Genomic DNA, 72,089 nt, shown 5'->3' on the forward strand with positions numbered 1-72,089 from the left:
TTAGACGCTTTATATGTTCTCGCTCGTGTCCTCGGTTCTGTAGAAACTATTAGTAAGTTGTTGTCTGAGGTTCTTTGCCTTTCTGTATATAATGCATGGTTTTGCTGGTAGTATTTTCTTTGCTTCTTCGTCCAACTGCAGTATGTTCCAGTGTTTTGTTAGGATGTTTTCAATCTGTTTGTGGTTACTGTTAAATTGGGTTATGAATGATATCGGTCTTTCTTCCTCTATTGTTGTTTCTTTGTATTGAATGAGTTTCTTCCTGTCTATTTTGCCAATTTTTTCTATTTCTTCTGATATCTTTTCTTTGTAGCCCTTCTTGATTAAATTTTACTTCATTTATTTTGCCTGTTCGCTGAAGGTGTAATCTTTCATGCAATTTCTTCTTAGACAACGAAATTGGCCGCCTGGGATGTTACTTATCCATTTTCTGTGGTGGTTACTTTGGGCAGGGAGAATATTATTGCCGCTTACATCTTTAATATGGTTCCTGGTCATGATTTTTTCATCTTCTATAAATATATCCAAATAGAGAAAGGTGATGGTCTCTTTACTGTAATTGGATGAAAATTCCAGATTCAAATTATTTTGATTAAGATACATAAGGAATTGTTCCAGGTCATTTTCTGTTCTGTCCCAAATAAATAGGAGATAGTCGATGTATCTGCGCCATAATTTGATGTTGTTGGAGTAAGGGTTATTTTGCCAGATGTAGTTGTCCTCCCACCATGCTACAAACAGGTTAGCATAGCAGGGGGCAAAAGATATGCCCATTGCGGTTCCTCTTGTTTGGAGGAAGAAGTTGCCGTTATGCCAAAAGTAATTTTTCCTTTCATTTGGCATTGCCGATAGTGTTGATGGGTAATGTCTCGTTGCATCACATCCATCCTGGTGGTTTATGACTGTATACAGAGATTCTTCCGTTCCTTCTTTCTTTTCTCACTGTTTTTATTAATCATTTATTGTTGAATTTTCATTTTATTTTCATTTTTTTTTTTTTAATTCCATTTTCATATTTTTATTTCATTTGGTTTACATCTACTGTCATTCAATCAATAATTTTGACTTCAGTAACACTTGCACCATTATCTACCAACATATTTTAGATTCATAGGCAGATATTGTACATTCTTACACCAGCACGCATATACCCACCCAATTTCAATTTTTACCAATTTTGAGCTGCGGAAATTCTAGTGTTCCCATGTCTTACGGTTGTAGATCCACTACCACCTCAACTTCAGCGTGAGACTCACAGCGAGAGGCCAACAGTGAGACCGTGCATTGTGCCTTCCAGCGAGTGCAGCGTGCTGGACACACCTCCCCACCCTCAGTGCTCAGCGGTGAGGAGGTTAGCCAGATGCACAGCAACCGGAGAGAGTGTCGGATACACCAAGCCGCGAGTATCGGAGACACCAAGCCGCTACACACGTGGTGTACATATCCACCCGTGGTGAGCTGAGATGAAAGTGAAAAGAGCACTGTGAGTACTGGACATTTAGCTGATACAGTGTACCACTCTGCCCGTATTGCCAACTTTACACAGATAGGTGAGCGGTACTGCAGGCCTCCCACTTAGCGGCATACAAGGAATTAAGCACACTTGCTAATATCTCAGGAAAACAGATTGCCTTTGGGAACTCCGTGATATTTGGTAAATCCAAGTTGGTGAGCATAATATTCCAATTATCAAAGTAATATTGAAAGATTATCTTGGAATGAGACATTGTATACTAATATTGCTATAACCAGCTGGTGATCAAACAAGTATCAATCTTGTATCTATTATACTTATTACAGTGGCCAAACGTTAAGCATTATGAATTGCATCATTATAGCATTTTAAACAAGCATTTTAATTGATATATGTATTAATTAGAAAATTGTGAATAAATTTATTATTTTTCAAGGAAGCCTTTATCAATCCAACACATTATTAATATTTATATTTGTGTATCTAATTGACGTTTGCGCAGTTCATTAGGTTTTTTTCTTACGGAGAACATTGCAGCCACAGCTACCAGTCCACCAAACATCCCCTGGCGCACTACGTCATCAAGCGACGCCAACCCGACGTGTCACATGGTCGCGGCTCAGACGGGAGCCCGCAGCTGAAGTCTACTATAACACAAAGGTAGTCAGGGTGAGTTGGGTGACACTAGGATTGCATCATAGCGGATCCAACTGGGCTACTTACAGAACTGGCACACCTCCAAATAGTCTATTAAGGCTATAAACATTATTTTAATAATTGTATGCCAATCTCTATTCTTGACTCCTTCTTCCTTTCCTCAGTTTTTATTAATCATTTATTGTTGAACTTTCATTTTATTTTAAAAAAAATTTTAATTCCATTTTCATATTTTTATTTAATTTGGTTAATCTATTATTCAATCAATAATTTCAACTTCAGTAACACTTGCACCATTATCTACCAACATATTTTAGATTCATAGGCAGTTATTGCCAGCAGCATTACACCAGCGTTCATAGATATATGCTGACAGTTAGGAAAAAGACAGGCAGCGCTAGCATAAGTCACACACAAAGCAGAAAGTATTATGCAAAGTGGCACTACAAGCAACTGCCCAGATTCAGTGTCTGGGTAGGCTATAATGCTGCATACCCCACCCCAAGGGAGAGGTTTGCAGGGGGACTGGACCACACGCTGTCCTGAGAGATCTGCGATGCACCATCCAAGAAAATGGCCGCCGGAGACCTCAGAGGGGGCGTGGCCACAGGAGGAAACAGCTCAGCCAGACCGCAGTGGAAAGGCGCGCTGAGCTGAGGAGCCACTAAACAGGGAAGGCTGTCTCCCCTGGCTGACGATTAACCCCTGGGACGCTGGCTCCCTCACCAAACAAAAGTCCCTGGTGGTCTAGTGGAGTGCAGAGATAGGACTGCTAATATGCGGGTCACCTCGCCTTACCTGTCCTACTACATTCGGCCGCAGTCTGGGTTGTCCCGCGGGGCCTGGCTAACAGACCCCGGGGTCTCACCAAGATCCCCAGATCGGTACTGGCTTTGCGGCGCCGGCAGGGTGACGGAGCAGCAGCGCAGACGTCCTATGGACAGTCTGCTGCTGCGCACTCTGATGGAGGAAAAAAAAAAAAAAAAAACTACCCAAATCATAAAATAAAATTAGGTTTGTGGCTGCTAAACGGCCCCCCTACGTAAACAGTGACCCGATTCCGGCCGGGCACCAACGTAAACAGAGGTGCCTCTGGCTCGGGGGTGGGGTATAGGGAGGATTGACCAGTACTTCCTGGAAGATACAGCTTTTAACTGCGTGGTGCCCGGGATCCAGATCCCACCTACACCCCAAGGTCTCCCTGTGGAGCCTGAAGAAGAAAGCAGGGTTACTGTCTAAGCTTAGAAGGAGGCTACCAAGACAGTGCACCTAGTGCTGCTCATATAATTAGACACTAGGCTAGACTTGTCCAAGAGCCACACCAGCGCTTCTGTAGAGTGGAGAGAATGAAAGCAGAAGCTGTTATCTCTCACAATAGTGCTACTAGCTGTAGCAGCCTATGGTGCCCCCACTATAATGAAACCGGTATCCATCCCCAAGACAGCGGGATGTGGCGGCCCCCCATCTACCAGCACTATGGTTTATGCCAGCAGAGCCGCTGCCCAGATGCTGCTTCAGGGTAGCTGACTGCTCCTGTGCTGGCAGAGACAGAACAGTTACATTTTGACTGTACTGCCCTCTTAGGAGCAGGACTTTATAATATGGCGGGGCCGCGCTGTAAACTCCTTCCTACGGGAGCAGTGGGATGCCGCTGTCTCCTCACTACTAGAGACCGGGGATGAGGACAGCACCTGTTTAACAGCCCATCCTAAAAGCCGGCACCAGTGTTGTACACTAAGAACACAGCGCGGCAGATGAGGGAGTTCGTTTGCAGAACGCCACTGCCTCCTCAGGTGGAAAATGCAGGAGCAGCTACGTACAGTGACAGCTCGCGTCTGTCACTACTAAGCCTAGCTCTATCATATACCGCTCCTGCTACTCACCAACCGGGAAAGCTGGGCTGAGGGGAGGACTGCGGACATGAGCCGGTGTAGGCTCTCGTGGAGCAGTTGCACTACCGAGGGCGCCGTTAATATGCATGACGCGCTGCTCATTTGTGCACAAGCACCAGCCGTAAGGTTCGCCTCTGCCCGCTTACTAGTAAATGGCGGGCTGGGCGGATATGTAGGTTGATCCCGGCATAAGCAACTCCAGCGCAACATTTTATTAGGCTGGGCCCTTGTTCTCAAAAAGGGAACCTACACTGCGCTGGGGCCGAAGTATGGACCGCGCTGCGCTGCCTCATGTAGAGGAACTCGTCTGGAGTTGAATGTATCAAGTATTATAGTCCCCCTTAATGGACGCCGGACACAGGCTGGTGGTGGTTCCCACGTAGCTGGCAGACTGTCACAGTAACCTATTGTGCTACCAGCTCTCTCAGCACATTCTAAAAACTGGAGCCGATAGGGCATAGAGGGGGAGGAGCCAGTCACACTTATTAAATTATTTGAAGTGCCAGGCTCTACTCTACCACAGTCTATACCCTACTGTCTTGAACTCCAGTGTCCCCTAGTGGATGAAGGAGAAAAATGCAACACATATGTATGCAAAAAATTGAGTGCAGAGATTTTCACACAATGATATCCTTTCTAATCAAGTGCATATGCATGTGTGTTCATTATTGTAACAATTGAATGGTGTAGGTACATAAAGAATCCATGCAGAATACAGTCAGGTCCATAAATATTGGGACATTGACAGAATTTTCAGATTTTGGCCTCTATTCACCAGCACAATGGTTTTGAAATGAAACAAACAAGATGTGCTTTAACTGCAGACTTTCAGATTTAATTTGAGGGTAATTACATCCAAATCGGGTGAACGGTGTAGGAATTACAACAGTTTCAATATGTGCCTCCCACTTTTTAAGGGACCAAAAGTAATGGGACTATCAACTCCAAAGCTATTTCATGGACAGGTGTGAGCTATTCCCTCATTATTTCATTATCAGTTAAGCAGGTAAAAGGTCTGGAGTTGATTCTAGGTGTGACATTTGCATTTGGAATCAGTTGCTATCAACTCTCAATATGAGATCCAAAAGAGCTGTCACTATCAGTGAAGCAAGCCATCATTAGGCTGAAATATCAAAACAAAGCCATCAGAGAGATAGCAAAAACATTAGGTGTGGCCAAGTCAACTGTTTGGAACATTCTTAAAAAGAAAGAACGCACCGGAGAGCTCAGCAACACCAAAAGACCCGGAAGACCACGGAAAACAACTGTGGTGGAAGACAAAAGAATTATTTCCCGGATGAAGAAAAACCACTTCACAACAGTTGGACAAATCAAGAACACTCTCCAGGAGGAACTTGTATATGTGTCAAAGTCAACAATCAAGAGAAGACTTCACAAGAGTGAATATAGAGGGTTCACCACAAGATGTAAACCATTGGTGAGCCACAAAAACAGGAAGACCAGATTAGAGTTTGCCAAACAACATCTAAAAAAGCCATTACAGTTCTGGAACATCCTATGGACAGAGGAGACAAAGATCAACTTGTACCAGAGTGATGGGAAGAGAAGAGAAGTAAAGGAACTGCTCATGATACAAAACATACCACCTCATCAGTGAAGCATGGTGGTGGTAGTGTCATGGCGTGGGCATGTATGGCTGCCAATGGAACTGGTTCCCTTGTATTTATTGATGATGTGACTGCTGACAAAAGCAGCAGAATGAATTCTGAAGTGTTTCGGGCAATATTATATGCTCATATTCCGTCAAATACTTCAGAACTCATTGGACGGCGCTTCACAGTGCAGATGGACAATGACCCGAAGCATACTGCAAAAGCAAACAAAGTTTTTTAAAGCTAAAAAGTGGAATGTTATGCAATGGCCAAGTCAATGCCTTGACCTGAATCCGATTGAGCATGCATTTCACTTGATGAAGACAAAACTGAAGGGAAAATGCCCCAAGAACAAGCAGGAACTGAAGACATTTGCAGTAGATGCCTGGCAGAGCATCACCAGGGATGAAACACAGCACCTGGTGATGTCTATGCGTTCCAGACTTCAGGCTGTAATTGCCTGCAAAGGATTTGCAACAAAGTATTAAAAAGTGAAAGTTAGATTTAGGATTGTTAGTTTGTCCCATTACTTTTGGCCCCTTAAAAAGTGGGAGGCACATATAGAACTGTTGTAATTTCTGCACAGTTCACCTGATTTGGATGTAATTACCCTCAAATTAAATCTGAAAGTCTGCAGTTAAAGCACATCTTGTTTGTTTCATTTCAAAGCCATTGTGGTGGTGAATAGAGGCCAAAATCTGAAAACTCTGTAAATGTCCCAATATTTATGGACCTGACTGTATCTGCACTCATCTTTACATACATATGTGTTGCATATATTTTTTCTAATTCTGGGTGGATTCTTTATGTACCCACTGGCAATGCCTTTAATTGTTACAAGAATTAATACGCATACATATGCAGTTAATTAGAAAGATGTTGTGTTAAAATCAGTGTGCAAGTTACACACATTCTTAAATAGCTGTGTACATTGGGGGAGAGAATTTAAATTATATATTTATATTATATACAGCTGCAGCCATATGTAATTGGGTGGTTAGATGGAAGCTTTGGGACCACAACCTCTCACCCTACACATTGTAAATGTGGGGGGGCTGCTCCAGGGCTGTGACAAGCTTTGGAGGGGGTGTGAGCTTCAGTGACCAATCACGGGCACCAGAGCTGCAAATAACTCCACCCAGTGTATTTTTTGCCTATATTAGTTTGTAACTTTGTGGATACTACTAGCGACACTTCTGCCAAATGGGATGTAGTCATTAGCAATGTTGAGACCACAAAGTTAGAATGTCAACATTGTCAAAATGACGACAACCAACATGTCAACATTCTCAGAACATTGACATGTGAAATGCTGACATTGCCAGACAGTCAACATGTTAAGTTGCAGGAGGGAGAGGGTAGGGTTAGGCTATGGAGGGTGGGTGGGGAGGTTAGGCTTGGGCACTAGAGGGAGGGTTAAGGATTAGAATAAGGAGACAATACTCACCAGAACCACCGCATGTCAGCGCTGAAAGTCACACTTGCATGACCTCTGGGACCTGAGAGACACCACTGGAGCCACTACCTTAAGAAGCAGGTGAGTCCCTGTTGGCCCATCAGGGACGATATGTTGACATTCTAATGTGTCACATTTCATCAGTGTCTACATGGTCAATGTCAACCTTATGGCCATGTCGACATTATGATTGATGACATCATATACCACACCCCTGCCAAACAGCAGTAAGGGGGAAGGGAAGCATTACTAAGTGTAGAATGTCAGCACGGACTACACCCTTTCTTTAAAACAGAGCTCAAATCATTAGGGAAAACATTTATTATTAATGAACTATTCACAAAGTTAAAAGTCACTACTACATACCCAGAAAGTTTATCCTAGCATGGCCGATCAACAAGGTCACACCAATAGCCTAATGACAACAACCTGAAAATGATGTTTATCACATACACTTGCTCAAGTGCAAGTTTGGAATAAAGCTATTCTGAAGATACAAGCCAAGACCATTACATATTGATGCAGATGTATAGGTTTCACAAAAGTCCACTTATCCTGTAGGGACATCCCAAAACAATAGCTCAGTTCTGAAGCACTCATGTCCAAGATGGAAGAGTTAAGTCATTCTTGCGAGAGCCATGTAAATGGAAACATTCAACCACTCATTGATCTAATAATAACAATAAAAGTAACTGGCACATTCCCTTCTGTTTTATGCATATTACAGGTAATTTCATCGAATTACTGCAAGCACAATGCCAATCTGTAGCTCAAAGCATCATTTGTTCTTGCATGCTCTAATCAGCAATTGCAGTCCTGTCCCTTATTCTTCAGTATTGTTTTGTTGAGGTAATATGAGTTGATCCATAGGTCATATGTTGTAATATTACAATTTCAGTGCCACGGTGCCATAAATAAACCCAGCCCATTCCCAAACTGCAAGAGGGATCTATAAAACAAGTCCTCAGGAGAAGGCTGGCTCTGCATGGTTTCCCAATAAGGCAGGTGGTGCACGAGGGCTCTGCTGGGGGGCAGGGCGGACAAGAGGAGGAGGACGAGGCTGGAGGAGACGTCCTGGCTGGAGCGGAGGGGGCTGGCGATGCAGCGTAGGAGCTGAAGGAAGAGACGGGCGCAGTAGTGGTGGAGGAAGAGAAAAGGTAGAAGCTGTGACTGCTGGTGCTGTTGTAGTGGATGATACAGTCTGCGATGAAGAGGAGATGGATGTGATCTGCACCTGGGGAAAGAAGAAGTTGAAATTCAGAGTCCTGACATTTCCATAATGTGTGTTAACCAAATTGGTGCAAACTTACACATCTTTGTACAACAAGTATTGGCAGTATTGCCAGCTCACATGCTCATACAAAATATATTAAATTAGTTATATGTCAGCAGCAGGGATCTTAAAGTAAAAATAGTAAATAATCAGTTTGCATAAGTATTCACGATTTATACACGTCCTGCCACCATAAGCCTCTACAGGCAGAATGTGCAGATGTTAGGGACTGGATACTGTTAGTAGCACTCATCACCTATGGCTGAGAGTTGACCAATGAGAGGCTAACTTACTTACCCAAAGATAAACGGCTTAATTACACTAATTATAGTCCCCTGTCTTAAAAGGACAATATAAAACCATTATGGGTGCAGATGACGGTACTTCTAGGAGCTTTATTTTACTTTGTTTGTCTCTGCTGGTAACACCTACAGGCTGCGCACACACCTATATCTGTCTACCCAGATTTCCTTCATTCTGACAAAATTCCCACACTTTTACAAGTGTCCTATTATGTTAGTTTGCAAAAAACCTATCTTGTCCCAGTGGCGTTACCATCCGCGTTGGTGACACTAGAATAGCACTGCTGCTCTGCTATTATGATGTCAACCCCTCGGATGGTGTCACCGAGCAGCGGGAGTCGGGAGAGGCTCAGGGATACCCAGCAGCTCCCTCTGCAAACTCCTGGCGTGATAAGATCAGGGGCATGACACGCAGTTGTGCCACCAAATCGTCATGTGTCAGGGGGCAGTGTCTGGAGTTCATATTGTTATCTGTCTCTGCCTAGGCAATGGTCACTAAATAAAGTTCGGTTTCATAGAAAAATGTAGCAGAGGATTTTACCCACACCGCATTCATGGTGGAACATGATACAAGCAAGCAGATCTGCAGATACTGAGAGCACTGGTACAAACTATCCCAGCACCTGCACTGCTCCATTGCTCTGTACACTGGAAGATATTCCAGCATTTTGTAGTGGCTCAGTTTCTACTCCCAGAGCACAATGAGGTCTATATTCATTGCTGGAGCAATATCTTTACCTCTATCAACAGAGCTAAAAGAACACAAGTGAATACTTATGCAAGCATCATATTTGTCTTAATTTATTTGTTAAACTATAAATCAAGACAAAGTAAATTGTAGGAGCATGTCTGCTTGCACTATAGAAAATGTCTGCCATCTCCAGCACAATTTAGCACCATATTTACATCTATATAGCTATATGTGGCAAACCACTTTATGTACATAGAGTTGTTTAATATTACTGCGATTAAAAATCTAACACTGTAGTTGGCAGGGAGATGTAGGACATGCTACACTTATTAAATACCATGGTAGCGAAGTTTAATGACTCAATGGCCAAACATATGGCTTTCCTTGCTCTGACACTATCAAAGCTTAAAGGAGCACTAAGGGGCCTATTCATCAACACAAAATTAACGGTTTTAAGCACATTTTTCCTTAATTACCTTTTTTAGTATTCATTAACACACTTAACCAGGAGATATCAGTGATCAGTGATATCTCCTGCGTTAAGTGCTTCTGTGTTAATTTCCACACTCCCCATACATCAGAATTAGGATGTAGAAATTAGGCTATTCATCAAATTCCAAAAATTTGGTATTTTCGGAATTTGATGGTGTTACTGTATGCCATTCTCAGATGGCATACAGAGGCTACACAAGCTGCCGTTTACACGCCAGCTTGTGGTAGCAGTGGGACATACTTACCTACTTTCACCGTGAGGTGTTCCTCCGGCTCCCTTATCGCTCCCTGCTCTGGCTGGACTGTGTGTTCTCCCCGCTGCTGTATTCTGCCGGGAAGTGTCTCCCCGCTGTTCCCTGGTCTCACTTGTAAGTGCTTCTTCAATTAAACTGTTTATTTACTATAAAACAGTTAATTGAAGAAGACCTCACAAGTGCCACTGGGGGACAGACAGAGGGGAGGGGCTTCCGGCAGCAGTATGCAGCGAGAACAGAAGAAAGTATTACAAAAAAAAAAAAAAAAAGGTTGGATGCAAGTGACAGCACAGAAAATGACAGCCGGGAAGGAAAGGGGGGTTGCGGGTGAAATGCACGAGCTGGCACAGTGGATAGAGCGGGCAGCGGAGGTGGAGCCGGACATGCCGCCGGGGCTGATGGAGCGGGGAGACCCGGAGGACGGTAGTGGTATGTGGATGCAGGTAGGGAAAAATAACTATTTTTCGAAAAGCTGTCATCACAAAAATGACAGCTTTTCGGAATAGATACTGATGGAGAGGAGGAATGATGAATTCCTCTGGTAATTAGGTAGAACTCCATGCGAGTTCTAAACATAATTATCTCCAGAGAATAATAAGTAATAATGAATAGGCCCCTAAATCAGAAGATTAAAATTTCAAACATGATTGGGGAAGGTAAAATCTATTGTGCAGTGTTACCCTGACCTTCCATTGCAGCTCAGTGTTACCACCCTGCTCTATTACAGACAGATGGAGCTCAGACAGGTTCTAAAAGCTGAGGATGCGCATTCTGAGCTACTCAGACGTCACTGGCCCTATCCCTGTGTACAGGAAACTTTGGAAATAATTAAACTAAATTTGAATGTAGAACGTAAGTGAGATAAAATGAGCCAGTTCGTTTCCATCTGCCATACAGTTTTAGGTATGGACTCTTACAGTAGGAAAAACTGGGTTAAAATATGTTTTCAGAAATGTTCATCATGCTTAGCTACAGTGTATCCCGGTGCATCTCATTTTCCATTTACAGTTCATGTATAATGTGTGGGAATAATGAAACTCAATAGAAAAATAAAACAAATTATATAGAACACGTAGCCTTGGTTTTAACCAAGTAATATTTAATCAAGTCTAAAACGGTTGCCATCTGCATTACATTATTAATGTATATTATTACAGTTAGAGGTTACATAATGCTGCAATAAACAGCAACAGTGAAAGATGTGAAAGGAGAGATGAATAAGAATAGAGAAAGTAGACTTGGAAGAAAACGCTGCCCGGTACAATATTTTATAATCACATCTCTCACCTCATCATCATCTTCACTGGTAGTCTGGGAAGAGCCAGAGTTCTTACTGGAGGAGTCCGTGGATACAGTGGATGGAGGAACATCCTGTTCTGCCTCCCACTCCTGAAGTACTTCCTCCAAGTTGAAGCGTCTACGATAACTAATGAAAAACGTCTTCACCTGGGCTGGGGTCTTATTACCCAGGACCTCTGAGATGGCCTGAAAATCTTTTCCATATCGCCTAACAGCTGGAACACACATGAAACTTTTCTCTCCTTGTACAGAACAGAATACCACCCATCCCGCCCCAGTGGCATCATCATCATCTTCACTACATCTTTACATTAGCCTGACCCACAAAATACAGCTGCAATCTTTCTTCTTGTACAATTGTAGCACTGCAATTCCTGGCACCAAATATCAACCCACCTTGTACAGCCAGCAGTTGTTCCTCTGTGGTCCAGCGAGAATTCAGCTTGATGTTTAACTAAAGAGAAGCAATGAAAGGAGAGAGAGTAAGTGTTCCCCGAGTGTTAGCAGCTTGCAGGCAGAGCAGCATGTAGAAAGGCTGGAACACAATAGGGAGAATGGGTAAAGGGGCAGGAATCTCACCTCTGGTGGTCTAATCTCATCGATTCCACCGTTAAGTGTTTCTTTTAAGCTGCTGTTCATCTGCTTAACATTCTGTACCTGTAAGGTGAATTGGATACAATGACTATTTTAGCCTTCTGTGAGAGCAGCAGCTTTATCTTAGCCATGACTGCGGTGTTTGTTTCATACACATCAGGAAGCAATGGTGCTCAGTGGTCCCGTGTACCCCCTTCCTCTTTGCTGTGAAAGTAAAGTCATTTTGCCTGCAGTTGGGAAGAGGATTGGAACAAAGACAGATGGGAAATGTAAGCACACACACCTTGGAGGAAACCTTACCTGGAAGGAACAATTGTAGTGCTGCAATCTTGCTGTGTAACCAACACTGATATCTGGTACAATTATTTTATAACTATATTTAATCATACCTGAAGATCTGTGTATAGTCTTATGAAAGTAATGACATTATACCCTCCTTCACCACCAGAGTGAGCTACAAACAGAGGGGGTCATTCAGACCCGCTCGCGAGCAAAGGACGCTCGCAAACGGGTCGATGTTGCCCCACTGCGCATGCGCACGACGGAGGGAGCTCCGTCGTGTGCATGCGCGAGACCCAGATAGCGACGGGCTCTCCGTCGCTCCGGGTCTCGCACCAAAGGGGGCGTGCTGTCGATGTTGATTGACAGCACGCCCCCTTTGGTGGGCGTGCCGGGGGCGTGGTTGCCAGACGGAGGCGTTCCCATGGGAACGCCTACCGTCTGAAGCCGGCCCCATTGACATCACTAGTGATGTCAGTGGGACTGATTTTGGCTCTGATAGAGCCAAAATCACTACTGGGCTTGCGACAGCGAGACCCTACTGCAGGGTCTCGTCGCAAACCCGATGGTAGCGATGGTCAAAGACCATCGCGACCATCTTTTTGGCTGCTCGCATATGCTGTGGGTGGTCACCCACAGCTATGCGAGCGGCCAGGAGGTCGCTCCATTTTCAGGTAGGAGGGCACTGATTCAGAGCGAGCGCTCTGGTCAGAGCGTTCAGCTCTGAATCAGGCCCAGAATTCTTACAAGTGTATTGAATGATCGTAAAATTTAATACATTGTAGCCAGGGCTCTAGAATAGATTCATTTCATTAGTGGTCTTAAATCACATTCAGAATTATTAAAATATATACCTTTTTTTTTTTCCCCCGTCATACCCCTCTCCCATCCAGGGCCGGATTTCCCGCTAGGCATCCTAGGCGTTCGCCGAGGGCCCGGTGGGACCAGTGGACGGGCCCCTTTGCCCTTACAAATCAGTCGATTACAGCGCTCCCAGAGGAGCACTGCGCGAGTACCGCGTGACGTCACCTTGCATAAAGGTGCGCACATCAGGGATTGTAGCAATCCTACGATGGAACCAGACAGACAGGGAAGAAACCTGCACCTTCAAAGAAGCAAGGCGAAGCCCATGGTCTAGTCCCGCCTGTAGGAAGGCTAGCACTCTAGACAGACGGAACTTCCGAGGTGCATAACCTCTGGGTCGACACCACTGGAAGAACGTATGCCACACACGATGGTATATTCTTGCAGAAGACTGTTTCCGAGCTCTTAGCATAGTTCGTACTACAGAGCTGGAAAACCCCCTGGACCTTAACATGGCCGTCTCAACAGCCACGCCGTCAAAGACAGCCGAGTCAGGTCCGGGTGAAGACAAGGACCCTGTGACAGTAGGTCCGGTCGTAGCGGCAACCGCAGAGGAATGTCCACGGACAGACCCTGAAGGTCTGAGAACCAGTGCCGTCTGGGCCACGCGGGAGCTATTAACAGGAGCGTCCCTCCTTCCTGTTTGAATTTCCGGATTACCCGTGGAAGAAGGGAAAACGGAGGAAAGAGATAAGCAAACCGGGACATCCACTGGACGGACAGAGCATCCACCAGAGACGCCTTTTCGTCTCTTGTGCGAGACCTGTACACCGGCAACTTGTTGTTGTGCCGTGACGCCATGAGGTCGATCTCTGGAAGACCCCACCTGTCCACCAGAAGTTGAAAGATGTCCTGGTGCAGAGACCATTCCCCCGGATGAACGTCCTGGCGACTGAGAAAGTCGGCCTCCCAGTTGAGGACTCCCGGGATGAATACCGCTGATATGGCCGGGAGATTGCGCTCCGCCCAGACCAGGATGCGGGACACCTCTACGAGTGCCGCCCGACTTCGGGTTCCTCCTTGCCGATTTATGTAGGCCACGGTGGTGGCGTTGTCCGACTGGACCTGCACGGCATGACCTTGGAGGACCCGATGGCCCTGCTGGAGAGCATTGAAAACGGTGCGGAGTTCCAAGATGTTTATCGGAAGCTCCTTTTCCGCCTGAGTCCATCTGCCCTGGAACAGGTGTGGACCCGTGACCGCTCCCCAGCCCTGAAGACTGGCGTCCGTTGTCAACAAGACCCAGTTCGTCACTCAAAACGGACGACCCCTGTTGAGATGGGTCGTCTGCAACCACCAGGCAAGGGACAGGCGAACCTCCGGAGTGAGCACCATCGTCTGGGATTTGAGACTCTGAGGCAGTCCATTCCATTTGGACAGGATCAATTGCTGCAAAGGTCTGGAGTGAAACTGGGCATATTCCACCATGTCGAATACGGACACCATGGAGCCCAGTAACCTCATTGCCGAGTGAAGAGACACACGGCAACTCCGCAGACAACTGCGCACCCTCAACTGCAAGGCAGAGATCTTTTCCCCCATCACAAAGATCCTCTGCTGTCTGGAGTCCAACAAGGCTCCGAGGTGCAGAATCCTCTGAGACGGGATCAGGGTGGACTTTTGCCAGTTTATCAACCAGCCGTGCCGTTGCAGTACTGCAATCGTCAGATCCAAATGGTGTAGAAGGAGATTCGGAGAGCCTGCTACCAACAGAAGGTCGTCTAGGTACGGCAACATGCGGACTCCCTGCAGCCGCAGGGAAGCCGCCATGACGGCCATAACCTTGGTGAACACACGTGGTGCTGTCGCCAGGCCAAAAGGTAACGCCCGTAACTGGAAGTGATCGTTGCGGATTGCAAACCTGAGGAACTGTTGATGGCGCGAAAGAATAGGGACATGCAGGTAAGCCTCCTGTATGTCCAACGACACCATGTAATCCCTAGGTTCCAGCGCCAGAATGATGGACCGTAGGGTCTCCATCCGAAACCTCGGCACCCGCAAGGACTTGTTGAGTGCTTTGAGGTTGAGGATCGGACGGTACATTGGGTTTCTGCACCAAAAACAGGTTGGAATAGAAACCCAGGCCCCTCTGGGAGAAAGGAACAGGCACTATAACTCCAGCCTGGAGCATAGTGTGCAAAACCTTCCCCAGTTCCGTGGCTTTGTTCCGGTCTGATGGAAGACCCGTGATGAAGAATCGGGATGGGGGTCTGTGCCGAAAGGAGAGGGCATACCCGTGAGAAACCACCTCCTGAACCCAACTGTCTGTCATGGTTACCGACCAACACTGGGCGAACCGTAGCAGACGGCCTCCCACTTTGGGATCCCCCAAAGGGAGGCCTGGACCGTCAAACCGCAGGTTTGTCATCGAACTTAGGGGCCGGACGTCTGGTACTCCAGGCCTGCTTCCGGAGCTTGGCCGATTTCTTGGGGCCAGCCTGTCGGGGAAAAGAATTTGCTTTAGGCCTACCCTGGGCCCTGTAAGGCCAAAAGGATGGCATATCTGAACTGGAAGGAACTGCAGCAGACGGGAGACATGCCGATTTGGCTGCCGCCAGCGTGTCTACAATTTTGTCCAGATCCGAACCAAATAGGTCTTCTCCATTAAAAGGCAAAGCTTCCAAGCCCTTTTTGGAATCAGCGTCCGCCTTCCAAGATCGCAACCATAAGGTGCGACGAGCCGCCACCGCTGCCGAAGAAATCCGAGAAGTCAGGGTACTGATATCTAAATTAATGTAAGTGGCCGAATCCCGCAGATTGCCTATCAACTCGGACTGTTCAGCCGGAATCGAAAGACGCTTCTAAACTATCTGCCCAGCGCTCCATAGCTCTGGCTACCCAACAAAATGGCCATAGCCGGCCTGGCTGCCCCCCCGCGAGGGAATAAGCGGACTTTAGGCAGATTTTCACCTTACGGTCCGGGGCATCCTTTAACGAGGGCATGGGCAACGTGGCACTTCGGACCAGGCGTGTCACATGGGAATCCACCTGTGGCGGGGATTCCCACTTAACAAAATAATTGTCCGCAAACGGATAAGCCACTGCTAAACGTCTTTGAGGCGGATACCGTTTGCCAGGATGTTTCCACGCCTCCTCTAAGTGGTCCACCAATTGACCCGAAAGAGGAAACACTGTGGCGTCACCCTTAACATCTTTGAAAAAGGCATATTTGGATTTTGATACCGGAGGTTCATCATCCTCAATAACTAAAGCTGTGCGGACTGCACGAATAAGGCCAGGTATATAAACCTTAGACTTAGCGTCCGACTCTTTAGTACGGGGAGGTTCTTTGTCCGAATGATCCAGAATCTCCCCATCATCGGTCGTCCCCTCGTCATCCTCATAAGGAGCAGACAGACGCCACCGGCCCCTTGTAACACATCTGACAAATGCTGCACAGAACTTGTCAGAGAATTAACCCACGCAGGCTCCTGAGAGACCTGAGGAGGGGAAATGGGGAGACTGTGGGGTACCATCAGTTGTCTTGGGAACACCTGCATGGGTGACGACACCACTGACTGCTGGGACAATCCCATCTGAGGGAACGCAGGTTGCGGAGCTAACTGGCCCACAAGGGTTGTAAGCGCTTTAGCGAAACAAGCCCAGGGCGGCTCCTGAACCAGAGCCGTGACAGTAATTGGCCGTGTCAATAAAAAACACTGCCGACATAGCCCCTCCGCGCTACCCTCCCCCTCCGCTATAGGTACCTTACACGTAGTACACAGAAGCTGGAGAGGAAAATCACTCTCAGACATGATGGCAAGTATGTGAACCCTCTCACTGATATGCGTTAGTATAGTGGGAGAACCGCCCTGCAATCACCGCACCGCAAGGGCTTTAGCAGAAGAGCAGGGATAGTGAAAACGCTGACAGTAGAAAATGAAAGTACAGGCAGCAGATGCTAGCAGCAGTCACATACAATGCAAAGAAATCAATCCCTGCACTATCAGCGCTGATCCTCAACTATGCAGACACAGAGTCTGGTAGGACACAGCGCTGCATACACAGACCTGTTCCAACGTAGGAGAGGTATGTCGGGAGACCTAGACCACGATGCCACCGATCATCAGCGTCCAGCAGCGCTCACCATGCTTCAGCAAAGATGGCCACCGAGGAGCAGAGAGGAGGCCGGCCTGGGGGAGGAGCACTGCCACAGGGCCAGTCAGCAGATGCAGAGAGGGCTGTCTGCAGCGGGGAGGCGCCAGCTGTGTACAGGGAAGGCGCCCTCCCGTCATGAAATTAACCCCTGGGACGCCGCAGCGCTAACGCTCAGCCGGACCATGTTCCAGCGGGGACCCATGGCGGGACCCTGCTGCTTACCTGCAGTCCCCCTTAAATCCGGCCATGGTCCCAAACATCTGGGGTCACCGCTAGCTGTGACCCCAGATGCCTACCAGCATCCCCGGATCAGTAGCGGCGTTCTGGTACCGGCGGGGGTGTAGGGAAGACAGCATGGACGTCAAGAATGACTGTCCATGCTGTACTTCCAGATGTGCAGCCACAGCTGCCTTGTAGAAAACTTCAGGGGCTATTCTTAGCCCCCCCTCTAAACAGGTGCATCCGACTCTGAGCCGGGCACCAACGAAACTGGGATGCCTTGGCTCGGGGGCGGCGTATAGGAGGGGGACCCTAGTGCATCCTGGGAGGCTGAAAACTTAACTCTATGGTGCCCGATGCCTGACGTCATCACCTATACCCCAAGGTATCCTGTGGAACCCTACGGACCCTGAAGTAGAAAAATTAATTAACAAATCACCTGTTTAATGTCCATGGCTAGCCCAGAACTCAGTTTTACAGAAATGACCATCAAACCAAAAGACATCTAAAATAATCTGGACAAAACTTTCTCCAGATGAAGGAAGAGACAAGGGACGAGACTGCTGTACTATTATTGACCCTATGAAAAAAGGGCAGTCAATCCTGCATAATAAGAGGGCTGATTGAAAAGCAATGAGACTGCCTCTGTTTTTCTGTCCCACAGGTAGACGTGGCAAAGCTATGCTGGTTATTGTGAAGCTCATACAGCCATGTGTCTGAACCTGCGGTTGGACTGCCGTAGTCTTCTTTGTTTGGTCACAGCGAGTGGAAGATCTTCGTACGTTTCGTCATGGCGTATGAGGAAGACGTGTCTGCGATTACGTCAGATGAGGGATTGAATTTTGTGTTTAAACTTTGAAAAAGTGACCAAACAAAGACGACTACGGCAGTACAACCACAGGTTCAGACACATGGATGTATAAGCTTCACAATAACCAGCATAGCGTTGCCACGTCTACCTATGGGACAGAAAAACAGAGGCAGTCTCCTTACTTGTCAATCAGCGCTCGTACATATAGACTCCTGTGTGCATGTCAGTACCTTTTCTCCCAGGGATGACCACCCCTATTGCACACTGAATATAAACCTGGCACTATTTTGGTCCCAGGAGGCAAGGGGTAGTTATACACTCTTCTATAACACTGGCATTGCACCATACCTGGCGTTTAAGTGAAATGAGCTGCGTGTCCAGCTGGTACAGAGTGGGTGCTGGCGTTTCCGCGTTGGTACATACTGCGCCAATATCACTCTTGCTGAGGAACATGCCCTTAGGTGGCCTCCGGCGTGATCGCAAGGGATGATGTCGGTACTGAGAAACCATGGGATCCTTTCTGACCGGCCCAGGTTTTCCACTGGGCACCTCGGATGTGGGTTCCTAACACATTTCAAAGAAAAAGGCAGTATACAAAATTAGCATAGGAAGGATGAGACAGAAAAACAAGGAATTCTTAGGAAGTGGGAAGATGGGGAAATTGAAGAACATAATACTAAACAAATATGTGAAATCATCCAGGAGACAGACTAGCAGCCTGTATGTAGAACGCATAGTAACATGGAGGATATTACATGTGCTACGTATGGGAACTCACCTCTTTCTTGGTCTCAGCAGCATCTGGCTCAGTGTCGCTCATCTTCTGCACATCATTTCCAGCTTCGACGCTACAAGAGTTAAGAGAACTGGATTCATTACAATAAACATGTGCCTTGAAAACCTCAATCTCCTCACTTTCAAGCTATGTTCTGCAAGAAGGAACCCCCCCCATTATATTTGCTCACATTGTTCTCTCAACATGTTCCCTTTCCTCTTTACAAACCTCCTATATCTGACTACTTTTCATTCCCCCTCCTTTTCCCACAAGTTCCTCCTCTCACCCCTCCTACCTCTTGTTCTGCAGTCGGCGAGCCTGTCTGTCCATCACACTGGTTCTACAACGAGTCTTCTTCCAGGAGTAATAATACCTCACCAGGCTGGTGATCGGTTTATCAGGGAGCTAGGGGTAAACGGTTACTATGTTGTTATGTAGGCCTGTGCCACTAGCACATCATACATGTATCACACTGACTACAAGACTAATAGGGGTATTCAATATGGGTGCGATAACATCGTTTTTTGCGTTAATATCGCACTTTTTAACATTTTTGCGTTAATATCACTGGTTTTAGTTTTACACCGTATTCAATTTCTAAGACTTATCGCAGTTTTGAAAAGTCTTTGATTAAAAAAACGGTGATAACTTTTCACCATTGAATAGGTGTCGAAAAAAAGTGCAGAATTGGGGTTTAGGGGTGCAGGCTTAAAAAAAATAGCCTACACCCCTGAGATTGACATTTAAAAAAGAACTGTGTCAAAAAAAGTTTTACAAAAAAAATAGGGACACCCCAAAAAATGTAAAAATTGGGGTGCAAAAAAAAAAAAATGGGAAAAAATTGTTAAACAATAGGGAAATAGGTTCAGGGCTATTCTGCAAGTATGCGGCAGGTGCTTTCTAGAATAGAATTATAGCGACAGGTGCACAAATGCAGAAATTTTTAAAAACTGACTTTAGGGACTTAATATGCTAGTACCCATTTTCATGTACCCCAAATTTGATGGGACCGACTTTCAATTAAAGGCTAAAACGGGGGTATCCATAGTGTTCCCCCATGTTTTTACCACTTTAGGGGGGGGTCTTACAATTATTTTAAGGAAAAATTCGTAACTTTACGCAAATCCAACTTCGGAGTTTCCCGTTTCCGTTAATTTTATTTTGAATACGGGGATAAGCGGGAGCGCGCACCATACCTTTAGGCAGAAAAAAACTCCGATATGAAACGTTAACGTCGCCAGGGAAGTTAACCTTTCATATTGAATACCCCTCTAAGTCACTAGTCATTTACATGGCACACCTTTTTGTCATGTTCCCTAATTAATTTCAATTAGATTGAAATTTAATGTAGATTTTTAAGTTTATGCCAACACATTTATATGGTACAGTTCCACACTTATTTTACCATTTGCTGAATGCGCTGGAAGCATTTCCCATGGAAACTAAAGGCTTGTTCAAAAAGAACCTTGTCCTCAATGCTCCACTCATCAGGAACCGGTGTAAAATTCGCAAGATCAGCCAGAGCGCGTTCCACGTCATGTTTGTGCCACAGCAGCATTCCTAGGGCCTTTCAGTGACCAGAGGACACAATGCAGAGAGAGGAATAAGAGGATGATGAGAATAAAAGGCCACAAAACAGGGACATATCATGAGTGTGAGGAGCAGGAGTGTGGAATTAGGAGAAGTGCAATGGTGGGGTGTATGATACAAACACATCATCAATAATGTCACATTCTAATGAAGAATTACAAGCTCTGGATATCTCTCTTTCTCTCTCCACACACATAGATATCTATCTATCTATCAGTGGTTTAGGGAGACATATATATCCCTAAACCACTGCTATCAGAAGCTAACTCCGTTTTCAATATTCAGTCCTCCACCATAACAGGGCATGTGCATTTACTAGAGATAGACACATATTAACGATCCACTGGTGGTGGCTGGACCTGCCATTAAAATTCTGCTCCTAAAATCTTCTGCTTCTTTCGGTCCATTCCATATATAATCCTCCAAAACTCCTAAATCAATCCTATGCTACGGAGAGGAAATGGAAACTACCTAGGCTGGCTAGGGATCACATGTTTAGAGAGATACTTATTCAACTCATTTCCTTTGGAAGATCTGTTATTAATCGACGCTAAACACAGAGCAGTGAATGACTTTACATTAAGAATTACGCTGAACACCCTTGCTGCATGGGACAAAATGGTTAAATACTCTGGCGACTTTGTAGTCCAATATTCCTGCCTTTCCACCCATGCTTGATCCTAACTAGCGGTTGACCATCCCTGAACCGACTGATGAAACCAACGCGAGGTGGTCTAGTTGGATCCTGGCTAGGTTTTGGGGAGGTTAGGGTTCTGGTCGGACTTCCCGATGGTGTACGTTGGGCAGAACTTTGACACGTGGAGCCTCTTCTGGGCCTTTCACTGGATGGATTTTGATAAAAACTTCAGAGGGGTGACAATTGGTCTGGGATGCCTCATGGAGTGGTTGGGGTCACGGTCAGACCTCATGGCGGAATGCACCAGGCAGAACTTTCCTTATGGGTGTGTTGGAAGAGCTGCTGGTTATTTTTTAAATGTTGACAGTTACATCCAACTCATTGATAACTTGAAGATTTAAACCCAGGCAACGCCGGGTACTTCAGCCAGTTTAACCATAGGGAATCAACAGATTAGAATAATCAAAGATTTATAAGAGAATACCCATTTCATGTCCTTTGCCCAACTACAGTAACCAATTTCATATTCCCACTCTGCCCTTTTATAAGTATCTGGAGGTTCGCCACTGGAACCCATTACAAAGTACGCCCCTCTACCACACTAACCCATCCCCCTTACATACACCTGAAACCTTCCTCAACAAACCATTAGGGCGGTATATATCTTCAATAACAGAAGATAACTGTTTAATATTCAATACAAATGGGCATCAGATTGACAAATCTCCCTGATGGTTGAGGACTGGGACAAGACCTTCAGAGGCTGCTTTCTGCCTGTCCCTTCTTACCTGCTCCACATTGTAGCCATGTTTGTCCTTGGCCATGGAGATGTACTCATCCACTGCAACACAGAAAGGAAACATTATAGTAACTGATTGGTGTACACACAAAGCGCAGTTCAGTCTATTGGTCATTCATTACTGTATCTTGGCACAGCTAGGAAAATAAAGCTGAAATAGCCCTATTTATGGACAGGGTGCGAGTTCTCTTAAAAATCACAACTCACAACACTAATTATAGCTAGAGGTAACAGATTGCTGATAATTTAGGTCACTGCTACTTTCTGACCACTGTACACATGGAATGGGATTGAAATGCCGGCAGCTGTTAGCTGCCGATTCAAATCCCGACAGAGTATGCCCGACAGGAACAAGATCCCCACTGGGACAGGTAAGTACCCTAACCCCCCCTGACCCCCACCCCAACCCTCCCTTAGTGGTGCCTAACCCTAACCTCCCTCCTTAGTGCCTAACCTACCCCGGGGGTGCCTAAACCCCCCCCCATTACCGCTCCCTAAACCTAAACCTTTCGGGTGATTGCCTAACCCTATCCTCTCCCTGGGGGTGCCTAACCCTGTATAAACTACTTGTGTTACAAACGCCATAGACTTACATTAAGATCAAGAAACAGCGGAAACAGAAAAACTCAGACTTACATTTTGCATCGGACACTGAAGGATTTGGTGACCACACTAACATCCCTTTCATTTCAACATTATTAGACTGTGTCGCAGTATCTGTGAAAATAAGCAGCAGTGGTTTTAGCTTAACACAAATTGCCACTTTAATTATTGCTGCTACAGGTTGAGGCTCCCATATCCAAAATGCTTGGGACCAGGGGTATTTTGGATATTGGAATATTCCGTATTTTGGAATATTTGCATAAAATAATGAAATATCTTGGGAATGGCACCCAAATCTAAACACAGAATGTATTTATGTGTTATATACACCTATTACACACAGCCTGAAGGTTATTTTATACTATATTTTTAATAATTTGTGCTTTAAACAAACTTTGTGTACATTGAACCATCAGAAAGCACAGGTTTCACTTTCTCAGTCATGCTTAAATTATTCCGTATTGCGGAATATTCTGTATTTTGGAATATTTGGATATGGGAGACTCAACATGTACAACACTGAAATCTCGCAGTCTATTATTTTTGGATCTTTGTGTCTATTAAACAATGGGTTCTACAATAATGTGGATGCTATGGGAAGGTCTGGACAAAAGTTACTGATATTATGTAGTCCATAAATCTACAGGTGCCAGACTGTTGTCCTGTGTATTAAATAATTGCAGAACCATTAGGTCTAATATACACGCTTATCTACTAGGATGCTAATACACATATATCATTGCTGATGTTAATAGTTATCTTAACTTTCATTAAACGTTTTAATGTTTCATTAATACATACACTTCACAACATTGGCGTAGTATAAGTTATCCACTATAATCTCTATGTAATGTAGAGGTAGCCAGTAATGTTGTCAACCACTTTATACAACACTCATTCAAAGCATATTGAAATGTGCTATATAGGTTTCTCAATTTATAAAACTGTAACCATTGTTTTATTTATAAATGGGCATTACAGTCTAGGGGGTGGGGGATTCAGGCAGTGTGTTTGTTTTAGCACTGCAGCCAAAAAGAGTCAGACACTCTTATTCGGTGCTGCACCCAGTGCCGGAGGCAGGCAAGAGCTCACTCATGAGTTCTGCCTTACGGCTCCCGCACTGGGTGAAGGTAGAGAGTCATGACGTCTCTCCAATAGTGCCCACTGCATAGTGGAATGGGAGCAGCGCAGTGGACAGCGGCGGGCGCAGGGATTCAGGTAAGTGTATTTGTCTGTCTGTGTGTGTCTATGTTTTATGTGCAAAAGGCGCACTGCATATGGGGCATTACTGAGGGCACTATATAATGGACACTGTATAGGGGGTACTATATATTGGGCATTACTGGGGGGGACTGCTTAAGGGGCACAGGGCCACTACTGGGGGCACTGTATAATTGGCACTGCATAGGGGGCACTATATTAGGGGTACTACTTTGGGGACTGCATAAGGGACACTATATATTGGGCTCTACTGGGGGCACTGTATAATATGTACTACTACTGGGGGCACTACATAACGGGCATTACTACTGGGGGCACTAAGGTGCATACGGAATGGTAAGGAATGTTCCCAGAGTGACTAGACACGCCCCCATTTTTCAGTGGCCACATGCGGGGGCGGAGTCTCCATTTTTCATCTTGCCCTGGGCTCCAAATACCATAAGTTATGCCACTGCCCACAGGCTTATACTGTAACGGCCAAGCAGGATGATTTTCTAGTTTTGCTATGCAGATGAACAGCCATATAGGACAGACTTGAGGATTTGTTACTCCAGCTGTATCACACAGCCTGTTAGTGCAGAGAAGATGGCACACAATAATCATCCACTGTTTACACATTACGTCATGCCCAAAAATGGTTAATTCGATTTTATTCACACTCTTTATTTTTCACTCCTAAAGCAACAGTACATGTTATATCAAGTTCTAGTGCTGTGGTATTTAAATGAGAATAGAATAATCCATAACGCACAAGAACTGTATGAATCCATTCAATGGCAAAATACTTACAACATAGAATGCATCCAGAGTTTATAAATAATATAATGATGAGTGGGAGTGAGAGCAAGACAGGATGTGAGTGGTAAGGGAGAACAACAGAGTTGGATTATATGCATGTTTATAGAGCATTGCAACAAATATTAAGGCACTGACCTATGGAGAGATAAGATCTACGGTCAGGTCCATAAATATTGGGACATTGACAGAATTTTCAGATTTTGGCCTCTATTCACCAGCACAATGGTTTTGAAATGAAACAAACAAGATGTGCTTTAACTGCAGACTTTCAGATTTAATTTGAGGGTAATTACATACAAATCGGGTGAACGGTGTAGGAATTACAACAGTTTCAATATGTGCCTCCCACTTTTTAAGGGACCAAACGTAATGGGACTATTAACTCAAAAGCTATTTCATGGACAGGTGTGGGCTATTCCCTCGTTATTTCATCATCAATTAAGCAGGTAAAAGGTCTGGAGTTGATTCTAGGTGTGACATTTGCATTTGGAATCAGTTGCTGTCAACTCTCAATATGAGATCCAAAGAGCTGTCACTATCAGTGAAGCAAGCCATCATTAGGCTGAAAAATCAAAACAAAACCATCAGAGAGATTGCAAAAACATTAGGTGTGGCCAAGTCAACTGTTTGGAACATTCTTAAAAAGAAAAAACGCACCGTTGAGCTCAGCAACACCAAAAAGACCCAGAAGACCACGGAAAACAACTGTGGTGGATGACAAAAGAATTATTTCCCTGGTGAAGAAAAACCCCTTCACAACAGTTGGCCAAATCAAGAACACTCTCCAGGAGGTAGATGTATATGTGTCAAAGTCAACAATCAAGAGAAGACTTCACAAGAGTGAATATAGAGGGTTCACCACAAGATGCAAACCATTGGTGAACCACAAAAACAGGAAGACCAGATTAGAGTTTGCCAAACAACATCTAAAAAAGCCATTACAGTTCTGGAACAACATCCTATGGACAGAGGAGACAAAGATCAACTTGTACCAGAGTGATGGGAAGAGAAGAGAAGGAAAGGAACTGCTCATGATCCAAAACAAACCACCTCATCAGTGAAGCATGGTGGTGGTAGTGTCATGGCGCGGGCATGTATGGCTGCCAATGGAACTGGTTCCCTTGTATTTATTGATGATGTGACTGCTGACAAAAGCAGCAGAATGAATTCTGAAGTGTTTCGGGCAATATTATATGCTCATATTCAGTCAAATGCTTCAGAACTCATTGGACAGCGCTTCACAGTGCAGATGGACAATGACCCGAAGCATACTGCAAAAGCAACCAAAGAGTTTTTTAAGGCTAAAAAGTGGAATGTTATGCAATGGCCAAGTCAATCCCCTGACCTGAATCCGATTGAGCATGCATTTCACTTGTTGATGACAAAACTGAAGGGAAAATGCCCCAAGAACAAGCAGGAACTGAAGACATTTGCAGTAGAGGCCTGGCAGAGCATCACCAGGGATGAAACCCAGCGTCTGGTGATGTCTATGCGTTCCAGACTTCAGGCTGTAATTGCCTGCAAAGGATTTGCAACAAAGTATTAAAAAGTGAAAATTAGATTTAGGATTGTTTAGTTTGTCCCATTACTTTTGGCTCTTAAAAAGTGGGAGGCACATATAGAAACAGTTGTAATTCCTACACCGTTCACCTGATTTGGATGTAATTACCCTCAAATTAAATCTGAAAGTCTGCAGTTAAATCATATCTTGTTTGTTTCATTTCAAAGCCATTGTGGTGGTGAATAGAGGGAAAAATCTGAAAATTCTGTCAATGTCCCAATATTTATGGACCTGACTGTATATACTGCAAGGGTATTACAAGATTTTCTACTATGTAGTGTCAGACTGGAAGGTCAAACAGTCCATGTGGGGAGATGCCCTAGCAACGGAATCCAATGAAAAATATACCTTGGACATCACATTTGGGAGGTTCCGTCTGACTTATTACTGAGGTAGGCTGTAATTTTTCTCCATTGTAAGAAGCTTCCAAATTTTGTCCAATAGCAAATTTTGTCAATTTGCAAGGAGGAAGTGTCTAGGCATTCCCAATGATTGTCTGCCAAGCATCTAGCCTCTTTAAATGACTATCCATACCATCTTTTGGGAGGCCCATAGAGTGGACCAAGAATACATTGGCCAGATCAGTCTCCATCAGACCTGTCCAGATCAGTCTCCAAGTGATTGAAGCACAAGTTTTTGAGAGGTATCTTATGATTAGAACACAACTTTATATGTTAGATATGATGCCATTTGCTACGGGTCTGAGATGGCATACTCAAATGGAGTAAGTTGTTAGTGGTAGCTTGAATAATACCACCAGATTTGGGAGAGATGTGTGGAAGGATGAGAAAGTATTACAAAGAGGTTTTGTATTCACCCAAGTCAACCTAAATCCCTTAAATGTTTGACAAATATTCTCAATTGGCGGCTCAAAAATTAATGGCATATATATCTCAAGCAAGAGAAGAGCACTCACCAATTAGTCCAAAAATTAAGAAAATCCTTTTAATACACACAGGTCATCATATCAGCAGAAACACAGAACATGGACAACATTTCAAATCCCCTAAGGCCCTTTATCAATACCAACTGCTTGAGAAGGAGATTATGCAACTTCAGTAGGTCTTGAGAAGGGCCCTTGATCAAGAGATCGTCCAGATACGGAAAACACCTAGGACACACAGACCAAAATGTAGAGCCCGAAACTCAAAAGTAGTGGGAATTAAACAATCTAAGAAGGCATTGGTGACCTTCTCAGATTGGAATATGCATACAAGCCTCCTAGATGTCTATGGATACCATGTAACCATCTCATTCCAAGTTTTGTATGACGGATCTCAACGATTTTGTCTTGAACCTGTGCACCCAAACATAAGTGGCTTGTGTCTGGAAAATAAAAAAAATAAAATAAAAACAAATGTATCAAATATCGCCAGGCACTTTACCTTTTTTCACAGGGAGACCTATATAACCATTGGGTTTGTGCTTAGATTGTCGATGTCCCCGATCCATAAAGTCACTAACCCTGGAATCTGAATATGAAGTCAACCAGAGAACCCAGTAAAGTAGCAGATGGGTTCCAACTGCAAATTTACTGGGCGAGCAGAATGTATGTCACGCAGATTGAGGGATGGCCATCTGCTTTTTAGCAGATCAAGCCAATTGACCGCCATGATTTTACTCCTGTATGCCTTCTAACAGTTTCTATGACCACTATTCACCACCTTGTTTTCACAAGCCACGGCTCCATTGGGTCTCAAAAAGAACCAGTCGCTACATAATATGACTCAGATTATCTATCTATGCCATCCTCAAAGGCTGCTCTATTTGGAATAGGAACAGTAGTCCCCTTTCTGAATCACAGTACAGGTTTCCACGCTAGTTTTAATTTAAGCAGTGATCGCTTCAGCCGTGCTTCCCCACTTCGGGATAAAGTCGTATTATTACCCATGTTTTTGATATACTGTAGGATAGGTTTTTGACCAAAATTTTTTGCCGAATGTTTGACCTTGGATCTGTTTGACTTGGTATTCTTGCCTGTTACTTTTTTCTTTTCTTTGCAAACAGCTGATCTTTACAAAGTTCACCTTAATTTTGTACTTCATACAGCTCTCTCTAGTATGATCGAACAGTCTTTTTTTTTTTTTTTTTACTATGTATTCATATTATTGTGTGTGGTTAGCTCACTTCCACTGAATAATTCTCCACTGGGATTTTTAATACTTTGTACCCACCATTCCGATTACTACCTTTAAAAAAGAAAAAGAAAAAAAAAAAGGATACTAGCAATTGTTATTAGGTGAAGTTTCCGTTTAGTGTCCCTGTTATACCACTTTGAATATACATCCACTTGGATAAAATCTTACTGACCATATGAATATCCTGGTAGCATCTAAGCACCGGTATATGTAGTTTAGGTGAAGTGAAAGGTTCTGATTTTAAGAATTTACCAAATGTTATTGCAGGATTCAGAGCTGGCCGTAGGCATAGGCAAATGCCTAGGGCATTTGGAAAGCCTAGGGGCATGCATGCCATGCCTAGGGCCGATTCAGCTTAAGGCGAGCAGCGATGGGACCGTGGTGGGACTGGCGGATGGTGTCGGCAGGCAGTTTATAAAGCCAGCGCTATGGAGGCACTGCTGAAACACTTGTGAGGTGAGGACTCCACCGCGGAGGATTCCTCTCCTCCCCTCGGTGAAAAGGATTGTGGAGACTGCAGGCCGAAGAGAAGGACTCCACTCTATCCCACAGGGATAGAGCTGCCCAGTGTAGTGCATCACCCTAGGCAGCAGCAAAGCCAGTTGGGAAGCCGGAGGGCGTGGCCGCTTGCTGAGGGAAGACTGAGGAGAGCCGTGGTGGTGAGACCTATAGCGCTAACAGAGATGGGGTTTGAGATCTCCCCCTTCACCTAAAGGGACTCCCACGTGTGCAGGAACGTGGCTTAATGCTGTGTTGATCACTTAGCCTGGACATAGCACGAAAGCCGCTGGTTTTCCATCTGCCCGGAAAGGACAAACTGTGCTCACTCGCACGTTTTTCTCTGGTCCGGCTTATCTTCACCACTGCCAACATTCCACACACTATTGAATGATCTATTTTCATCACATTGGAATCTTATCCGTGCTGACCGGCGAAAGTACAGTGAGTAATATTGCCCATTCAGGGATTGCCTTTTTAATATGAGTCATCCCCTTAGGTGGACCTAGGTATCCGGAACCAGGTACCACTATCCTTTATTCCATCTGGGACTTGTTGCTGACAGCTGCTGGGACCGATTTGCCGATTCTGACCAGAGGAGATTTGTATATGCTTTCATTGATTTTTTTATCTTGTAAGTGTTATCTGTGATTAAAATTGTGCCATTTTTAAAGGAATCTGCACTATTATTGTTCTCTCTTCTATGTGTCATCCTATGCCCTGGTTGACTCACTGTATTGAGTGATCTGGAGCTGGAAGGCATTTTTTCTACAGAAATTCAGTACTGGGATTTAAAAGGAGGAAAGAAGAGGTTGCCCGTCACATATCCTGTGTGTTTACAGTGGCCGTATATGGTTTCTGTATCCTCTATACTGAAGGATCAGCATATGGACTTCCTTTTAGGGTGATTTATCATGTATCTCTACTAGATGTGATACACACTTTGGTGACCCTTTGCAAATTTTATGTCACTCTATTAGCGCTTTTTCTGGTTCAATACCTACTATTTTATATACTGTGGACACAGTAAAGGAGAGGGACTGTGAAGGAGTCTTGTATTCAAACCCAGTGTGTCCTATTTTATTCTTGCTACAGTTTGTATTATTAGGATTTTAGACATTTTTGCATACCACATGTGTATTTAGTCTGAGAAAAATATTGCACCCATTTTTATAATTTGTTTTATATATTTTGTGCTGTATATAATAAAGATATTTGTTGTGGCTTATTCAAATAAGCGTACCACACTTTCCTCTTCACATATGTTTAGCAGAACCTGCTATTGGAGCAGGTAGTTTTATTAAGCTTATATTAATTGATTGAACGAGACGTGACAAGGTCACAGTTTTATTTGCCGGAGGAGTGCTGTGCTGGGGGTGTGGGGAGGTTGGGGTGTAATGTATGGCATAATGCGCAAGGGGCATTTGTGTGGCATTATGTGTATAAGGGCAGTACTAAAGTGTGGCATGATGTGTAAGCGGCGTTACTGTGTGACTTAACTAATGTGTGGCATTTCTGCATTATGTGTATAAGGGGCACTACTATTGTGTGGCATTATGTGTACAAGATGCACTACTGTTTGTTATAATGTGTACTAAGGGTACTACTGTGTGGTGTAATGTAAATAAGGAGCAATACGATGTGGTGTGAATAACGGACACTACTGTGTGACATAAGAATAAGGGGCACTTCTGTTAGGCATAATATGTATAAGGTAAAGGGGTACTACTGTGTGGCGTCACTTGAATAAGAGACACCACATGTCGTGTATTGTGAATAAGGGACACTACTGTGTGACGTAACGTGAATAAGGGACACTACTGTGTGACGTAAGGTGAATAAGGTAGCAGTACTGTGTGGCGTAATTTGATTTGGGGGCACTATTGTGTGGCCATGCCCCTTCGGCACACACTGTCCCTATTTAAAATATGGGGGGTGGGGGCACCAATGCTTTTGCTGGCACAGGACACAAAAATGTCTAATTACAGCTCTGTGGGTGAGGATTGCTATGGGTGAGGGTTGGTGGGTGATGCTTGCTTGCTGCTGTGATCAGTGCTGAATTATAGGTGCTGTGCTAGGAGAGGGCTGGTGGGTCAAAGGTAGAACTAGCAGAGGTGCTAGGGGGAGCCAGCTAAAATCTTGCCTCGGGCATAAAATTGGTTAGGGCCGGCTCTGCTGCGATTCATAACATTATCACCGGCCCAAAATACATCTTTAGCCTTAAATTCTCTGAAAGCTTTCGCTTGTAAACAATCTATTTATTAAAAAATTTGTTGCATAGGAGGAGAGGTACAGAAGAAGTGTGTGTGCGGGTAAGTGTGTTGGGGGTAAAAATACATAAAATTCTAACATTCAATGAATTTGCAAGAAAGTGCCACAAGCCACATATCGTGCATGTATACATTCAAAATGAGAACCATAACAACGGATGCTTTCTTTACGGTCATGGGTTGTTATATGATGACCAAAATAGGCCTCTGCTGAGGCACATTTAAGGGCAATATAACATCTAGGAACCTTAGCAGAGGAACCTTAGCTCCCTTCATAGATGGGCTTACACGGAGTAGAATGACGATGCATTCAAAAGTTTAAAATTGGACTTTCGGAACAAATAAAAAAATACTCTTATTCATTAGGATCCGACAGAAATCAACCACCATTTCTACTAAGGAGATCAACCAATGTATGGTTAATGGACCCATGCAGAGTGGGTTTTTCCAAAATAGCTACTCAAGAGAAAACTACAAAGAATGAGTGATTTAGGTTTGTATTGTGGAGTGGACATATAGCATAAATTGGAGCTAACAAGTAAAGAGACACCAGAACCTGAAGGATAATAGGGAGGTTTACTCATGTAGTTTTGTCAAAAATATGACAAACTTCCTGCTGAATCATGATCTATTGCCACACCTCCCAGCATGCCCTGCCACAGTTCTAGGATACTAAAATGGAGGGCCACATGTTGAATTACCCTGCCATAGTGGGATTGAATAATAGTCCACTACCAGGTGGGTACATTAAATTTAAAAAACTGTAGCTGTCCTTTTTTTGGTGGACTGTCTTCATGTCGAACTCTAATCTTTTTAAGTAATTCATTCTCCACAGCATCCAGTCATTTTGGTATGTCCACGATTGTGTTTGAATAATACCTTAATCCAGGAGGTTGCCGAACTCCGCTATTACAAGCAATGTTTTAAAGGATATCCATGCTTGAGCACATGTGACTTAATTAGTACCTCAATCAATTTGATTTACCCATCTGGACTCAAGCATGGATATCCTTATAAACTGGACTGTAATGGCGGAGTTGGGGAACCTCTTCCTTAATCTATTGGCCAGAATGATAGAATGTCTAGGTGAGAATTATGTTAAAACTTGCTTGAAACTACCCATTTCTTTGCTGTAGAAACCTAGGAAAGGAATTTCTTACACTTGCAAAAATTTGTATGTGTGTTCAGCAAAGGTTGCAAAATCTTTACCTCCACATCACATGATTGTACCGCTCATACTATACCGGGTTCTAAGCTCCCCAAAGGTTGGTTAGGCATTCATTAGATGGATGGGTATCAACCTGTGGCACTCCAGCTGCTGCTGAACTACACATCCCAGCATTCCCTGCCACAGGTTTGCTCGTAGGGCATGCTAAAACTATTGCAGGGCATGCTGGTATATGTAGTTCGGCAGCAGTTGGAGTGCCACAGGTTGCCTACCCCTGCATTTGACAACCATAATACCCAGTAGGTGCACATATATGGTGGCTTACCCTCATTATAGAGGTTTATTAACATCACAATAAGAAACAACCACTGCCTCTAATACCTGAACTGTTTCACCAATTAGAGGGGGCTTCTATTTTTAACAAAATAAATCTCAGGTGCATATAATTTAATCTGCATCCGCCAAAGACATTCAGTGCGCATACAGGGAATTCTGTGTATTCGGTGATGCCTCTTGGGCTCAGTAATGTTCCAGATGTATTCCAACACCAGATTAATGAGGTGTTAAGGGAGTTTCTGGGTAGATGCATTCTACTATATTTGGATGATATACATTTCTACTCCTCTACTTTCTAGACGTTAAACAGGTATTGCATGAAACTTGAGAAATGTGAATTTGAGATTCATGAGGTTTCATTGGTGGATCCCACTAACTGGTCTGTCAAGGTGAAAAAGCTTTTGCCAAGCTAAAAGAGGCTTTCATTTCAGCACTTGTTTCAGTCAGGATTTGTCATTTATAGTAGATATGGATGCATCAGATGTGGGTTCTGGAGTCGCCACTTGCGTGGCTGCACACTCTCATCGTGTGCAACCACGCCAGGGTGTTGCCTGAGGCTCTCCCCAAAAGGAGAGAGCCTCAGACAACTTGAGAGGGCTGCCCATAACAGTCTCGTCCGAACCCCCACAAACGTGAAACAAACACAAAAAATAAAAATATGTGATGAAAAGGAGCAAAAAAAAAAAAAAAAAAAAAAAAAAAGGTGCAAAAAGTTATAGTGGAACTTCAACTTACCCTTGTTAACTCTCTTTCTTTGAAGTCCATAGGGACCACAGGGAGACAATAGGGGGTAGGTGGAACTTGGAGGACCGGACACCAACAGCAAAGCTTTTCAATCCCAGAATGCTCCGATCCTTCCCCCTATACCCCGCCCACAAGCTGAGGGCAACTCAGTTTTGTTAAGCCCAAGGCAGGAGGAGGATAGGAGAGAAGGAAGACTGGTACACAGAAGAATCACACTCACACAGTGACCAAGAGAAGAAACCCATAGAAATCAGGTGTGTCAGGGCGGGTGCCCTGCAGACCCTATGGACTTTGAAGAAAGAGTTAACAAGGGTAAGTTTTACCATAACTCTCCTTTTCTTCTTCAGGGTCCATAGGGAGACAATGGGATGTCCCAAAGCAGTTCCCCTAGGGTGGGGACGCTCCAGAGCTGAGAGGAGAACTAAGAAAGGTGTGGACAGAAGACCACATGGCCGCCTTGCATAGTTGTACGGCAGACGTACCACGGCAGGCTGCCCACGAGGGACCCACAGAGCGAGTAGAATGAGCAGATACTGTAGCCGGCACAGGAAGGCTAGTCTGTGTGTAAGTCTGTGAGTTAGTCATGCGAAGCCATCTGCCACAATTCTGTTTGTTAGCTGGCCATCCCTTCTTATTGAATCCATATAAGATGAAGAGGGAGTCAGATTTCCTGATGGCACTAGTACGGTCTACGTAGATCTTCAGAGTACGGATCACATCCAAAGAAGCCTCACCAGCCGAGAGGTCTGGTGATTGAAAGGTCGGGCCTACAATTTCCTCATTAAGGTGGAAACAAGAAACCACCTTGACAAGGAAACCTGGGCGCGTTCTAAGAATAGCCCTGTCCTGATGACAGATTAAAAAGGGGGAGCGACATGAAAGCGCCCCTAAATCCAAAAGCCTACAGGTAGATGCTATTGCCAGAAGAAAAAGAGTCTTCGCAGTGAGCCATTTGACATCCACTGATTCCAGAGGTTCGAATGGAGGTTCCTGAAGTGCGTGTAGAACCACTGACAAATCCCACGAAGCCACAGGAGGGACAAAGGGAGGTTGTATACATAGAACACCTTGTAGGAAGGTTTTAACATCTGGTAGAGGAGTAATTCTGCGCTGGAACCAGATGGACAGAGTAGAGACGTGCACTTTCAGAGATAACAGGCAGAGTCCAAGATCCAATCCAGCCAGAAGAAAGGCAAGTATTCTAGAAACCTTAAAAACTTGAGGGACATAGTTTCTAGGAACACACCACTGGAACTATGTATGCCATATTTGGTGATAAATTCTGGCCAAGGCAGGTTTACGTGCTCCGAACATGGTCTGGACCATAGAGCTGGAAAATCCCTTAGCCGTTAGAAGGGATGTCTCAAGAGCCAAGCCGTTAAAGACAGATGGGCCAGCTCTGCATGTATACCCTGATACAACAGGTCTGGTCAAAGAGGAAGTTGAAGAGGAGCATCTATGGAGAGACTTTGAAGATCGAAGTACCAATGGCGTCTGGGCCAAGCCGGAGCTGCCAACACGACTGTGCCCTCTCCCTGTTTGAGCTTCCAAAGAACCCGGAAGGTCCACTCTGGTAAAACTACCCTTTGTCGCTTAAATACTGGCTCTTCTGCCTTAGGAGCAGGTTCTGTCTCTTCTATTTGAAGAATAGATTTTACAGCTCTCAAGAGTGCAGGTATATTCAATTTAGAGGAGGGTTCCTCGCCTCCTGAGGGGGAGTCAGAGTGAGATAGGTCTGAGTCTTCTGTCTCTCCAGAAAATAATTCAGAATCTGATAGCTGGGTGGACTGGGAAGATAACATAGCCTGCTTAGTAGATTTACTAGGTAAGGGTCTCTCCTTTTGCAGCATTTGTTGAAAGGCTGTAGAGGTATCTGCCAGACTCTGCACGGTGGTAGAAAGTATGTCTACCAATGGGGGAGGCAAAGGAGTTGCAGGGAGTACCTGCTGTGGTCATCCCATAGGGGGAACTACCACAGGGACAGTCAGGTGGTCCACAATTTTTGCCAGTATCTGCGAGAGAGTAGCCCAGGGTGGGTCCTGAGGAGAGGACACCGGGGCAGTATAAAAAGATGCACAAAGACCATCCTGAATGAGGTCCTCTGAAGCTAAGCCTGCTGAACAGGACTTACAGGACACTAGAGTGGGAGAAGCAGGTTGCTTGTTATTCTTGCCAGACATAGCTGCAAGAATAATGTAGCACACAATCTGACACAGCGCAGTGAGCAATTCAGATGTATGTTCAATATGGCACAGTGTAGTGCGCAATAGCAATATATAGTATGTGATAGTCCCCACAAATATAAAGGAGATGTGAGGTACAATGAACCCCCTATACTTTAGTATGCCAGGGTTATAGTAGAAAAAATGGAAAGGTATAAGCTGACAGTAATAGAAAAAAAAAAAAAAAAAAAACATACAGCAGCGCTAGCACAAGTCACATATAAATGCAGAATATACAATATAACTGCTGTGGGCACTAAAATCAACAACACAGACTGCAGTGGCCCCTTTTCCCATGCACTGCTATCATTCTTGCTGACAAAACTATTTGTGTGCCACTTGTGCTTTATCTGTAATTTTGAAGGATGCTCAGAGCACATTCTAACACACCTAAGGGTAAATATCTATTCCTGAAAACCTAAGAGCAGCTGTGTTAAGGGAGACACTAGGGGAAGATCTTCGATCATCCTGATATCAGTAAAACTTTTAAGATATTGTCCCATTAGTTTAGTGACAAATCTCTCTACCAAGAGGTACACTCACACCTTTGTCTGTGTTTGAAAAGCCATGATCACGCATTTCTATGGATTTTATTAATAAATTACCATTAGCGAAAAGTTTCAATACCATATAGGTAGTGATTGACAGGTTCAGCAAGATGGTTTTTTTTTTTTTTTGCCAGGACTTCCCACAGCCAAAGAGTAGGTATCACTGATTGTTCAACACATCCTTAGACTGCATGGGATACCATCCAATATTGTATCTGATAGGGGTATCAAATCATAGCGCAGTTCTGGAAGTCATTTTTTTTAACATCTTGGGGGTCAATATGAGTTTTCCTGCTGCATATCATCCCCAATACATTGGTCAGACTAAAATGACCAACCACTCATTAGAACAATACCTCAGACATTACATTTCCCATTCACATAACAACTTGGCTGAATCACATCCATTGGCAGAGTTGGTTTAGAACAATGGCCCACATTCTGCATCAGGTAGTAGTTCTTTCAGAATGTGTACGGCCAAAACCCCAAAATCATATCTCTTTCTGGGATGTTAGATCCTGCGATACCAGAAATAAGCTGAGTCTCCCTCCAAGGCAGGGATAGAAGCCATTATAATTTTTGGCAGGAACAAAATGTACATTTGAAGGTGGTGACAGACTCTGGCTATCTACTCGCAGTATCAGACTGAAACAGCTTATTTTTGATTGTCAAGAGAATCTAAACTGTATGTTACCAACTAGATTTGCCCATGTCATTGAGACTCCCCAGAACTTTTCACTGTTCATTATTGAAACCTGCCTTCTTTTTCAGCACTACTAGAAACAGTCCCCAGTTACGTGTAGTTATAGTAGACGGTACAGGGTCAAAGTCACTATAATCATTCATAGGAAAAGTTATGGTCCTAGGTTCCAGCTAGGAATGTCCATGTGGAAAGGTTCTAAAGGTACTTTCCTCATAAACCAGGGCATTGGGATCTGCCTCCTCAGAGGAGGGCTAATGTTGGAGAGCAGAGGCTCATTCGTAATGAAATGAAAAATAAAATGGGCTGCTTTTGTTCCTAGAATATAAAGAGTACATTTATGAAACTAGCTTAACTTTTTATTATACGAATACTATGAACAAGTGCAGCCTATTTATTAATGCTCATCATTTCTCTTTCTCACTAGGGAGTCATTTACATCCACCAGAGGCTACTGCCGGTCACAGCATTTTTAAAGTTTCCAGATATTAGTCATAGAAGCATTTCTTTATTCTGCGCCCGAGTTTTCCTATTGTTCTATTGCTCATTCATAATGAGTTACAGTCCCGGTCGGTTGCCTAGCATCCGGGACGCTCTTAGTCTGCAACTGTATAGCCATACAGTGGGGCTGATGGCACTCTTGTGAGATCAGCCTCTCATTGGATCTAGCTGGGTTAAATATGCATGGAGGACTTCACCTCAATGCTGGCGAGATCTTCAGTTTAGCGTCCATGCCCCAGGATACAATTGTATTATTCCATTTTTGTGTTTCTGATCTCTGATCGGATTTTAACTAAGATTGTTTGCCGTCTGCCCTGACCTTGGATCAGTTTGCCTTTGTATTTATGCCTGTTCCTTTTGCAATTTGCTATTGCTTGTTTTTTTGCCAAGTTCACCTTAATTTTATATTGCATATTGAACTTTCTGGCATTATTGGATAAAGATTATTGGATAAAGGTTATGGTGTATCCATCTGATCATTTTGTTATGGTCCCAAGGTAAGGTCCTGGGTTACAGCTAGGAATGCCCATGTGAAATATCCCCCACTGGGATAGTTAACTCTTTTGTACCCACCAATCAGACTGTTGCCTCAAAAGACTTTAGTCATTAGGTGAAGTTTTCATTAGGTGTCCTGTTGTACCACTTCAAATTATAAGAATCTATGAAGTGTTGTTACATGAATTATAACAGTCGATCATTATGAACAGGTCAGAGGAGTTAAAAGGAACAAACTGTGGTGTTCAATGTAACTTTTAAAGTTACATTGATCCAATCCATTTCAATCATAGCCTTCTAAGGCTGGTTCTCTGGCCAAAAGTGGTAATACTAGTCCCATTTATATACATTGGGGCCTATATCTCTGTGTGTGTGCACAGCATTCATTTAAATCGTTTGTCAGTTTTCTATGCGTTTTAAATACTAGATAGTTTGATTAGTGGTAATACAGCTAATCAGTCTCTGTGGCAGCTCCTTCAGTGAGTAGATCAGACCATTAACATGTATAACAAGATCTAAATGTAGCTATATCATATTAACCATCATTTTTTAATTATTTAGTGTTCATATAAAAGGGCCACTAAGCCAAAAAGTTACCATAGATAAAAGAGCTACTAATAAAAATAGATGTAAAACATATGCATTTATTAGTATTACATTTATATAAGCTAACTTCTGTTTAGAGACCATACCTTGTTTACACTCTGGTATCGGAGCTTGGTAATCAGTCCCCACTCGGATCATGCTGTCTAATAAAGAAAAGAAAGTAAAAAAATTAATTTTAAGACTAGCAGAAAGTAAAAAGACTACTAGGAAACCTGAAGAATTGCAAAACACGAGGGGAAAAAAGTTAAAAGCACCAGACAAGGGATAGGCAGCACCGAAGTAGAAAGACGCCAGACAAGGGGCAGGCGGCACCAGAGTAGAAAGGCGCCAGGCAAGGGGCAGGCGGCACCAGGGTAGAAAGGCGCCAGGCAAGGGGCAGGCGGCACCAGAGTACAAAAGAAGCCAGGAAAGGGGCAGGCAGCACCGGAGTAGAAAGGCGCCAAGCAAGGGGCAGGCGGCACCGGGGTAGAAAGGCGCCAGGCAAGGGGCAGGCGGCACCAGAGTAGAAAGGCGCCAGGCAAGGGGCAGGCGGCACCAGAATAGAAAGGCGCCAGACAACATTACAGCAGAAGATACATGTAATTGAGCTTAGAGAGAAGAGAAGGACGACGAGCAAGTGTGAAAATTTTAAGAAAAAGCATGAAGAAATTGGGGAAAAAAAAAAAGTAGGATATGGCAATACATGCACTAAGGAGAACACTGTCCATGGGATGTTTATTAACATGCTCTGGAAGATCGATTCTTAAAAAGGAGGTGGCTTCTCATACTCCCCTCCCAACTAGAGTCTAAAGAAACAAAGACTATCAGCTGCATTTCGAAACAAAGGGAACAGAGAAATGAAATGGACTTGGTTTATTACATGTCACCAAACATGGATGCAGTTATAGCATTTTGTGGCGACATAATACGTGGTACTCTAAAAACATCCAATGCACTGATAATATAAAACACACAGCAAACATGCTGTGTAACCTGGCTACTATTTATTATTGTCCGTTGCTATGGAATTAATAGGTGAAGGAAACACACATATTCTTCACAAAATTAAAGTTGGTCATTCATTTACACTGAGAGAATATCGTTTTTTCAATGAAAAAAAAAAAAAAAAACACTTTCAAATGCAGCTTCCCACTTATAAAAGAAGAATTATGTTTTTATAGTGGGCTACAGTACATTTGTAATAACAGTGGTGTATACAGTCAGGTGCATAAATATTGGGACATTGACAGAATTTTCATATTTTGGCCTCTATTCACCACCACAATGGCTTTGAAATGAAACAAACAAGATGTGCTTTAACTGCAGACTTTCAGATTTAATTTGAGGGTAATTACATTCAAATCAGGTGAACGGTGTAGGAATTACAACGGTTTCTATATGTGCCTCCCACTTTTTAAAGGGGCCAAAAGTAATGGGACAAACTAAACAATCCTAAATCTAACTTTCACTTTTTAATACTTTGTTGCAAATCCTTTGCAGGCAATTACAGCCTGAAGTCTGGAACGCATAGACATCACCAGACGCTGGGTTTCATCCCTGGTGATGTTCTGCCAGGCCTCTACTGCAAATGTCTTCAGTTCCTGCTTGTTCTTGGGGCATTTTCCCTTCAGTTTTGTCATCAACAAGTGAAATGCATGCTCAATTGGATTCAGGTCAGGGGATTGACTTGGCCATTGCATAACATTCCACTTTTTAGCCTTAAAAAACTATTTGGTTGCTTTTGCAGTATGCTTCAGGTCATTGTCCATCTGCACTGTGAAGCACCGTCCAATGAGTTCTGAAGCATTTGACTGAATATGAGCATATAATATTGCCCGAAACACTTCAGAATTCATTCTGCTGCTTTTGTCAGCAGTCACATCATCAATAAATACAAGGGAACCAGTTCCATTGGCAGCCATACATGCCCACGCCATGACACTACCACCACAATGCTTCACTGATGAGGTGGTATGTTTTGGATCATGAGCAGTTCCTTTCCTTCTCTTCTCTTCCCATCACTCTGGTACAAGTTGATCTTTGTCTCCTCTGTCCATAGGATGTTGTTCCAGAACTGTAATGGCTTTTTTAGATGTTGTTTGACAAACTCTAATCTGGTCTTCCTGTTTTTGAGGCTCACCAATGGTTTACATCTTGTGGTGAACCCTCTATATTCACTCTTGTGAAGTCTTCTCTTGATTGTTGACTTTGACACATATACACCTACCTCCTGGAGAGTGTTCTTGATTTGGCCAACTGTTGTGAATGGGGTTTTTCTTCACCAGGGAAATAATTCTTTTGTCTTCCACCACAGTTGTTTTCCGTGGTCTTCCGGGTCTTTTGGCGTTGCTGAGCTCTCCGGTGTGTTCTTTCTTTTTAAGAATGTTCCAAACAGTTGATTTGGCCACACCTAATGTTTTTGCTATCTCTCTGATGGGTTTGTTTTGATTTTTCAGCCTAATGATGGCTTGCTTCACTGATAGTGACAGCTCTTTGGATCTCATATTGAGAGTCGACAGCAACTGATTCCAAATGCAAATGTCACACCTAGAATCAACTGCAGACCTTTTACCTGCTTAATTGATAATGAAATAACGAGGGAATAGCCCACACCTGTCCATGAAATAGCTTTTGAGTTGATAGTCCCATTACTTTTAGCCCCTTAAAAATTTTGAAGCACATATAGAAACCGCTGTAATTCCTACACCGTTCACCTGATTTGGATGCAATTACCCTCAAATTAAATCTGAAAGTCTGCAGTTAAAGCACATCTTGTTTGTTTCATTTCAAAGCCATTGTGGTGGTGAATAGAGGCCAAAATATGAAAATTCTGTCAATGTCCCAATATTTATGCATCTGACTGTAATTATTGGGGACAAACAGAATAGTTTAAAATGAATGGGAAAAAATGTCCAACAACTAAAAAAACTCCCCTGAAAAGTAACTTTACCTAGTTTTAAAGTGTCAGTTCTCATCAATTATCATGTACCCACCATTATGTAAAATATTGCGCCAGAGTCCTGACCATGGGCAATGCCGCACCCAGCTGTATAGGCATGCCGCACTACTGAGAGTCATACTTCGGATAGATTTCAGAATAATAAATGACTCTCTATGGGAAAAGAGCAGTCAGGTGTAAATTATCATTGGACCCAAAACTAAAAACAGTGAGTGGGACAAAGGTTACCTGTCAGGTAAAGAAGACTTCTGCTAGTTGTGACTCGCAAACCAGTTTTTTTTTTATTATTTTACTATGTGTATTGCTTGCCATGCTGGGAACTAAAAAGGAATGGGCGATCAAGCAGCAGTGGAGGAAAAAACAATGTGTGCAGAACATGTATGAATAAATGAAAGGTCAGGCAGCAATCAAAAGAGGATAAGGAAAAGCACCAGACAAAGCTAAAACCAACAGAGAAACTGAGAAAGACAGTAAGAGGGGATGACGGATAATGAGTACAGAAGGAATAAGGAGAAACATAAATGGAGAAAATCCGGGACCAGGAATATATCAAAGTTGCAGCAAGTTCCTAGAAAAGTAGATTTTCAAAAAGATGCAGCAGCATGTAGCATGGGGAGGGGGGGTAGGGAGTTAAATTGCTGTTGATATACCATGAGCATTGCTACAATGTTTGGTTGCACACATATACCAGTTATAGTAGCTCGCTCATCGCAAGTTTCCCTATGCTCATCTCTCTAAGGCGTGCAAGGGAAAAATCGGTGCTGGTGGATGCTCTGTACTGATCAATTACCCCATGGATGGATGATCAAAACAGAAGATATTCCCTGGGACAGCTATTGAAAAATAGCCCGAAGTTGGTCATGTTGTCAGAGCAAGGGAGACAGGAGTAGAATTACCCAAGAGCTAACAATTCAGGAGTCATTGAAACCAGGAACTTGAGGCAAGGCAAAGAGAAAACGGACAGATCCATAAAAAAAAAGATGGACATAAACAAGCGGAGGGCAAAGTAGTAATATTATATATGAGAAAGGGAGAGGAAGTATTCACATTCAGGGAAAGAAAATAGAGGAAAAAAAACACAGCAAAAACAAAAAAACCCCCACAAAGGTCTGTCTGAGAAAGGCAGCTGTGTGCTAGACAGAGAAAGAAAGCAACAAGAGGTTAATTAACTATTAACTATTGAGAAGCAACAGCCAAACAGCAATAAAAATATGGCTGAATGACCAGCTGTCTAGCAAGGCTCTAAAAAATTATTGCCTAAACCTCACTATTGAGTCATGTAACAGCATTGTTTCTCTTAATTGTACTACTGGAAATCTAGAGCATCAATAAGCCCTGACCACTGATCACCAAAGCAAGTAACGCATACATACTCTAGATAACCCATATGTCAGCAATCACAAAAAAAACACTTCACAGACCCTGCGTTTTCCCCCGAAATAAAGATTCACCAATCCATCAATATGTGCCCATACACTGCCAATATGTACTAGCGATTTGCAGGTAAATTCCACCAAAGAACGGATCTGCCACTCAAGAAAGGCTCATCATTTTACTAGCAACGGTCTGATCAGTACCATACACTGGCAATCTACAAAACGCAGAATTGCCCCAATTGATTGCCGATGTATGGGCTCCTTAACTCAGCCCTTGCCCTGCCAGAGGGCCGCCCTCAGTCCCATGCACTGCCAGGCGGCTACCAGTGAGCCACACACTGCCCTCAACCCCTTGCACTGCGAAGCAACCAGTACCCTACCACTGAGCGTCATATTTCCCTCATCCTGTGCTCTGCCACTGAGCCACATGCTGCTCTCAAATCTTTGCCTTGCCACTGAGCCACCCTCTGCCTCAATCCCTTGCCACTGAGCCACACACTGTCATGAACCTTCTCCCTGTCACTAACCCACATGCTGCCCTCAACCAGTGCCCTGCCACTGAGCCTTAAGCTGCTCTCAATCCTTTGCCACTGAGCCACACTCTGCCCTCAACCTATCCCCTGCCACTGACCCATACACTGCCCTCATCCTGTGCCTTGCCAGAGCCACAAGCTGTCCTCAATCCTATGCCTTGCCACTGAGCCACACACTGCCGCAATCCCTTGCCACTAAGTTACACGCTGCCATCAACCTTCTCCCTAGCCACTGAGCCACACGCTGCACTCAACCCATGCCTGATCTCTGAGCCACACGTTATCCTCAACCTACGCTCTGCCACTGAGCCACACTCCTCAATCCCTTACCTTGCCACTGAGTTGCTGCCCTCAACCTGTCCCCTGCCACTGACTCACATGCTGCCCTCAAAATGTCCCTTGAAACTGACCCACAAACCAACCTCAATCTTCATCCTGCCACTCATCCACATGCTGTCCTCAACATTCACCCTGTTACTGAGCCACACGCTGCCCTCAAGCCTTTGCCACTGGCCCACATGCTCAACATGAGTCTGTCCCCTGCGACTTACCCACATGCTGCCCCCAACCTTCGCCCTGCCACTAAGCCACACGCTGCCCTTAATCCTTTGCCACTGACCCATATGCGACACTTAACTTGTCCCCTGCCATTGAGCCATCACTGAGCCACATGTTGTCCTAAACCCGTGCCTGATCTCTGAGCCACAGGTTATCCTCAACCTGTGCTCTGCCACTGAGCCACACACTGCCTCAATCCCTTGCCACTGAGCCACACGCTGCCCTCAACCTTCTCCCAGCCAGAGTCACACGCTGCCCTCAACCTGTGCCATGTCACTGAGCCACGTTGTCCTCACCTGTGCCCTGCCACTGAGCTGCCCTCAACCTTCACCCTGTCAGTAAGCCCCACACTGCACTCAACTTTAGCCCTGCCAGTAAGCCACATACTGTCCTAAACCTTGGCGCTGTTGGTGAAGCGCACTTAACCCTTGCCTCACTAGTGAGCAGTCAGACAGAAATTAACCCCTGTTCAGCTAAAGTGCTCACTGTCCTCTGCTAGAGGACAGCTGCCCTCAGCCCATTTCCTGCCAGACAGCAGCAAGAGCACACTCAACCACTTTTACTTCCACAGAGCTCCAACTTTAACCTTTTTGTGCCAAAGCCATGTAATACACGTTTAACACTTCCCATGCTAGAGCCTTAAAAGACAGCATTTAGGTGTTATTGGTAACCATTTATCTGCCCAAATATCTGTTTTGCAGCTACCTAAACCCTTACCTCTTGGAGCTTCATCTTCACTGCCGTCCTCCTCAGAATTGCTGCCCACACCATCAGATTTGGTTCTATTGCGAGGGATGATCGCTGCGGAGCCAGACGATTTCTCCATCACGGATGGCATATCTTGTTCCTCTGACCATATACAGAAAGCTATATCACCTTTCAACAAACCTCCAAAATAAAAAAAAAAATCAACATTTTATTAAATTAACACAAATAACATTTCAAACAAAACAATTTTTAATAATCAATCCAATAATTACGATTATGCAAGAGAATGACAATATCACTAATATTTTATAGATTAACAATGTGTGATTACAGGTAGATAGTTCCATAGTATCATATTAGGTGGAAAGAATGGAATAAGGCAAAGTTATAGGAGAAAACAGGAGGGGTAAATAAATATTTGAAATGGTGGAATTCAAATAAAAAAAAAACAAAAAAAACAAAAACACGTTTTTAAGATTTTAAAATATAAATATGTATAAAATCTACACTTACAATATAAAACAGATAAACATTTAAATTATAAATATTTTAAGAGTACTAAATAATCCATACAAAGGAAGTCAGTGGTAATGTCTTATGTGAGGAATAAAGGGATGTGAGAGTTGTAGGACTTGGAATGAGTACAGCACATATGTATGGTAGTATGTATATAGATTATATGTACCTGGAGCTCTGCCTTGGTGTGCAGGCAGAAAGGTATGCAGCACAGATAATGTATCCCTTGGAAGGAAGCACTGGGCATGAGATGGATGGAGGAAGACAGAAGGATGGAAAAAGTGAGAGAAAATAGAGAGTCCAGCGGTTCCCCCCGTGCAGTTCAATCACAATGAGAGCCAAGCATCCTGCACAGGGAATAAAGTTCCGGCACAGCCGCATAACCCCGTCATCACTCCGCCGCCTAGACGACTCTTTCTCTTTCTCTGTGAGAGTGTACAGCTGCCGGCAGCCGGCATCACCCAATGTGACCTCCCCTCCTCTAACCCTTTCCTCATCCTCACCCACCCTGCTGCTCAAACTACCCTGCCCCCTCCCACATGTCGCCCCTCCTCCTCCATTCATTTCTTTCCCTATTTGCCCCCACCTAGTAAGCACTATTTATTTCCTCCCATAAAATCTACCGTCTACCCTGCCTTTGCTCTTATAGCCAAATACCCCCAGCAAAATACCCCACCAATTACACAAAAAAATACCCACATGAGTTACCACCAACACTAACTATACACCACTACTAGTCTAGACCTATGAATGTTCTCTACACCACCAGCTCCATGTTTTTCCTGAGTCCTCCTCAGGTTCCCTTTGATCCCTGTGTTATTTACCTTTCCCAGTATTTTCCCTCTCTTGTCCTTTATACCACTGCCAGAATCCTTTGTGTTGGTGCAATAAAATATTTCATCATTTATTTGTATCAATATATTCCCCTCTCACCATATAAACCGATTGTATGCACGTATTTCAGTCCCAGCTGTCTATCATGCCCAGACATCTTCCATTAGTTGAACTAGTAGCATCCGCTCATTCCTCCCCTCCCCCTACCAACATTCATTTCACCAGCCAGATCCCCATACAGCAGCTACATGTCCTTATGTCCTTTCCTGCTGCCACCAATGTATGGCTGGTATTCCTTTGCCTTTCCATTTACACACAGATCCTCCAAGTCCACACTTCCCTCACCATATATATTCATTATTGTGTCCCTGTGTCACCCATTCCCAGGCATTACTGACCCTGCTTTTATCACCTTTCTTTATACTTTTTGGAATAGAGAATGAGATGGAAGAGCTGCTTTGTAGATAGAGTGGGAGGCATTAACCCTTGCTGGTAACAACGCCACCTAACGCGACAATACTGGCATTGAATCCTTATATCTCCCTGATATGACTGCACTGGGAAATGAAAATACAGAGAGATTTGTGGTTAGAATAGTTGCAGAACGTCTAACGCAGCTGCCCTGCACAGCGGGTGTAACGTATGCAATACACACACGCATTATTACAGCACTGCATAGAAAGAAAAAAAAAGGCATGTAATCCTAGCCCAGGCAGGAATACAAATACACACTGCATGAAGGGGGCATGTGCTCCCAGCCCAGGCAGGAATATACACACTGCATGAATGGGGCATGTGCTCCCAACTCAGGCAGACACTGCATGAAAGGGGCATGTGCTCCCAGCCCAGGCAGGAATATACACACTGCATGAAAGGGGCATGTGCTCCCAGCCCAGGCAGACACTGCATGAAAGGGGCATGTGCTCCCAGCCAAGGCAGGAATATACACTGCATGAAAGGGGCATGTGCTCCCAGCCCAGGCAGGAATATACACACTGCATGAAAGGGGCATGTGCTCCCAGCCCAGGCAGACACTGCATGAAAGGGGCATGTGCTCCCAGCCAAGGCAGGAATATACACTGCATGAAGAGGGCATATGCTCCCAGCCCAGGCAGGAATATACACACTGCATGAAAGGGGCATGTGCTCCCAGCCCAGGCAGACACTGCATGAAAGGGGCATGTGCTCCCAGCCCAGGCAGGAATATACAGTACACTGCATGAAGGGGCATGTGCTTCCAGCCCAGACAGGAATACACATCACACACTGCATGAAAGGGGCATGTGCTTCCAGCCCAGGCAGGAATACACACTGCATGTGCATGAAGTGGGCATGTGCTTCCGGCCCAGGTAGGAATACACACTGCATGTGCATGAAGGGGGCATGTGCTCCCAGCCCAGGCAGGAATACACACTGCATGTGCATGAAGGGGGCATGTGCTTCCAGCCCAGGCAGGAATACACACTGCATGTGCATGAAGGGGGCATGTGCTCCCAGCCCAGGCAGGAATACACACTGCATGTGCATGAAGGGGGCATGTGCTCCCAGCCCAGGCAGACACTGCATACAAAAGGAGCATGTGCTACTGCTTGTGCTATTCAGGAAGGCACTCAGGGCAGGCAGCCACGGGGATGAATACAAAGAGAGTGTTTGCCTACCTTCATCATACACAGTGTAGGTGTCAAATTGCAATCAAAGGAAGTTAACATTGCATAGAGCAGAATGACACTAGGATATTACCATGGAGCTATATAACAGAGGACATATAGGGGCCTTTGTACTCTCACAGAGAAATGTTAAGTATTACGTTTTTTTTCCATAAAATTATGTAGAAACTGCAGTTTCTGCATCATTTTATGAACTGTTGCTATGTATGCTGAATATTTCACAGAAATCTCGTGCTAATTAGCACTGCAGAATAAACAGTTCCCATTATTATCAATAGGGACTACGATCTGACCCCTATGTACCAAACTCCAAAAAGCAAAGCTTTTCAGATTGTGGCCCCAGTAGTGTACACTATCTTCAGGTGATGTAAACTGCTTTAAACCTTTGGAGGCTCCAGGAGCAGGAGAGAGATTTTTCAATCTTTCTCGCAGCCTCCGGTCAGCGGCGGAAGCAGAGACGCGCCCGGGCACAAGGCAAGGGGACGTGGCCTAATCGCGGGAGCTGTGGCCACGCCTTCTTATGAGGGGAAACCCTTTTGCAACGCCGCATGCTGATATTGTGCACATGCGCAGTGTCAGCTTCAACAGGAGAAGTCTTTCACAAATGTGAAAGACTTCAATAAGAAGCCGGGGATGTAACATGCAGGAACAGCGGTTACCGTCACCGCTGTCCCTGCCAGTAACCCTTTGTACATAGCAGGGATAATTTCATCAAAAATTGAAATATCCGCCACAATATGCAACCTTAATAATTGCGGCAGTTTGGATTGCTTTATAATTTATATTGCAAGCTTGCCTTAGCTGAAAGTTCATACTCATACACAGGATGACTGCATATGGTGGGATAATGTATATAGATTAGGGATGAGCAGTTTGGATTTTGTGGAATCTGAACATAGGGGATCCGAGTCCACCAGAGCCGCGTCTCAGGTGTTCCCGCCTGACTCGGATCCCACTTCGAGGCCGAACATCATCCTCCCAACGTCGGATTCTCGCTAGACTTGGATGACGTTCGGTCTCTATGTAAGGCGCCATGCCCGGGACTCGGCACCATTTCACTGTTAAGGGGCCTATCCATTACACGGCTTTTTGAAGGATCCAACCAAAACCAGGAAGTTTTGGTTGCATTGTTCACAAAGTCGTGTAATGGATTGCCGGCAAGGACCAGCGATGCGCGTGCACGCTGGGTCCTTGCCAACCCTGACTATCTGCCGAACATGCTGGTCAATCTGACGACGATCGTCAGTTTCCACATGTTAGCAGATAGGGAGGTTGGTCTCCTGCACTGAATGACGTTCAGTGCAGGCACCGCACCCGGCGACCTGAAGGGCTAGACGTTCAGTTTTTCGGTCGAGTAATGGATATGCCCCTTTACTCGCACGCTGTGCAAAACTCTGCATTAGAACTTAGAAGTGGCTGTGTCCAGATGAGTGACTAGAGGCTGTGCTGTAATAATAAGTGACTGTGGGGGCACACTGCACGCTGATGTACCCTGCGCTATATACACATATAGTGCTTCTCCCCGCAAATGACAGAACACGTGTGTTCTGTCATTTTTATGGCTGCCAGTCAATCAGTGGCCGTTACCATGGTAACAGGCTGCTGGCTGGATGAGAATGGCTGTTACTCAGCCAGCACTTCCTCATTTATTTATTTTGGCAGCATAAGAGGTGTATCTGATCTTTCTTTCATAAAGACATTATTGCTCTTAAATATATTTAAAGAGCAAGATAGTGTAAATATATCTTAATAATGTGTTTATGATAGATTAGATACACCTTCAGTGCTACAAAAAAAAATAAAAAATAAAAAAAAATATATATATATATATATATATCACACTGAAAGCCCGGCACTATGCAGACCACAGCGGGTCAATACCTTGCTCCGGGTGCCTTCAAAATGGAAATCACTCCCTTCAATGTATACAAAAGCACATATGCGGCACTCCGGAGACTCCCAAACAGGTGAAAACAGTGGTGTCTTTGTTCAACGTTTCGGGGTTCTGTGACCCCTTCCTCAGGAGCACACATAATATCAAATACATACAAACAGTGTCTTTAAATATCTTATACCTGATATATTGCAAGGTGCTCATCACAGAAAATTATAGAGGCCTAAAGATTCATTAAGACCTCGAGGTATCACAGTATGTAACCGATATATCCACTTAGGTTCTCTCTGCAATAATTTCTTAGATCTGTTCCCTTCCCTGATAGAGACAGGAATATGGTCTATAATACAGTATCTTAAAGTCGCCATGCACTTTTTGTTTTGTTTATAGTGTCCCCCAGGCAACTAGCCGGATAATGTCACTTCCGGGTCTCAGGTACCGCGACCGGAGGTGTGCAGTCATAGCGCTGGTGGAATGCAGGGGGTGACAACACGATGGGCACAATGAGTAAGGTATTTAAAGACACTGTTTGTATGTATTTGATATTATGTGTGTACCCGAGGAAGGGGTCACAGAACCCCAAAACATTGAATAAAGACACCACTGTTGTCACCTGTTTGGGAGGCTCCGGAGTGCCGCTTATGTGCTTTTGTATATATATATATATATATATATATATATATATATAAACAAATCTCTCTAGCAGCACTCCTCATCCGGCAATAAAAATGGCAAAGCAGGTGCCTTCCTCTTACGAGCCTCCTCGGGGGATCATAACGTATAATGCAACAACCGGCGGCACTCATGTCAATGAAATGGCAGGAAACCCAGATACGCCAACGTTTCAATGCCCTGAGGAAAATATTTATATTAAAACATTGAAACGTTGGCGTATCTGGGTTTCCTGCCATTTCATTGACATGAGTGCCGCCTGGTTGTTGCATTATATATATATATATATATATATATATATAATCCAATACCACACACAATAGGAAGTGGAATAAGGACACTCACCACATTTAGAACGATCAGCTTGTTTAATAGAGCCAATAAGTCAATTTACATGGTTGCTCCATAAGAAAAAGTTACCGACGAATCGGTCTGCACAGAGACCATTATCAAGGTACAGCAATCCGTAAAAAATACATCAGCATAAATCCAAACGGGTCACCACAAATAGGAACCAATTCAGCACATCATGGAAATACACACTGCAGTCTCACAGGCCCCCATTATATAGCACTCCCAAGTGAGAGCAATATTCAGTTAGGCCAGATAATTGGCCAGCCACTTACCCAGATGCAGAGGGTCAGAAACAGCATGGAGCATCAAGTGTTTGACAGCGTCGCGGTGGGCGTGATGAACCATCAAGGTGCCATCCGCCCAGGCCGCGCATCGCCAGTCATTAGGCGCACCACGCTGACACCCCATCGCTGGGGCGCACAGCTTGACGCACACACCGCATCACTCGGTGACACGCGCCCCACCGTGTGGGTCACACACGGCTTCGCGTGCACCAAGGACGCATTACTATGGCAACGCAGCTAATGACCTCAAATAGCAGTGGGTTAATTACGGCCAGAAATCAATATAGTACGGATGTAAAATAGGGAGAAAGTCATATATAAGGGGACCCTGTGGTACATCCCAGGGAACAATGCAGAAACAGACATGCCAAACGACAATATTAAAGCTACTGTTACCAAGGAACAGTAAGCATTGTACGCAGTACGAATCAGAATTTACTGGCAAAATTCGAAACATAATAGCGCAGCTTACCACGCTCAATGAAGTAATGTGCACATATAGACATAACAAAACAGACATGAAGAACATACACGATATCACATAATGTCAATAAAGAATACCACCCAAGAAATATAAGGACATACAAAGAAATACAAAAAAACACAAGGAACATTATGGTAGAAACACAGACAGGGGATTAATTTCATTAAGACCCCTAGGTGCCACAGTATCGAGTCGGCTAATCCATAAGCTTTCCCTTTGGTGGAGTAGTCCAGTGTGATCGCCTCCCCTACATGGAGGTGGTACCCAATCAATGAGACGACAACGTAGCATAGAGACCTGATGCTCCTTTAAAAGAAAATGCCATGCTACAGGTTTGTCCGTTTGTCCGGTTTGCAATGCAGCCCTAATACCGGACCGATGATTGGCCATACGTTCCCTGAATGGTCTAGTGGTAAGGCCAACATAATACAAACTACATGGACATGTTAAAATGTATATGACAAACTCCATTTGGCAGTGCAGCCTATAGTAAATCTTAAGGTGTTTCCCAGTGTGAGGATGTGGGAATGTAGGGCCTGTAAGCATGCTACGACACGTGATACAGCTCCCAAAACTCACACAGCCAATCAGTCCCCTTCGATATCTTGGGCGACAATGTAGGTCTCATCAAGAGTTGATTTAAGTTGGCATTCCTCCTATAGGCAAGCATAGGTGGTAATACATTCTTCATTTTAAGTTCAGGGTGAGAGGTTAATAAGGGCCATCGGTGATTCACTGCTTTACAGATAGTATGTGCTTTACTACTATATCTAGTGGAGAAGATCATTCTCTCATCCTGCCTTGATTCAATTATTTCCATTGGTCGTCCAGTAGGGTTAGATCCTCTTGTCTTTAAAAGATTGTGTTGGATAAAATGTTCACTATAACCCCTTGCTCTAAACCGATCACTCATCTCAGATAGCTGACTTTCCACTATATCGATATCATTGGTGTTACGTAGTACTCGCAAAAACTGTGCCTTAGGCAGGCTGTTAATAATCGCAGGTGGATGGAAACTGAGAGCATGGAGGAGGGTGTTACGGTCAGTTGGTTTTCTATAGAGCATATACTTTAAAGTACCTCCACATTTGGTAATAGTGACATCAAGGAAATTGATCTTCACTGGATCAACAGTATTGGTAAATTTGACTGGTTGTGGTAGATCATTGAGCCACTGTATCATCAGATTAAACGATTCCAAACTACCCTTCCATAATATAAAAATATCGTCGATGAACCGTTTAAATAGAATAATGTTAGATCCAAACTTTGGTAGGATGTATTCAGCCTCAAAGGCTGCCATGTACAGGTTGGCATACGAAGGTGCCAAATTTGACCCCATCGATGTGCCAGATCGCTGTAGGTAATAGTCACCATCGTACATGAAAAAATTGTATCCTAATACATAATTTATCAATTCTAGGATAAATTCCGTCGGTATTGAATCATGTGGATATGTGGTGAGTGCCTCACGTATTGCCTGTAAGCCGCTAGTGTATGGTATGATAGTATAAAGTGAGGTTACGTCCAAGGTGGCAAGCAAGGTGTCTTCACTCAGTGGATTAAGCTGTTGTAAAAAATTAAAAAAATGTTGTGTATCCTTGATGAAGCTGGGAATCCGCATGACCAACGGCTGTAAGATTTTATCGATAAAAATGGCAATAGGCTGAAGTAATGAACCCTCGGCGGAGATGATTGGTCTCCCCGGTGGTTTATTCAGAGTCTTATGAATCTTCGGTAGAAGATAGATAATGGGACAGATCGAAAAGTCCACAGTAAGATACTGAAATAATTTGTCATTTAACCATCCATTGGTAAGGCCCAGGCGCAATATCTGATCAATGCTACGTTTGAAATCAGCAGTAGGGTTAATCATCAGTCTTTCATAGGTGGTAGTATCACTTAACTGCCTGAGCATCTCATCATCATCTCATATATATATATGTAGCATTGGTGGAGTGTATCTGATCTATTTTAAAGACATTATAATCTTCCTCTAAATTTAGCATGAATTTGGGAGGCTACGGGGTGGGGTAGGTGCTGGGGGGTGATATATTTAAAGAGTATCTTATCACTCTGTCATGTAAAGGGGAGGGTGATATGTTTAAAGAGCATATGTTTTATTATCACTGTAATTTTAAGCTGGGTTGATATTTTTAAGGAGCATATGTTTTATCACTCTGTAATGTTAGGGAGGTTATATATTTAAAGAGCATATGTTTTATCACTCCGTCATGTTAAATAATTTAACATGGCAGAGTGATAAAATATATGATCTTTAAATATACCCCCCCTCTAACTGACTGAGTGATAAAATATGTGCTTTATAAATATATTATTCCCTCAGCACCTACCCCCAAAGTCCTAGACCAGCCTCTCCCCCCCCAACGACCCCACCCCACCCTCATCAGACTTGGCTTGCTAGACACTGAGACAGACTTACTATATTGATTTTTACTGCCTGTCTCCAGTTACAGTGATACGGCGCCTCTCTCCCGGGTCTGGGCCACACGGTCCGCAGTAGTCAGTGCCAACAAGTTGCAGTGTTGGAGGCTCATCAGAAGGGGCAGGCACAGGGTCGCGGGTGGTCACATGATACGTGACGTCCGCGGCCCGCCGCAACCAGAGAGACCACAGAGTGTAGTGGAGCCGGAGGAGGAGCGCTGCTGATGCTGAACGGCGCTCAGCTCAGCGGCTCCTCTGGCTCGGTTTCGTTAATAAGTAGCCCTTTGTGTATACAAGCACCGTGACTCATTGGGCAATAGCCCTCTGTGTATACAAGCACCGTGACTCATTGGGCAATAGCCCTCTGTGTATACAAGCACCATAACTCCTTGGGCAATAGCCCTTTGTGTACACAAACACCGTGACTCCTTGGGCAATAGCCCTCTGTGTGTATAAGCACCGTGACTCCTTGGGCAATAGCCCTCTGTGTATACAAGCACTGTGACTCCTTGGGCAATAGCCCTCTGTGTGTATAAGCACCGTCAGCGCCACATCTAGATGGCAGTGCGCTCTGTGCAGCACTGCTGCCCCTCTCGCTCTCTCTCCACCCCCTCCTCCCCCTGAGCGCTTACCTTTCCTTCAAGGGGGTGTAGGGCGGGCGGGATCCTGCGCTGACATTCTTCATGCGCCGCGCACCACTGCCGGAGGTCTCTTCCTGCAGACCTCCTGCACTGGGAAGAGTGTGGCCGGTGCCGCTGGAGGATTCCGCTCTGTCCGGAGGCATCGGCCGAACCACCCTCCCTATGGACCTGAGCACCGTGACTCCTTTGGGTAATAGCCCTCTGTGTATACAAGCATCGTGACTCCTTGGGCAAGAGCCCTCTGTGTGTACAAGCACCATGACTTCTTGGGCAATAGCCCTCTGTGTGTATAAGCACCGTGACTCCTTGGGCAATAGCCCTCTGTGTGTATAAGCACCGTGACTCCTTGGGCAATAGCTGTCAAGTACCGTATGGGAAGTTCCTCGGGAAAAGACCAAAGCCAGAAGGTTAGGGTGGCTAGAGAATGACAAGTTGAGTGACAGTACTAGGGGCCTGATTCAGAGCCGCTCGCAAAAAGCGAGCGCTCGCTCTGAATCAGAACGGCCGCTTTTTTTTTTAAAACTGGCCTCCTGGCCGCTGGCATAGCTGTGGGTGACCACCCACAGCTTTTGCGAGTGGCCAGGTGATGGTTGCGACCATCGGGCTTGCGACGAGACCCTTGTAGTAGGATCTCATTCCCACAAGCCCCAGTGATCTTCCTGCTCTAATAGAGCAGGAAGCTCACTACTGACATCACTAGTGATGTCAGTAGGGCCGCCCTCAAATGGCAGGCATTCCTTTGGGAACGCCTCCGTTTGGCCAGCCACCCCCCCCCTCTCTGCCTACAAAACGGGACGAGCTGTCGATCAACATCGACAACCACCACGTTTGTAGTGAGCCCCGGAGTGAGTGGATTTCTCACTCGCTCCAAGGCTTGCACATGCGCATTGCGCACACCGCGCGTGTGCACAATGCACAACCATCGACCCGCTTGCAAGCACATAGCGCTTGCGAGCGGGTCTGAATCAGGCCCTAGGTCTCCCTATTGCGGCCAAACCCAGGTTTGGCTAGACCTGCCCAAAGGTGCAGAGTCTAACTCACTTGGTGGTCTTCACCAGTGACCCCTCCAGTTGGGATATGGGTTTCACTGCACCAAGCGAGCAGGTCGCGGCCCTTTGGACAGGAACCCGGGAGTGGCATGAAGACCGGAACTATATTAGAATGAATTAGCACTGGGAACTCTAGGAATGTAATAACACTAGAGGTCTGCATAAGAACTAAATAGCTAGTACACAAGGAGATCAGCGTATGAACTGAATACTTGAACACAGGAGACCGGCGTGTGAACTGAATACTTGAACACAAGAGATCAGCGCATGAACTGAATACTTGAACACAGGAGATCAGTGTATGAACTACATACTTGAACACAGGAGATCAACGTATGCATCGAATACTTGAACACAGGAGATCAGCGTATGAACTGAATACTTGAACACAGGAAATTGTAACACAGCATGTACTGGGAATTGCTAGAGATCCAGCTAAGAAATAACTAGTAATTAGCATGAAAGCTGACACCACAGTAACACAGAGAGACAGCTGGGGAACCAAAGAGCACAATAATAGCAACACAAGAGCTGTAAAGTAAAGAACTGGAGTTCAGTGAGAGACCTGAAATGACACACTGGAAGTCAGCTTGGGAGCTGATATGAATAACACTGGAGGGCAGCGAGGAGGCTGAAGCAACACACTAAGGACTTAACACAGAGAAACACTAGTGAGTATAACAGTCACTGGAACAGCGAAGTTGAACAGCAATTCCCTGTTCCTGGAGTCAGACTAAATGCCCCTGGGTAGCTGGTCATTGGATCAGAGGATCAGCTGAGTGACCACAGGACTACCATTGGGAGAGACTAGTCAGGTGATATGGACCAACATGGCTGCGCCCATGCCCAGCACCCCGGGAACCAAGACTCACGCACAGAAGCCCTAGCAGATCCCGGGGAGAATACTCAGTCACCACTCACCTCCACTCCCAGTGACTGAACACCTAAGCCCAAGGACGCCGGTGCAGAGGTGAGTAGCGGCTGATCCTAGGCCGCATCCTGACAATAGCCCTCTGTGTGTATAAGCACCATCACTCCTTGGGCAATAACCCTCTGTGTGTATAAGCACCGTGACTCCTTGGGCAATAGCCATGTGTGTGTATAAGCACCGTGACTCCTTGGGCAAAAGTCCTCTGTGTGTATAAGCACTGTGACTCCTTGGGCAATAGCCCTCTGTGTGTATGTCACGACCAGGGGTGACAGGCTGCTGAGATCGCGGCACTTACCGCTCCGGGCGCTGTGGCATGCGGTACAGAGAACGCCAGAGTGAAAAAATTAGGGGAGATCGCTTTAGGTTCCGGCCGACCACTACTCCAACCCTCCCTCTGTCTGAACCTGCGGGTGACGAACCCATGCAGATTAACCGGGCCCGCCTCATGGTAGAAGAACGGCAAAGACGCCGACGAGAAAATCTATGCATGTACTGCGGGGAGACCAGTCATATGGTTGCAGCCTGCCCACGTCGTCCGGGAAACTCCCGATCCTAATCTGTGCCGGAGACACCAGGTTAGGAGTGATGTCTCCGTCTCCGTCAAAAAATGAATCTACCCTCTCCATTACTTTTGAGATCTCCACTGGTTCTAAAACTGTTCTTTCTCTCCTCGATTCAGGGGCCGCTGAAAATTTTATCACCGCTGAACTTGTCCAGAGGCTCCGGCTTCCTGTCTCCTCTCTCGACCACACCATCACTCTATCTGCTGTAGATGGCACTCAGATTACCAACGGAATCGTCTCTCAACGTACCCTTCCTGTGCCAGTTCGTATCGGAGCTCTCCACACTGAAACTATCCGATTCCTAGTAATTCCCAAAGCCTCCCATGAGGTCATCCTTGGATACCCCTGGTTACGCAAGCACTCCCCCAATATTGATTGGGGCACCATGCAGATCTTGTCCTGGGGAGAAACTTGTCAAGTATCCTGCCTTCCTCAAATCAAACCCGTCAAAGGTAGTTACATTGCAACCACTACTCCAATTCCCTACCAGTATCGCTCCTTCTCTGATGTCTTCTGTAAGACCGGAGCCGATATTCTGCCTCCTCATCGGGAGTGGGACTGTCCTATTGAGTTGATTCCTGGCAAAACTCCTCCGCGAGGTCGTACTTACCCACTCTCCCTACCCGAGACTGAAGCCATGTCAGCATACATCCAGGAGAACCTGCAAAAGGGGTTCATTCGACCATCCTCCTCACCGGCAGGGGCAGGATTCTTTTTTGTGTCTAAGAAGGATGGAGGCCTGCGTCCTTGCATCGATTACAGGGGCTTAAACGATATAACCATCAAAAATCGCTACCCGATACCCCTCATTACCGAACTTTTCGATCGAGTAAAAGGTGCTACTATTTTTACCAAGCTGGATTTAAGAGGGGCCTACAATCTCATTAGGATACGAGCCAGGGACGAATGGAAAACAGCATTCAATACTCGAGACGGGCATTTTGAATACCTGGTAATGCCTTTTGGTCTCTGTAACGCTCCTGCTGTGTTCCAAAACTTTGTGAATGAGATCTTTCGGGACTTACTATATATCTCTGTGGTAGTATACCTCGACGATATTCTGATATTCTCCTCCAACATTGTCAGACATCGATCCCAAGTCAAGGAGGTGTTAACTCGCCTACGAAAGAACCACCTGTACTGCAAAGCTGAAAAATGCGTATTTGAAGTTCCCTCAGTTCCCTTTTTAGGTTACATCGTTTCAGGTGCCGGCCTTGAAATGGATCCCCAGAAAGTTCAGGCAATATTGGACTGGTCTCGTCCGAATTCTTTGAAGGCAGTACAAAGATTTTTGGGCTTCGCAAATTATTATCAAAGGTTTATCAAAGGATTTTCCACTCTCATGGCACCCATTTCCGCCCTAACTTGCAAGGGGGCAAATCCATCCCGATGGCCTCCAGAGGCTGAAACTGCCTTTCAACTCTTAAAGCAAGCCTTCATTTCCGCCCCCGTGCTGAGACAACCCAACATTAACTACCCATTCTTTCTTGAGGTAGACGCCTCTTCTGAAGCGGTAGGGGCAGTACTATCCCAGAAACTCGAGGATAGCAAGTTTCATCCCTGTGGCTTCTTCTCAAAGAAATTTTCCCAAGCAGAAAAGAATTATCCCATTGGAGAGCAGGAATTATTGGCTGTGAAACTAGCTTTTGAAGAGTGGCGTTATCTTCTTGAGGGCGCGATGTATCCCATCACCGTTTATACAGATCATCGGAATCTCCTATACCTAAAAAATATTCAGTGTCTCAGTTCCCGCCTGGCTCGATGGTCAATATTCTTTTCTCGTTTCAATTTTACTTTAACTTTTCGCCCAGGCTCACTAAATCAAAAAGCAGATGCCCTCTCTCGATCACTCTCCTCCGACACATCTTCCGAAAGTCATAAGGAAACTCCAGTTCTAGACTCCAGAGTATTCGCTACCACTTGCATTCAACCTCCTCCCGGGAAGACATTTGTGGCCTCAGATATGCGCAAGTAGCTTTTGAAGTGGGCTCATACCTCTCGTTTTGCCGGACACCCGGGCATACGCAAGACCTTGGAATTCCTGCAACGATCATACTGGTGGCCTGCTATGAAGTCGGAAATTGAAGCTTTTATCGCCTCCTGTCCACAGTGTGCTCAACATAAAACATCCAGACAGGTTCCTGCCGGCACACTCCTACCTCTGTCAGTACCAACCCATCCTTGGACACACCTTTCCATGGACTTTGTAACGGATCTACCTGTTTCTAATGGGTTTACCACCATCTGGGTAGTAGTGGATCGTTTCTCCAAAATGGTTCATTTCGTTCCCCTCAAGAAGTTGCCGTCTGCTCCAGAGTTGGCTCAGTTATTCGTCGACAACATCTTCCGTCTCCATGGACTTCCAACTGAGATTGTTTCTGATAGAGGGGTACAGTTCGTAGCCAGATTTTGGAGAGCTATATGTTCTATCTTTCAAATCAAACTGAATTTTTCAACAGCTTACCATCCTCAGTCTAACGGGTCTACAGAGAGGGTCAATCAAGACCTTGAGACTTTCTTAAGAATTCACATGTCTTCATCACAAGACAACTGGGCGGACACCTTACCCTGGGCCGAATTTGCCCATGACAGCTCCTATCATTCATCTACGGGGCAAACCCCATTCTTTATAGTTTTTGGACTGTATCCCAGAGTACCAGAGTTTCAAGAATTGCCAGTCTTCGATGTACCAGCAGTGACCTCCACCCTACAGAAATTCTCTCAGATTTGGACTCAGGTCCATTCCTCCTTACAAAAAGCCTCTCTTCGATATAAATTAACAGCGGACAAAAAAAGGAGAGCGGTGCCCAACCTAAAAACAGGTGACTTAGTATGGCTATCCACTCGTAATCTTCGCCTTAAAGTGCCGTCTATGAAATTTGCTCCTCGTTTCATCGGTCCTTTTCCCATCGTTCAAGTGATCAATCCAGTAGCCTATAAATTAAAACTTCCGTCCTACCTCAAAATACCAAATTCCTTTCATATTTCCCTACTGAAACCTCTCATCCTGAATCGCTTTCGCAAGACTCTGCCACGCTCCCCCAAAGTCTTGACTGAGAGGGGTGTAGAGTTCGAGATCAAACAGGTCCTGGACTCTCCTTTTCGTTATGGGCAACTCCAATATCTACTGGATTGGAATGGTTACGGTCCCGAAGAACGTTGCTGGGTGAAAGCTGAGGATGTCTACGCTCCTCGCCTAGTGCTTAAGTTTCACTCTGAGAATCCTGGTAAACCGAAGAAGTGTCCAGAGGCCACTCCTAAAGGAGGGGGTACTGTCACGACCAGGGGTGACAGGCTGCTGAGATCGCGGCGCTTACCGCTCCGGGCGCTGTGGCATGATGTTTCCAGCAGAGGTGCAGGTTCCTGGAGAATAGCGCTGGGTTCTGTGAGTCTCCGCAGACCAAGGGCTTCCATCTGGAGGCAGGTGAGAGGGGCTGAGACTGGCAGAGCTTCCATGCTGTGACCACTGGGCGCGGCCATCTTGGATTTGGGTCACATGTCGTTTCTGGCCAATCAGGTTCAGTCTGGGCTGGGGAGGCTAGCAACCAATCCTGCACTACCTGAGGGTACTAAAGGGCTGTCCAGAGGCTCTTTAGTTGCCAGTGCAACGTCTATCACAGCATATGCTGTGAGCTAGTTCTCTGTGCTCCTTTGCTCATTTAAAGTGTCAGTACCAGTGTGTTTCTGCAGACTCCCCTCTCAGCCTTGGTGCAGTTGGCTCCTGTTACTACCTGTCTCCTGATCCCGTCTACCTGCTATACCCAGCCTACCCCGGGTCTCTAAGTTCCGCCAGTGTCTCGCAGCCTGGTTCTGATCCCGTCGCGTGCCACTGCTTCATGAGTCATACTCCCCTAAGGCCGGCTGCCTTCAAGTACCAGCAAACAAGTCCTCATTCCTCATCCGACTCCACTCCGGGTCCAAGCGCACGCCAAGCCGTGACAGTGTATAAGCAACATGACTCCTTGGGCAATAGCCATCTGTGTGTATAAGCACTGTGACTCCTTGGTCAATAGCCATCTGTGTGTATAAGCACTGTGACTCCTTGGGCAGTAGCCCTCTGTGTGTATAAGCACTGTGACTCCTTGGTCAATAGCCCTCTGTGTGTATAAGCACTGTGACTCCTTGGGCATTAGCCCTCTGTGTGTATAAGCACCGTGACTCCATAACACACAAGTACTGTGACTCGCAGTGAGTGTAGATTAGTAAATAAATACATAATATTAGTAACTTAGTAGTTTTGTACAACTTGAGTGTTTTCATCAATATGGTTCACGACAACCAACCGAGTGTAGAGCAGAAGCAGCAAGAAAATGCTAGCAGTGCAGCTGCTGGAACCAGTCAAGATGACGATACTAGTCATTCACTATCATCTAAAGCTGATGCTCAAGGGCATAAAGGCTTTAAAAAATTAGGGTATCTGAAATAAAAAAATTGAGATTTCACAGGCATAAATACAAAAAAACCTCTAAAAGTTAGTGCAGAAAAACATAAAATTGGTAACATACCATTCACCACACGCCGTGGCAAGGAAAGGCTCAGGCCTTGGCCTTTATTTCTTAGTGGTGGTTCTGCAACTGTCAGTGAGGCATCTTCTGCCTCTCTTGACAATGAAAGACCTTTTCACTCCGACTATAAAAGAAGTGTAAAAAAAACTGAAAACCACTAAGGCAGTAGATCAAACTGTGCGTTCAGAAACACAAATGTCAGAAATCCCTGAGGAGAGTCTAAGGGTGCCCACACACATAGTGATATATTAACGATCCGACGATGTGTCCGATTTCCTTTGAAATTCTCCCCGGCAGATCAGCACACGATATGCACACGATATGCTGTCCAATCTTCATCCGATCTCCTGCAGCCAGACTTTTTTATAGTGCATTGATTCCTAGATTGTCAGATCTGCCGTACTGCATGGCAGATCTGACAATGCGATGTGCGACCTGTGGGAGCGCGCATCGCATCATGATCGTGAGTGGGGACTCACGATTTGGGCATTATTTACCCGATGTGTCGTTCCAATGTGTCGGAATCGGCCAGATCAGGAAAAAAAATGACTATGTGTGTGGGCACCCTTAAGGTGCATACACACGTAAAGATTTTCTGTCCAACCATCCAACTAGTTGATTGGTTGGAATGAAAATCTGGCAAGGTATGGGAGTAACTGATGATCAGCAGTTTGCTCTTAAATGCCAGAAAACAGATGAAAATGGTCGTCAGACAAGTTTGTTAAATGTTTGATCTAAACAATTTGTTCAAACAACAGTTTTCATCCATTTTTCAGCATTTGGGAGCAGATTACTGATTGTCATTTGCTTTCTTACCTTACCAGATTTTCAATCAACTAGTTGGATGGCTGGACAGAAAATCTTTATGTGTCTACCCAGCTTAAGTGTGTCCACGAGTGTTATGTGTGAGCCTGACCTTTCAGAGAAGCCGCTTTCCACAGTTTCTGCTCCCTCTGTATTTGTGGGGATGAGCAGCATAAGTATTGCTGATGACATAGAAATTGAGGATGCCAATGTGGAATTGCAAGAGGATGAGGGGGATATTTCTGTAACTGACGCTGGCACTAATGAGGATATTGAGGATGAGGATGTTGTTTGTGTAAGTCAGGCACCGGTGGAAGCAGCTCTTGGCCATGATAAGAAGAAGGCCATTGCCATGCCTGGGCATAGGACCAACAAATACACCTCTTATGTCTGGAATTATTTTTACCCAAATCCTGACAACATTTGTCAAGCCATCTGTAGCCGTTGTGGAACCACATTAAGTAGAGGTAGGGACGTTAAGCATCTAGGAACCTCCACGCTATTACGTCATCTGCAGCGAGCTCATGACAAGTATTTTATAACATCAGAAACTGGTGCTAAACAAATAACAACAAGCAGTCCAGCATCAGCTAGCTCCCTTCTCTCTACTAGATCCCAGCATCTGCAATCTCCACCGCCAACACCTTCATCCTCAATATCCACAGTAATGATCAGAGGTAGTCCGACATCCAATTTGCTAGGTGACTCATCCCCTTTCCAGGACTCCAGAAGACTCCTTGAGCACTAGGTCTGTTACTACTGCTGCTGGGGTTGGATCTTCATCCCAGAAGTGGACCAAGAAGACTACGAGTAGTAATTTAACAAAACAATTAACTGTTAAACAATCTCTTGCAAGGGGAAGCAACTATGATAGCTCTCACCCAGTCACACAGTGGATCACTAGCGCCATGATGGCTATGCTAGTATTAGATCTGCGTCCAATATCCGCAATTAATGCAGTGGGTTTTACACATTTAGTTCAGGTCCTGTGTCCCTGGTACCAAATTCCATCTCGGTTTCATGTTACCCGAAAAGCCATTCCTCGGCTGTACCAGGACATTAAAAAGAACCTAATTATTGTCCTACAAAATGCCATTGTAACAATTATCCACTTAACCACAAACGGTAATGGGTAAACTAAAGATTACATGACTGTGACAGTCCACTGGGTGAGTGATTCGCCTTCAGCAGCAGCAGAACAGTATCTAACAAACAGGCAGGCTACTCTGTGTATCACCGGATTCAATAAGAGGCATACCGCTGACAACCTCTTAGAAAAGATGTCATAGAAACATGGCTTGCCCCACTTGGACTCTCCTTAGGATTTGTGATTTCTGATAACGCCACAAATATTGTAAAAGCATTACAGCTGGGTGAATTTCAACACTTCCCCTGTTTTGCTCACACGATCAACTTAGTGGTGCAGGGTTTTTTTTTTAAATGACAGGGGCGTGCAGGAGATGCTGTCTGTGGGCCGAAAAATATTGGGACATTTTCGGCATTCAGCAACAGCACACAGGAGATTGCAGCACCTGCAAGAGTAGTTTAATTATGCCGCCAACTGAAGCAAGAGGTGGTAACAAGGTGGAACACCACCCTTTATATGCTTCAGCGGATGGAGAAACAGCAAAAAGCCTTCCATAGCTATACAACAAGCCATGACATTGGGAGAGGAGGGGGAATGTACCTTAACCCAGCATAGTGGCGAGTACTTTCTGTCTTGTGCAAAGTGCTCAAACTAATTGAAGTAGCCACATGTGAAGTGACTGCTGACACTGCTAGCTTGAGTAAGGTGATTCCCCTAATTAGGATTTTGGAAAATCAGATGGTGAAATTGAAGGAGGAGATTAAACAAAGCGAATCCGCAAAGTATGCCGGACTTGTAAATCAAGTCCTTTTTCGCTTCATCAGGATCCACGGGTGGCCATGATCTTGAAATCTGATCACTACATTTCAGCAACCATGTTTGATCCCAGATTTAAGTTGTATGCTGGGTCTTTCTTTCCAAGAGCTACTGGTGAGCAAGTTGGCAAGCACTACGACGTCTCCTTCAATTTCTTCAGCAGCTGCCAGAAAAAAAATCGTCTTTCCCAAAAGACTCAGTGGTGATGCAGGTAAGTCAACCCAACATTTTGACATCTGGTCGGGTCTAAAAGAATTTCCCAACATTAGTGACACCTCTACTGTAACTCCATCTGACACGATTGCCATCCAAAGAATGGTGGAGGATTATTTTCAGGATACCGTACAAATAGACATGTCACAGAGTCCCTTCGAGTACTGGAAGGAAAAAAAGGCAATTTGGAGGCCCTAGTATGAACTGGCTTTACATTACTTAAGCTGCCCACCCTACAGTGTATACTCGGAGAGAGCTTTCAGCACAGCCGGGAACCTTGTGAGCGAGCGGCGTAGGAGGCTACTTCCTCAAAATGTGGAAAAGATGATGTTCATCAAAGTGAACTGAAAATTCCATGAGGAATACCTTTCCCGGCAATTACGTCACAGTACAGAGTCTACTGTAATGGTGGATTCCAGCGGGATTAATTACTATTGTGTGTGGATGATGTACAGACTGATTAGAGTGAGGATGGCAATGATGGTGACATCTTGCCACTGTAGAGCTGTTACCTTAAGCCAATTGGTAGCTTGTTTTGTGGTGGCCCAAATAAACCAAGCACTTCAGCGACAAAAGTGCAGTCTCTGTTGCTGAAATGCTTGGTTTGTTAAAGTGTGCATGTCCTTTTTAATATCTAACATAAGAGTGGGTGGGAGGGCCCAAGGACAATTCCATCTTGCACTACCTTTCATTTCTGCCACTGCTGTGTGGCAATGTTTCATAAATGTGCTTTAAACTATGGTGTCTGTGCCGCTGCTCTGTTGCTTAGTAACCAGCCAGCTCACTGCAGCCTTTGGCCAATAATGATGAAAACAATATTATAAGCTGTGAGGTCTAAATTGACTGTAAATGACTGGAAATTAATGTTATTAAGGTTAATAATACTCTAGGACAAAAAAAGCCCATATTATGTGATTTTAGCTTTTTTTTAGCAATTTTTATAAAAATTCCAAAACCAGTGAAGGCAGGTTTGGCAAATCCAAATCCCAATCCGGATGATGATTCAACAAATGCAGCAATAATGGTACCTAATAAATCCCTCATACAGATGGTTGTGGGAGAGACAAAGGAAATTATTATATTTCATTATCCTTTTCATAGTTCATCCTTAAATCCTGCAAACAATGGATATTTTCACAGGATTCTCCCTAGTTACCATTGATCCAGTGACGTCCCTCCCTGCTTTGTCACCCACTGCGGGGAGGTATGCTATGTACCTCACCTGCAAGGACGTGGCCACACGGGAAGGGGGCGTGGCCTCACACCTGAACCCCCGTGGTTCCGTTATTACGGGGGAAGGCAGGGGGTGTACCGGAGGTGCGGACTGCCCTGTGTGCAGTGCCGCCAGCTCCCTCACAGTGTCAGGAGCCGAGTGCTGCACTTAATTATATAGTGCAGCACTCGGCTCCTGTCACTGAGGGGGACTCTGCACCTTGGTGTCACCCATTGGCGACAGCCCGCACCCCCCTTGTGACGCCATTGCATTGATCGCAGACTATGATGGACACCATGTATCGCCATTCTCCTATGATAACTACCCCATCCAAAGCATGGGGAAGCTACTTACCACAAATTTATGGATAATGGGGGATACCTGTAATGTCACTCTACTTCAATGCTACCATCATCTGTGGATGGTTATAACAGATATGGTGCAGAAAAAAATGCTTTATTATTCAAATAAAAACCTTTTTTTCTTGTAAAATGATAGTAAAATAATTGTGTATTTTTTATATCTATTTTTAATTTATAATTTTAGTCTTTGTAGAATCTGCACTGGAAACACAGGACTGAGGGCCTGATTCAGACCCGGTCGCAATCGCTGAGCGCTCGCAACCGGGTCAATGGTGACCCACAGCGCATGCGCACGATGGAGCCGGCTCCGTCGTGCACATGCGCGAGACCTGGCTAGCGACGGGCACTCCGTCGCTCCGGGTCTCGCACCAAAGGGGGCGAGCTGTCGATGTTGAGTGACAGCTCGCCCCCTTTGGTGGGCGGGCCGGGGGGGTGGATGCCCAAACGAAGGCATTCCCATGAGAACGCCTGCCGTTTGGGGACGGCCCCACTGACATCACTTGTGATGTCAGTGGGGCCGCCCCCAAACGGCAGGCGTTCTCATGGGAATGTTAGAGCCGAAATCTCTCTCTACCACAAGGGTCTCGTCGCAAGCCCGATGGTTGCGATGGTCTTGACCATCGTGACCATCATCATGGCCGCCCGCAATAGCTGTGGATGGTCACCCACACCTATGCGAGCGGCCAAGAGGCCGATCCAAAAAAAAAAAAAGCCCGGCCCTGATTCAGAGCGAGCGGCTCAGGGCCTCAGTACCCAGTGCAGTGCACGTGTGACCCAGATCAGGGGTGCGCAGACAATGAAATAATAAGCCTATGATTGCTTACCTCTGCCGGGCCAGCATCACCACAGAGCTGAGAATTGCTCAGCTGCCTCGGTGACATTTTCATCATAAATAAATGTAATAGAAACATTTTCATAGTTGCAATATGTCGCAATAGAAAATTTCTGCTATCATTGTCTATATGTGGGTAGCAGAAGTATCACAAACACGATGGTGTGGTAAAACATGGTGGTGTGTTTCCTGATTCAAAACAGGCTTAACTGAATATTCCAGGGGTTGGCTACAAAGTGAACATATTGAAAAGTCTGTATTTATTACCAGTTATTTATATAGCACATAAATTTGCAGCTCTTTACAGAGAATATTCAGTCATTCACACCATTCCTGCTACAACATGTGCACACATACACAGTACGGGCAGTAGCCAACTAACCTACTAGTCTGATTGTGAGTCACACACAGCTTCGTATGCAGCCGCATGTAGCCTGTCTTAGCAAATAGTGCATGTGCAGTAGCAAACAGTGGTGGATCCAAGGGGGAGGGAGGGATCTACCTTCTCCATGGACACTTGGGGCGGCCACAACCTCCATCTTTTCCCCAGAGCCGAGCTCGAGGTGGAGCTCTTTACAGAGAATATTCAGTCATTCACACCAGTCCCGGCCTATGCTACCACATGTACACACATAAACACTGCGGCTACCGACAGAAAAACAGTGGGTGGTTATACGAATAAAGCTGTGCGCATATGGTACTAAAGACTACCATTTAGCCCTAATAGGATACAGCAGTATGTGGCGCAGAAAGAGTTAATCATGGTGAAAGAATTAATCGCTGTGACAGTACATAAGACGGACATCTTTATTTGAGAATGTAGACTTGAGGCATGAACACACAGTAAAATATAATTGCAGACAGTCTGGAACGATTATATTGAAGAGTGACATAGTCTCACACATATTGTGGGGTGAGTGACATAGTCTCACACATAATGGGGGTGCAGACTGCCTCATACATATTAAGGGGATGTGCTGGTAAGGAGATAGGATCACTAACATGTAAATGAGTGGGAAATGAGATCACAGTGGGTTGTGGTGAGAAGACAGAATCACCATCAAAATAAAAAAGGAAAAATATAGACATAGGGCTGTTGTTGCTGCTGTTGTTAGTAAGTAGACTAGATCATTTATACAGATAATGCAGTCAGAGGCTGTGAGAAGAGAACATTATTCATATTTTTAAGATATAAATGTGTCTGGTGTGAAGACAGTATCATGTGCAATTTGGTCACCCACTGTGTGTGGGTTTCAAGATCACCCATACAGTATGAGTGAGTGGCCTGGAAACAGGGTGCCTCACACCTACCCCTTTCACACTTGCTGTAATAACCTGGGTTATTGCACGTGAATGCACAGCAACCCGGGTTACTGAGCAGTGTGAAAGGGCCAGGTTGAAATAACCCGGGTCCCGTTCACAAGCATAGGAAGAGCCAGCACTTGGAGATGATCTCGGGTTGGGACGCCAGTCTGAAAGGGGTCTCAGCCGGGTCGCACCCGGGATGGGCCCGAGAACTAAATCCCGGGTGCGACCCCGACCCGGCATAGCGATGTGAAAGGAGTGTAATATAACAATGATTGACTGGGAAGAGTCAGAAACACAAATATACTTATTTGCTGCATAGTTAGTGAAATAAAAAATAATAAGTCCATCAATTTCAACCATTGCTAAAAAATATTCTTATAATATCCCTTTTTTTTTTTTTTTTTTTAAATGCGCCCAAGTTTTTCTAAAAGATCCACCAATATCCATTTAATTTTTATGGGAGGAACATTGGTGGCCACTACTTATTGATGATAATGAATGTGTCTATCTCCCCATCCAGATACATTTACTAGGATAATGTTGAGAAAATTACCATATCATGTTTCAATAATATTGAGTTGCATGGGGTTTTAGAAGCCAGACGATACTAATAATCATCAGGGTATTCCAGGGTTTCCAGGTGCCCATTTCTGCTACTTTGGGGCATACATACCAACCCTCCCGGTTTTCGCGGGAGGCTCCTGATATTTCGGGTAACCCCCCGCACCCCCGGAAGAGTAGACACTTCTCCAGCATTCTGCCACTTCCTAGTAAAGTGGGCAGAATGGGGAGAATTTCCGCGGCGATCGCAGGTCACTATGTAGGGGGCGGGGCTTCATGACACGATTCTCAGTGAATCTAGTAATTTAGCCCCGCCCCCTATTTAAATTTAAGCCGCAATTTGCCGTGAAGGGGCGGTGCTTAATGGTGCGACCCATCAGGCCCTGCCCCCATCACAGCCCACCTGCTTCTTCTACCAAGGCTTCTCCCGGGGAGGAGAAGCCAAAGGTAGGCAAGTAGGGTTTGGGGTCAATTCAATTCAGCAAATTGCATTTTTGCTGTGAATTCCAAACTCGCTTTGCATTTTCCCAGCTAAGTTATTTTTGTGCTCACCCCCTGAGCAGGTGAAACACTTTATTTGAAAGTAAAATTGTCGGGAAACTGTGCAGAACTTCTGGCACACCCCTCCCAATGAATAATATTGTATTTGGAGGGATTTAAATAGCACAAAGATATGTCAGTTTTCAGATACATTTCTCTATAAAGCTCAGTAATGTGATAAATGCTAAAGGACAGGTCCGTGGGGCTTTTATAATGACGGGTAACGTAGCGTTCCAGCTAGGCTGTTTCAGCGGGGCACCCCACCCTGCCCTATTTATGAAGGGCAGAAAGCACCCTGCCCTTCAGCGCGGTGCCCCGCTGAGACAGCCTACAGGTTCTGTCTCCACCCGTGGGTCTCAGTGTCCCGCGGGTGGTCAAAAGGGCGGCGCAGCGGTCACCACCAGTGCATGGATGCCAGGCGCCCTTTTTGGCCACGCGCTCGCCTTCGGCCATGCGCAGAAGTACCCTGTCTCTAGGTCCGGCGCCCTGCCAGCTGCCAGACCTAGAGTGAACACTATAAGGGGTATTACAACTTGCAGATGGGCACTAAAAATGTTTTTTTTTTTCAACTTTTTAAAACTAGTATAAAAACACTGAACAATTACTTTGCAAACTTTTTTGCAGTACTCCAAAATACTGTCATTTGCAGAGAAACACTTGCTGGGCACCACAAATTAAAAATTGCACAAATCATCCATTTAACATCTTTTAAAAACCTCCAGTACTTTCCTTATGACCACTAACAGCCTTCTATATGGTCCTGCTATCTCAGTTGCCACTTTTTGGGGGTCTAGGGTGGTTTCCCCACTTTTTCATGCACTTCTGCAAGGTCACTTGTAGAAAAGTTGTGCAAACGCCCCACAAGTTCCACGAATTGCCATTTCTAATTGGACCTCGCATTTCTCGGGTGTGCACATTATTGTGCTGTATGTGAGTTTTGTGGGGAGGCAGTTATTAGACCGGTGGACTGAATGCCACCGGTCTAAATAGCGACGCCTAAAGCCTGACACGGGACTTAAGATAGACATCGAAATAGTGACACCTATCTTAATCCTGATTCTGGAAGGCAGACAGACGCCGGATGATCGAGGTAAGATCGGCACATCTTAACTGTTAGCTGCGGGGGAGGGAGGATTAGATTTAGGCACCCCTGGGGGTACTTAGGGTTAGTCACCCCCTGGGGAGGGTTAGGCTAGGAGAAGGGGAAGTTAGGGTTAGGCGCCACTGGGGCAAGGTTAGGGTTAGGCACTCCCGAGGGGATTTAGGGTTAGGCACCACCCTGGGAGTTTTAGGTTTAGGCACCACCAAGCAAGGGTTAGGGGAGGGAGAGGGGAGGGTTAGAATACTTAGCAGCCCCAGTTGGGATATCCTCCTGTCGAGCTTGTGCAGTCGGGATTTGAATTGATATTTCAATCCCATTCCGTTTTGTGATGCGGGTTGCAAACTCGCATCTAATTGAGAGGGCCCCTTTGAATGAGGCCAGTTTAATGGGAAAGTGCAAAAGAAGAACTAACCACTTTCATTCCCATATAGATTATATGTCTTACTACACTCATCATCATCTTCTAAGACAAGTCCTGTCCAATGGTAAGGAGAACCATCTCAATCTTTGAGGAACTGAAGCTAAACAATGTGTATAGTAATTTGGCCATTGGCTCCAGAGTTAAACTGAATGGCAAAGGAGACAATGGACTTCTGTCTTGTCCTTTAATCCAGCTTTATAGGGTCAGTGAGGAATCCCATAGTATAGAATCTGGACAATGGTGCTTTGTTTGTACTAGCACCAGGTTTAGAAAAGTCCTGTGAAACCAATTTTAACTAGAACATTTTGCAACCAGAGCCTATTTACATAATCAAAAGTCTTCACTGCGTCCACTGGGCCTGATGCAGCAGTGCACGCTAGTGTACTACTAAACGCAGATTCCCGATAGTCGTAAATCTGTGCAGGCGCCTGACCCGTACTGCACATTTGCAGTAGATGTCCTGCATGTTCGTACGCAGGCTGGACACAGACTGTCAGTGATTGACAGTCTGCTGCCGTTTGCGGGCGTCGAGGGGGCGGTGATGCCCTCCGTTTCCCGAAGCGGAGGCGTGTTGCCGGCGTTGGGGTAGGAAAGAGGCCAAGATCTCCATTGGCTGATGGAGATTTCCTGGCCTCTTTCTCTCATCTGCAGTGGCCCGCTTGTGTGACCCCATGGGTCACTTAGCCGGCCGATGTTCTTGCAGATTATCCGATGCTGCGTTGTACCACGCAGCTCGGATAAGTAATACATGCAGGAGGCGTGATGCTTCCTACTGCATTACCATAATTGCAAGGACGGAATTGCAAAGCTGCTTGCATGCGGCTTTGCAATTCCATCCTAAGCTGAATCAGGCCCAGAACCAGGTGGAAATCAGGACCGTTGCCACCTGGGCCCCCTCTCGGTCTGGACTCTTTATGAGTGGGGTGGCAGAATGGGGCATGCAAAGTATGGCCGCTCATATGTCAAGTACAATAAGGACATGTTCATGAACTTGTAACTGAGGTAGACCTGAAAGTATATATACACTTGACGAGGAGGCTCATCTTTTGAGAGCTAGTACAAGATACACCGATGATGATGATGATGATTATGACAATCAGCATGTAATGCGTTGACCCAGACAGGTATGGCTTGCTTTTCCTGGGGTGAGTCTTGGCTCCCTGGCTGCTGGTTAGCGTATACACCACAGCAGCCATGCTTTACGAGTGCTGCAACAATGCCAGTCTTTTAAATATGCAGCGAGGTGACCTGTGACATCACGCTGACATCATTAGCCTATTTTCAAATGTAACGGATGTATTTATCCAGCTCTGAGCATTGCATAGTACCAGAGTATTATGTCTGCTTTGCTCCAGCACTCCCATTGTTATTGTTATATATCCTGTGTACTAGTCCTCTGT

General features: G+C 45.0%; 1 protein-coding gene across 2 annotated transcripts; it reads right to left on the minus strand.

The window, feature by feature from the left end:
* Positions 1-7,974: 7,974 nt before the first annotated feature.
* On the minus strand, positions 7,975-46,136 carry RCOR2 (REST corepressor 2). 2 transcript variants are annotated; one of them, XM_088480147.1, is made up of 13 exons: positions 46,041-46,136; positions 44,601-44,771; positions 38,565-38,621; positions 22,706-22,786; positions 22,059-22,111; positions 20,449-20,610; positions 19,339-19,448; positions 19,047-19,116; positions 18,617-18,832; positions 11,983-12,060; positions 11,800-11,857; positions 11,392-11,618; positions 7,975-8,326 (listed from the first exon to the last, which is right to left on the minus strand). In XM_088480147.1, the coding sequence occupies exons 1-13, from the start codon at positions 46,096-46,098 to the stop codon at positions 8,057-8,059; spliced, it is 1,611 nt and encodes a 536-aa protein (XP_088336273.1). In that variant the 5' UTR covers positions 46,099-46,136; the 3' UTR covers positions 7,975-8,056. The 2 variants fall into 2 exon arrangements, with proteins under 2 accessions (XP_088336273.1, XP_088336274.1); XM_088480148.1 differs by lacking the exon at positions 46,041-46,136 and adding an exon at positions 45,277-45,588.
* Positions 46,137-72,089: the final 25,953 nt, after the last annotated feature.

The sequence above is a fragment of the Taudactylus pleione genome, unplaced genomic scaffold (genome assembly GCF_031769625.1).
Source record: "Taudactylus pleione unplaced genomic scaffold, aTauple2 ptg000250l, whole genome shotgun sequence".
NCBI classification, from domain to species: Eukaryota; Metazoa; Chordata; class Amphibia; order Anura; family Myobatrachidae; genus Taudactylus; species Taudactylus pleione.

Bases quoted from the DNA above. Each gene is read 5' to 3' on its own strand.
- RCOR2 (XM_088480147.1), bottom strand. From the start codon at position 46,098: ATGTCTGGGCATGATAGACAGCTGGGACTGAAATACGTGCATACAATC. The intron at 19,117-19,338 runs GTAGGAGGGGTG...TAACTCTTGTAG, and splicing joins CGCCGACTGCAGAACAAGAG to CGTCGAAGCTGGAAATGATG. The intron at 11,619-11,799 runs GTGGGTTGATAT...TGTGTGTTCCAG, and splicing joins ACAACTGCTGGCTGTACAAG to CTGTTAGGCGATATGGAAAA.